At 33.9% G+C, this 72089-nt stretch overlaps 5 protein-coding genes and 1 long non-coding RNA gene across 8 annotated transcripts; 2 read left to right on the top strand and 4 right to left on the bottom strand.

The window, feature by feature from the left end:
- Positions 1-733: 733 nt before the first annotated feature.
- Positions 734-1823, bottom strand: LOC122196209 (uncharacterized). Its single transcript, XR_008227156.1, has 3 exons — positions 1624-1823; positions 1307-1554; positions 734-1239 (listed from the first exon to the last, which is right to left on the bottom strand). It is a non-coding gene; the product is annotated as an uncharacterized LOC122196209 (long non-coding RNA).
- A 16691-nt stretch (positions 1824-18514) lies between these two features.
- Positions 18515-19540, top strand: LOC111901693 (dehydration-responsive element-binding protein 1D). Its single transcript, XM_023897579.3, has one exon. It carries the CDS (start codon positions 18622-18624, stop codon positions 19315-19317), a length of 696 nt encoding a protein of 231 aa, XP_023753347.1. The 5' UTR covers positions 18515-18621; the 3' UTR covers positions 19318-19540.
- An 866-nt stretch (positions 19541-20406) lies between these two features.
- Positions 20407-24758, bottom strand: LOC111901691 (uncharacterized). Its single transcript, XM_023897578.3, has 5 exons — positions 24391-24758; positions 23552-23813; positions 23265-23461; positions 22939-23126; positions 20407-22835 (listed from the first exon to the last, which is right to left on the bottom strand). The coding sequence occupies exons 1-5, from the start codon at positions 24486-24488 to the stop codon at positions 22549-22551; spliced, it is 1032 nt and encodes a 343-aa protein (XP_023753346.1). The 5' UTR covers positions 24489-24758; the 3' UTR covers positions 20407-22548.
- A 9834-nt stretch (positions 24759-34592) lies between these two features.
- Positions 34593-35073, bottom strand: LOC111901635 (uncharacterized). The gene is made up of 2 exons (XM_023897519.1): positions 34788-35073; positions 34593-34723 (listed from the first exon to the last, which is right to left on the bottom strand). The coding sequence occupies exons 1-2, from the start codon at positions 35071-35073 to the stop codon at positions 34593-34595; spliced, it is 417 nt and encodes a 138-aa protein (XP_023753287.1).
- A 17368-nt stretch (positions 35074-52441) lies between these two features.
- LOC111901689 (ABC transporter B family member 28) lies at positions 52442-58791 on the top strand. Of its 3 annotated transcripts, none has more exons than XM_052767747.1 (16): positions 52442-52906; positions 53146-53329; positions 53406-53429; positions 53529-53630; positions 53936-54026; positions 54235-54335; positions 54476-54526; positions 54628-54756; positions 54850-54912; positions 55010-55292; positions 56382-56530; positions 57343-57432; positions 57535-57669; positions 58132-58188; positions 58260-58316; positions 58401-58791. In XM_052767747.1, the coding sequence occupies exons 1-16, from the start codon at positions 52515-52517 to the stop codon at positions 58635-58637; spliced, it is 2145 nt and encodes a 714-aa protein (XP_052623707.1). In that variant the 5' UTR covers positions 52442-52514; the 3' UTR covers positions 58638-58791. The 3 variants fall into 3 exon arrangements, with proteins under 3 accessions (XP_052623707.1, XP_023753344.1, XP_042754505.1); XM_023897576.3 differs by having other exon boundaries at positions 52445-52902; positions 53142-53329; XM_042898571.2 differs by having other exon boundaries at positions 52768-52906; positions 53142-53329.
- A 741-nt stretch (positions 58792-59532) lies between these two features.
- LOC111901690 (uncharacterized) lies at positions 59533-60792 on the bottom strand. The gene is made up of 2 exons (XM_023897577.3): positions 60232-60792; positions 59533-59922 (listed from the first exon to the last, which is right to left on the bottom strand). Exons 1-2 carry the CDS (start codon positions 60661-60663, stop codon positions 59650-59652), a joined length of 705 nt encoding a protein of 234 aa, XP_023753345.1. The 5' UTR covers positions 60664-60792; the 3' UTR covers positions 59533-59649.
- Between the last annotated feature and the right edge of the window lie 11297 nt (positions 60793-72089).

The following is a 72089-nucleotide window of genomic DNA, read 5'->3' as shown; positions in this document are numbered from 1 at the left end:
TATCTTTCAGCAATTAAATGTAATATGTCTTTGTTGTTCAAATGTGCATAATTCACTCAGTTTAACTTTTTTGGACCTGAATCTTTTTCCTACATGTAGATTAGGATTTTTTAGTTAAGTTTATACTATAAAACGCTTAATTTGGTTAAAAATTGAATGAGTTACAAGCCCCGCAAGAAAGCGTGTGAAATCAAACCGGTTCCAAAATCGAAAATCCGGCAAAAAGCAGACCCGGAACCGGAACCGGTAGAACCGCCGGGCCGGTTCGGTTCTTGATTTTGACCGAATTCGGTTCCTGGGTCGGGTCCGGGTCGGGCCGGTTCCAGCCGGTTCAGTGTGTTTGCTTATGCCTAGTTAAGGATCCTCATCAACCTACATTGGTGAAGAACCTCATTATCAACCGTGAACCGAAGTTCTCTCCTAAGGTGAGATTTATCCTCAGTAAATTTCAAGGTTGAAGGACTTGCGAAGTTTAAGGAAAAACTTGGAGATAATCAGGTTTCATCTATCCTTATTTTCAAAGAACTCTATATAAAGCTTAAGGATCCTGAATTTTCCAGGGTCATAAACTAAAATCATCTGATTACCAAGATTCATATATGCTAGAAATGATTCACTAGGAAAATTCTATTTCAGGTTTATTCGCAGGAACCAAGTTTCTCAGGATCCTAATTATTTAAGGATCCTAATGTCATAACAGTCACGAAGAAAGATTAGAAGAAAGATATAAAAGGAAAATGCTACCATGTCATTCAAAAAAGGGTTGCATATCAACCCAGACAAAATGTTAACTGTCTTACATCACTGACAAAAATAAAAACTACTAATATTTTGACAGGCCTAGACCTTAGCCTGGTCATCATCGGTCGTGCCCTTCTTCTCCTCCCCCTCAATCAGTTGTAGTACAGGATCCTGTTTGGCAGTAGCAAGCTTGCCAGTCATTTTGGCCAATGCCTCACACCATCCGTCCACGTCCCAGGAACCTGCGTTCTCAAGATCTTCCGCAAGACGGATATTGGCTTCCCAAACAACCACCGCAGCACTGACCTTCGCGTCATAGATCACTTCCTCCATCTCGTGTGTGTGCTCCTCCTCTCTCTCAGCCTTCTCCTTGTTGAGCAGCTCCACCCTCCTCGGAAGATCCTTGGTGGTCGCCTTCCACATCCTATCCTGTCCCTGAAGGTCTTGTTCAGCCCTCTCCGTCCGAATCCTCATATCAGCGAAAACATGATCAAAGAGCTATGACAAAGATGTAATGAGTTAGCAAAAACATAAAAAATAAAATGAGAATAGAATCAACACTTACATCTTAGAAGAAAGAAACCAACTTCTGGAGCGCTTCCTCAGCTCCAAGGCTCTCCAAAGATAAACCGGTGGACTCAGCAGTTTTCCTTTTCCGGGATCCCGGGGTCTTTACTGTCAAGTCAATAGTTGATATTTTGGGAGGAAGAGAAGATGAACTCTTCTCCTTCTTTACCACCAACTGGTCCTTCGACATGGTTGTATCAAAATCAGCAAGAATGAAGCGAGCACTGGAGCGAGTGGCTTTGGATCCTATACAAATACATCACACAGGATCAGTAAAAAATTTCACCACAAACAAACAGGACTAAGGATCCTTACCTGTCGATATGAGGTCGGTGGCGCAGGATGGTTTGATCGAATCGGAAGGATCTCTCGACTTCTGATAAAGCCAAGAACTTCTCAATCCTCTCTTCAGAATCCTCAGCAACAGGAACAAGTTCTTCGAATTTGAAAGCTACAAAGAAGCGAACAAAATAAGAAGATGTGAATTCCAGGATCCTTCTATTAATATTAAAGAGTCCTACCCTTTTTTACCAAGGCATCCGACAGGAGGTCCCCATTGGGAACAGAGTCATGTCTCACAAAGAGGTATCTTCCTTTCCAAGCTCCATCATTATGCTTGGTTTTCATGACTAGAGGAGATCTGTGGGTTTTGACCTTGAGGAGGAAACGGGAATTCCCAAAGGTTGTGAGATCATATACATAGGCTAATTCAGAAAGGCCTATGTCAAGGCCTTTTGATTGATTCACCCGGTCGAACCAATATAGGATCCTCTGGACAATTGGCATGGCTTGGATATACGAAATCCCAGTCACCCTAAATAATTTAGAAACAATCCCGGGAAAACGATATCGCAAACCCAAAGAGAAAGGGTACTCAAGAAAGCATACCCAAGTGGGAGAGACAAAGTCGGGAAAAATGAGAGGATCGAAGGGCCTGCAAATAGCTTCGAAAGGAAAGGCTCCATTGAGTCTTCGAGACTCAATATCATCGTCTCCAAAAGAACACGTCTCCTCGTAAGAGAGGATCCCTTGATTGATAAAATCATCATCAGGGAGGGGTAAGATACTTTTACGGGAAACAACCATTTTTCTAACCATACTGAAAGAAATTGAAACGTAAAAATAACTACCTTCTATATCATTGATACTCAAAAAGTAGTATAGGTAAATAAGAGAAGAAGGTGATGAGTAAGGAATGAAGAAACTGATCATATCTATTTATACTAAGGAATTAAGGCTGATTTGACTATTAACGGCTAGTTATCTGCCCATAGAAATTCAAAGTTACCTAGTCGTTGAGGGTTAATTCTGGAAATTACCTTTCTCTCTCCTCTTATCTCTTTAGTTTAAGTTATTCCTTTAATACTTACGAAATTAACTCTTATATTTTCAGAAATAACTTGGGGGAAATTGTTAGGGCCAGGATCCACAAAATACTCAGGATCCTCAGCTACCTTAGGATCCCAGCTATCACCGTTATTATTTTGATTAACATTCATAATGGGTATATTTTGTTCATAACTAATACATGTGCAGAAGTAGTCAAGGGAAGACTGATTCTCAATGAAGAATCATCTCAGCTATGCTAAAGACCCGGAGTACTTGGTCAAATAATGTTCGTGAAGCTGGTCATAAAGGATCCCGGAAATATCGGACATCTTGTCGGCTAGGTTGGACTATAAATTGACACTTATATCTCACACACAACACATTGTTTCTTACTCGAAACTTACTCTACGAAATTATTCACATGTTCTTACTGAAATATTCTCTGTAATCGTCATTTGACATTAATAAAATCATCAAGGCAGGTGACCATTGTCACCTCCCAAGGTTTTGTGTCGAAGATCCTAGCAAGGATCAAGGGCTTTCCTTGTAATCCATTGTGTCACTCTATTTTATCATTATTTATTGCACAATTCAAACATTACAACCTTTCATACAATTTGATTGATTAGTACTTGTGTAATTTTTGACCAAAACAGGCACATCAACATGAAATGCACCGCCAAGCTCCAAAAGGATAGGATCTGGAAATCATTTTACTTAGATTTGAATGATGTATGCGAGTCTTCCCTACTTGGAAAGTTGAAGAAATCGTCTTTTATAGGAAACTATGAAAGAGTACAGGATCTACTGGAACGTATCCACACTGATGTATGTAGACCATTCAGATCTGCCACTAAAACATGGTGAACGTTACTTTATGACTTTTATTGATGATTTGAGTAGATATGACTATATCTACTTAATGAAACATAAGTCAAAAACTTTTGAAGTGATCAAAGAGTTCCAAAAGGAATTTGAAAACTAACTGGGCAAAAATATCAAGATGCTTCGATCTGATAGGGGTGGAGAATACTTGAGTCTTGAATTTATCAATCATCTAAAGGCTTGTGGAATTGTTTCAAAATTTTCTCATCCTAGAACATCACAAATGAATGGTGTTTCTGAGAGAAGAAATTGAACGCTACTTGATATAGTTCGATATATGATGACTCGAGTTACGCTTCCAATAACTTTTGGGGCTATCCTCTTGAGATAACTATTAATATCTTAAATCTCCTGCTAACTAAGAAAGTCATTATGATACCATTCGAAATATGGAATGGAAAACCTCCCAGACTTGCACATTTAAAAATATATGGTTGTGAAGTTTATGTGCTTCATGAACCAAACTATAACAAGAACCAAGATCAGAAATTTTTTATTTCATTGAGTATCCTCAAAAGTCTTTTCAATATCTTTTCTACAATACAACTGAGAAAAAGTGTTTGTTACTCGAAGGTGATTCTTCCTCAAGAGGGATCTCATGTCCAACAAAGCTAGTGAGAGCCCAATTGATCTTGAAGAAATTCAAGATTCAAATAAAGAAGGACCAATAGTTGAAATTTGCACACAACTGGAGGTTGATCAACCAGTTGAGCAAAATGGCATAATTCCAACTCCTCCACTTCATAGATCTATCTGATAGGGTTTGACTCCTCCTGAGTTTTATGGTTTCCATATTGAAACTAAAGGAGAAGTAATGATCGGTGATCGCACACTAGTAGGTATGGATGAACCATGTAGCTATAAGGAAGCGATGGCAGGTACTGGAGCTGCTAAACGGAAGGAGAGCATGGAAAGTGAAATTCAATCTTTGATAAACAAGTCTAGAATTTAGTTGATCATACACCTAGCATCAAAACTATTGGAATTAAGTGGATCTTAAAGAAGAAGACTGACATGGATGGGAATATGCATACTTATAAATATGGGCATGTTGTGAATGATTATGCTTAAACTCAAGGAATTGATTATGAGGAAACCTTCTTGTCGGTATCCAAGATTAAATCTATTAGAATATTGCTTCTCATAGTTGCTTTCTATGATTATGAAATATGGAAAATGGATGTGAAGATTGTTTTCATAACAGGAAATTGGCAAAGGATGTCTATATGGCACAACATGAGGGATTCATTGATTTAAAATATCCTAATAAAGTGTGCAATCTTAAGAGGCCCATTTATGGACTCAAACAAGCATCACGTAGTTGGAATCTTTGCTTTCATGAAAAGGTCAAAGAGTTTGGATTTTATAGAAGTGAGGATGAGTCTTGCGTATATGAAAAGGCCAATAGGAGTAATGTTGTTATCCTAGTGTTGTATGTTGATGACATACTCCTTATAGGAAACAATATTCCACCCTTGTAGAGTGTCAAAACTTAGCTTGGAAAATGTTTTGCAATGTAGGATCTAGGAGAGGCAGCTTACATATTAGGCATTAGGATCTATAGAGATAGATCTAAACGTTTAATCGAACTAGGCAAAAGTACATACTTAGATAAGATTTTAAAAAGGTTCAAAATGCAAGATTCTAAGAAAGCGTATCTACATGTGCAACATGGCATAAGATTAAGTAAAGATCAATCACCTAAACCTTGACAAAAACTAGAAATGAGTTGACTCTCATATGTTTCGTTTATACGATCGATCATGTATGACATGACATGTACAAGACTTGATATCTCATATGTGCTTAGCATGGTGATTTGATATCAAGAGAATCTTGGTGATAGTCATTGGCCGACCATACAGAATATTTTCAGGTATATGAAAATAACTAAGGATATATTATTTGTATATGGTGGAAAAGAAGAATTGATAGTTACGGGTTACACTAACGCAAGTTTACAGAATGGTAGAGACAACTCATGTAGATGTTAGTTGTAAAAGTCGAATAGTGTGTCTTGTAATGATTCGCATTTTGTATGTTATTTTACTAAGTCTATTTTATATGCGAAGTGTAGCATGCGAAGTTTCATAGTATAAGACTTAGTATACTTTTTGTAAGTTCCCTATAAATAGGGACTTAGGCTTGAAGTAGAGAGACAATATCGAAACACAAAAACTCTTTTCAGCTTACTCTTTAATTAGTCTTAATAAAACGAGATCTGATTAATATTTACTCCGTGTGTTCTTTATCTTTCATCATTCAAATCTATTGTTTCGCATCTTAATTCTCAATAACAATTCTCATCAATTGGTATCAGAGCGGGATTCAAACTGCTTAGATCTGATTTTCGTATAAGAATCATTTGCTTTTCGAGTTACAAAATTTACTCAAAATTTTCCGCGCAATTTTGGTTTTGAAAATCACTTTTTATCTTCAGATTTGAATTGATTCTGCATTTGAATTGTTAAGTCGAGTATTCAATTAGCGATTTTTGATCAATTCGTTTGATCGATTTCTGAAATTCATCAAGTTCTCAAGTTTTCAGAAATTTTTTTTTGTTCATCAATGGCGAACTTCAACATGAACACAATGACTTCTTTCTCTCATTTGCTTGGTTCTTCAACCAAAATTCCGATGTTGATTCCAGAATACTATGATCAGTGGGCTGATAGAATGGAAGATTACTTAAATGGAATTGATGAAGAACTTTGGAATTGTATCGATGGAACAATTCAAGCTCCTGCAAATGTTCAACAAATTGGTTCATCCACTGGATCTCCTGATGTTGAAGATCAACAAAAACGACTGAAGGATAATGAAAAGAGGTGCATGAGGGAACTAAGAGGTGCTCTTCCTCCTGTGGTTTACAATTACATCCGTAGTTGTAAAACAGCAAAAGACATCTGGAATACTCTAAAAGAGAAGTATCAAGGTAGCGAAAAGACGAAGATCAATTCTGTGAAGCAATGTCTGATTGAACTGAAGGAATTCAGACAAAAGGATGTAGAAACTCTCGAAAGTTACTATGATCGTCTGAATGAGCTTGTGTTTCATTGCAATAGGTATGGTATCACTAGATCTATCATGGAATTCAATTTAACTTTCATTATGGGACTTCGCAAGGAGTGGCAAAGTGTGAGCATGATGATTAAGAATCAACAAAGTTTTGATACAACCAAATTGAATGATCTCTACAATCAACTGAAAACACATGAATCTGAGGTCTCAGAAATGTATGAAGAATCAAAACTAGTTATTGGTGGTCCTTTGGCTTTAGTTTCAAAGGTATCAGAAAATGATGAAAAAGATGAATCAGATGATGAAGGATTTTTGATGAATTCCGATGATGAAGCTGTAGCATTCTATTCAAACAACAGAGTTAAAAAGTTTTTCAAAAAGTCTTTTAATCCAAAAGGAAAGATGAATGATGCGAAGAATGTTACAACAAGGACTGGAGGGGATGAGAGAAAGAAGATGGAGAAAATTGAGGAAAAACCGAAAAATGCGAATGAAGAGAAAAAGTTGAAAGGTGATTCAGGAATCTATTGTCATTATTGCAATGGTGCGAATCATTTCGCAGCTGACTGCATGTTGCGAAAGAGAGAAGAGAAGAAAGAAAAAGTCAAAGATGAAGCATACTACTCAGAGAAGATTGAAGAGTTACGTGCTAAGACCAAAGGAGTGTCATTGGTTGCGAAGGGAGAAACTGCTGAAGAAGAGAGTGGAACTTATCAGATCTGGTCTTCAGGATCTGATGATGAAGAAATGAGGCATCCCACACATGGAGCAATGTTCGCAAGTTTTGAGGATTGCGAAGAGAACATTTCAGGGAGATGTTTTGTGTCCAAATCCACTGACAAATCACCCATGACAACCAAGGTACGTACAATTCTTGAATCTTTTAATATTCCTTTATCTGCTTATGATGCTGAAATTGTTTCATTTGATGATACTGTGGCTTATTTTGATTCTGTTATAGTGTCTGCTAGTAATGAAGCTAAGAAATTAAATGTGCAACTTAGTGAGACACGAAGAGATTTAGAAATAAAGAAGAGTAGAGTTGAAAAATTGGAATTGCAAGTCAAAAATATAGACTGTGATAGGAATAATCTTACTAATGATGTTAGGTTATTACTAGCACAGAGAAACATATATTGTAATTCTGCAAAACGTTTGTATGCAAAATTAACAGCTTTACATCACTCTTCTGATATTAGCAAAGAACAACATAGAAAACTTTTACCTTTTCTTGAGTATGAACGTGAAAAAGTTGATGTTGTTTCTTATGATTGCGAAAGCACAATTGCTCAATTTGACAAAATACCTGATGATAGATATGCATATGGTATTGTCAAAATTGATGAATTTCTGAATGCTGATGAATTGGTTAACATTGTCAATGAAAGTTTGACAAAGAGTGAACAAGTGAAAATCATAAAGAAATCTGAAAATTCAACTCTTGCCTCACAGATGAATTATGCTCATATTGATGAAAATTCTGATAATGTAAGTGAAATTAGTGAAATAGAAGAGGAAGAAGAGGTTGATTGTTCTCAATTGTCAATCATTAATATCACATCTAAGATCAAAGGTAAAGAAATAATAGTTGATTCAATAGTAGAGGATGAAATTAATAAATCTTCAACTTCGCAACATTGTATGTTTGATAATGTGGAAGTTGAAAGCTGGAAATCTGATGACACAGAAATAAAACAAGAAGAAAAGAAAGTTTCAACTGAAACACCTCAAAGGGTTGTAGTTGATCAAGTGTTTGAAGATACAAAAGAATTTGATAAAATTTTAAATGATAAAGGCGCACATTATTTGGAAACCAACACTGTGGTATATCCAAATTTTGTATGTACTGATAAAACTATTTTTCCAAATCAAGTTTTTGTTACTACAGGAAATGCTGAGAAAGTTCATCCTGATTTTAATACAATGATTGAAAAAGATAATCAAAAGTCCACAACTGAAGGTTTTTTCGCAAATCAAAGCACAGAAGAAAACAATTTAACCAAAAATCCTTATGTGTTTCAAAAAAAAAATCAACACAAAAATGGGTAGTTAAAGGTGAAAAATCAAACAAAGTTTTTGAAAAAGATGAAAAATCAAAGGTTGAAGTGAAACTAAACTCTCATGAATTCAAATTGATGGTTGGAAATTTTTCAACAGAAAATAATGTTTCAAAAAGAAAAGCAAGAAAAGCAATATTCTGGCAAGTAGTGTCTAAGGACAAATCAAGAGATGAAAAAGAACAAATTTCAAAAACATCATCAAGTTTTCATAAACAAATAAACTCTGTTGACAAGGTTACATATGTTCGCAAATATGACAACAATCGAAAATTTGAGAACTCGCAAAAATTTGCAAATAATCAAAAGTTTCAAAATGTTGGCAAATTCACTTTTACAACTTGCAGATATTTTTACAAAACCTCTTGATGAAAAATCATTTGTTCGAATTTTAGCAGGTTTGGGGATGATTAATGCGAATTCAATTTTGTCAACACAAGAGTAAAAGCTTTGTTCAGCAACTAAGAGTCGAAATCATTCAGAGGTTACTGTTCATTCAGAAGGCTTCGCATGGCTTTGCAACCACAGTTTTTCGCATCTGGCTCCTAATCACTATGGTAAGGTTTACATATACTGTTTTAGTTATGAAAAATCGAAAATCCAAAAAGATTTTATTTTTCTGAAAAATTAAAAATCCAAAAAGCTTTTATTTTTTTGTTCTTTAAATTTGAAAAATCAAAAATACAAAAAGATTTTATTTGTTTTGTTCTTTCGTTTTTGAAAAATTCCAAAATCACAAAAATATTTTTGTTTTTCTTAGTTTTTTAAAACTGTGTGTTGAGCATTTAATACAGGGATACAATGCGAAGAGGTCAAACATTTATGTTTCTATGGGAAGGTATTAAATTTTTTTTCAAACTAGTTAGGATGTCCTTAGAAGCATGCTAATGTATGTAGACCTCAAGCCTCGAATGATTCTATGTGTGAAAAATGAAAGTCTTGATGAAATTATCTCATGAACATTTCTAACCAGCAAGGCTTGTATTCGCATAAATCAACAAGAGCTACCTTACTCTTCTCAAATAAGTTAAGAGTTTTCTGTTTTGTCCACATCATAACAGAGGTACAATTCGATTCTTAACCAATCTTTTTAAACCAAAATGTTCTTCAAATCCAAATTTTTTTGAAAAGATTTGTCCTTGAGGTCTTTGATAAAACCAATCAAAACCTAGACAAATCACAACTCAGTGTTTAAGATCTAACATCATGAGTCCGTGATGAAAGTGAAACCCAAAAATCATATACTTTTAAGGAATTGACGGGGAACTTTGTTCCAGATTTTTACGAAACCTTTGTTTCAGTATCAAAATTTTCGAAACTTCAAATCATATTCAATTCGCATGCGTGGTCTTGATCAAATATTTACAACCAAGAATACTTGTTACCCAACAAGATCCAAAACAAAATTTCTCTTGAATATGATTTCAGTGTAAGTTTCATTCGCAAATTCTTGTCATGATAAATAATTTCACAAGCCAACTTGTCACTGACTACACTGGTCAAACAAGTAATTTCATTTACAATTTCTCACCTTATGTTAAGGCTGATATGTAATGAAATTTCAAACCAACCCAAAATGATTTTTAAAAGAAGCCCTTCGAAACTTCTTTACAAGTATTCGATTGTAATTCACGGGAAACTACACAAGTTGTTGATTATCTCTCTTGATAATTAACGAAGCAACCTTTGCCTGGGGTTTTACTGCATTCATGTCAAATTAACTTTTTGACATCACCACATTACAAAAATTTCTTGATTCTTATCTTATTTCATTGGCACAATGCACACACGAAATCCTTGAGGTTCTGAGTAAAACCAACTCAGACTGATGATTTCGCAAGTCTGGCATATGACTTCGCTTTAAATCCCAAAAGTGAAAGAGCCTTGCTTCCATGCGAAGAGTTTTACCGGTTCGGATTCTATAACGTTTACTTGACAGGCTGTCTACTAAAAATGGTTGGTATTCTATCCGGTTTTCGAGGAGATGTGACAGTTACTTTTTGCTGCATAGTAATCCTTTACAGCAATGATCCGAGATTCAAGGTGCCACATCGGATAACATTAAATGCATCCCGCTTTAATTTCAAATCAAATTTTGAGTAACCTATAAAAGGGGGATGAAGGACACTGTGAACGGTTACGCACACAAGAATTCTCACAACCTTCAAAGCTTTCATCTTGATCAAAAGTTCCAGTTTCTTTCAAACCCTAACAATGGCAGCCACAAACTCAAACACTGATGAGGTCCTTTCTCAATCCCTCATGAAGATTCAAAGCACAAACTATCAAGTTGATCCCAATGTCTCCGCTTATCCAGAAGAATTGAAGATGCTCATCGTGGCTTTGAAACGATCACCGTTATCAACAGCCATGTTCCGGTCATTCCCAGTTCCGATGATCTGGTTATCACGTGCTGCATCCACGGCTTCCTACAATCACACGGCGGATGTGATTACCTTCAACCTCGTCAACAACAAGAGGGTCAAATTGTCCAAGAACTTGTTCGTGGAGTTCTTGCAGATTCCCAACAACCCACCCTTTGTTAAACCTGTAAACTCCCAAATCATCCACATGTTCAATGAGATGGGACATCAACCGGAGTTGGAAAAGATTAGTGATTTCCGGAAGTCGGGATTACCATGTATCTGGAATTTTTTATTTGGAATTTTCCTCAGGTGTCTTACAGGAAGATCAGTCAGCTTAGACAAAGGAAGAGTCGAAGTGTATGCCATGGTAATGGGTATCTACTATGACATCAATGTCGACTACGCGACTCAGCTTTGGAATGAATTCGTTAAAAGTCTAGAAAACACGAATTCGGAGAAGGGGATATCTTGTGCCAGGTACTGGAGTCTGATCCTGGAGAAAGTATACGAGAAAGAAGCAATTCCGATCGTATCAGATGTCGAAGTTGCTGAGTTTTCGCTTTACCAATTTCCCAAAGTGGTAGAAGATGACGAAGCCATATTTACCCGGGTAGCTCGCATTCCGGATGCGATGCTTCGCAAAGTATCTCCCACTCACAAAGTGTTGGTGAGATATTTGCGAAACATTGATACAGCTGATCAGTCAGGTGTATTACCTGAAGTTGCTACTCCGTCGAAGAAGAAGAAGGGGAGCAAGAAACCTGCGAAGGGTTCATCTTCACCAACCGTGCAAGATGAAGTAGTGAAGAAAGATGTTTTACCTTCCAAGTCTGGAGTGTTAAAACAGATTCGCAAGGCAGAGGTGAGTAGTAAGGGAGTTACTATTCGCAGCATTCCTGCACCAGTATCTCCTGGAAAGAAACGACAAAGGGCAGAAGATGTTGCGAAAAACATGCAATGAACACTGGGCAAGAAGAGGAAGATAGTGATTCGCAATGAATCATCCGACGAAGAAATTGTCCCAGAAACACCACCAGTCACAACCATGGTAACAGTTTCTTTACCTATCTCTCAACCTTCGCATATTTCCACCACTATTTCTCAAACCCAACCACTCGAAATAGTTCTTACCAAGTCAGTTACTGAGGAGGTACCTATTTCGGATATGGTTGTCAACGTATCTGATACGGGGGCACCTATCTCGAGTGTCGCATCCACACTACCAATATCCTTCCCTATCACCACTTCATCCATATTCGATCATGCCCTTCAGAACCCATTCACCACCCTTTTCCATCTCAATCACCTGAGAATCCTCCACCTTCGCAACAAATGTCGGATCCAAAAATCGAAGGAGGTGCTTTTGGAGGAGTTCTGGATGACATTACCTTTGATTCTGATGAAGAAGACATTCCTGATCATATGCTGATGACAGGAAAGCAGTTCAAGATACTGAATCAAAAATTGAAGGCTATTATCCAATCACAAGCCGATTCTGGGAGAATGTCTTCAATCTCAGCAATGGAGGTAGATGTGATGATCAAAGGTGCTGAGAAAAGGATAATGGAGAAAGTCGATCAGTCCGACAAAAATAATGAACTCCAAGTGCAAGCACAAGGGAATAATTTCACGACTGCAGTTAAAGATCTTAAAGCTGCTACAAAAGAAAGACATCTTCTTTTTATCCAAGATGTCAAGAAAGTTTGTGAGGACGTCAACTTCAAAATTCAGGAGTTGAAGTCTGACCTTGCGAAGGATCTTCAAGCAGTGAATACCAGACAAGAAGATCTTCTCAAGCAGGTTGTAGAAATTTCATCTCAACTTCACAAACTCAACAACATTCCTGTTGCTGATGATCACAAAGCTGCTACCTTGGAGAAGTTTGATCATTTGATCAAATTGGTTACGGAGCTCAAATCAGCAATTTCGCAATCCACAACTTCGCAAATCATTACTCCTGAATTCTTGTCTCTAAAGATTAACACTTTAGAACAAGCTATTCAAAAGGCTCTTGCCCTGCTTTCTAACTTTACTTCTTTACTTCCGAAGGGTGCTCCACCTATTTTCACAGGGGCGCAAGGGGGAGAGAAAAATCGAAGCAAAGAAGGTGATGCCAAAACAGTGGGAAAAGTCATCTCGACTCAGCTGGTTGCAACTCTTTCAATTCCTACTAAACCGATTTCTTCAACAACAATAACTACAAAAACAATTTCAAAGGGAATTGTTATTGGAGGAAATGAAGGAGGTTCGAGTTCTCAACCTCAGAAAGATGTAACAGGAAAAGGAAAGGGCATCCTGTATGAAAAGTCGAAGGAGGAGATAAAAGTTGATGCTGAGGCTAAACTTGAAAGAATGAGACAAGTCCAGAGCATAATGAGACAACGAGCAAGTGATCCTCCCTCAATAAATAAAGGTGATCCTGCGAAACTTTACTCTTATGAAACGATAGAGTCTAAAGTTGTAGGAAGGGAGATGTATGAGTTCGAGAAGAAGCCCAAAAGAAGTTACGACATTGCGAACTCAGATCACTGTCAGCTGGACTTCCCTATTAATGAAATATTGTTCATTACGGCTCAATACAAGATCAGTGAGAAATTCGATAATCCGGATGACTACACTCACATGAAAATCAGATTTCATGCTGTTCTTGGGAAGAATCCTGATGAAGTCTGGTCCCTGATGAAGATCAAGAAGGTGCTCACGATAAAGAAGGATGTTTTATTTGAAGACATGCTTCAAAACTTTCGATATTTTGTCATCAGGGCAAACAACAAACAATATGACTTCACTATTGTTGTCTTTCCATTGATGAATTGCAACGATCTCATTCAATTTGCTCTTATTCTGAAGCACATGGAAGAGAACAAACTCAAAGGCTCAGAGACAGATGTTTTTAAAGTCGGATTCGCACATGTGAAGACTTATATCGACAACTACTTCGATTGTCTTGCACTTACTGATGAGGAGTTAGTAAATGTGCTTGGAAGAGAAGTGAAAGTTCCATGGGAAGATACTTTGACACAATCAGCTTTGTCGAAGTATGTTGTGGGTGAGATATGTCTTAAACCATTCGGCATGGTGTTTTCGGGAAGAGACACTAAGGGCAAACCGAAGAAGTTCTTGTTCAAAGCTTCAGAGATTGAAAGATACAATTCTTCGCAATATACGCACTTCATTGTACGTATGAATAATTGCAAGAAAAATAACGAAGGTGACAAGAAGGGCTTGAAGAAGGTGATCTCCTGGTATGGAGAAGTGCGAAGAACGATTCACTCTGCAATTCAAAAGCTTTTAAGTTGAATTGTATCGACTGTTTACAAAGGGGGAGAATGTAGATGTTAGTTGTAAAAGTCGAATAGTGTGTCTTGTAATGATTCGCATTTTGTATGTTATTTTACTAAGTCTATTTTATATGCGAAGTGTAGAATGAGAAGTTTCATAGTATAAGACTTAGTATACTTTTTGTAAGTTCCCTATAAATAGGGACTTAGGCTTGAAGTAGAGAGACAATATCGAAACACAAAAACTCTCTTCAGCTTACTCTGTAATCAGTCTTAATAAAACGAGATCTGATTAATATTTACTTCGTGTGTTCTTTATCTTTCATCATTCAAATCTATTGTTTCGCATCTTAATTCTCGATAACAATTCTCATCAACTCATGCTCACAATCAGGATGGGTGTTCTTGCTTAATGAAGGAGTTGTTACATGGAAAAGTTCCAAACAGAATACAATATCATATTTGACATGTGAGTTTGAGTACATAGCGGCAAGTGAAGTTGAAAAGGTGGGTATATGGTTAAGAACTTCATTGGTGATCTTGGAGTAGTACCAAGCATCAAAGAACCACTAGAAATCTTTTGTGATAACGAGGCTCCAGCCACCTTGACTAAAGAACCTACAAACCATGCTAATTCATGACACATTCAAAGAAAGTATCAATATGTTCAACATCGTGTAGAAGATAGTGACATTGTTATGAGTCGAGTATCATCTTAGTAGAATCATGCTTATCCATTCACAAAGCCACTATCAAGAGAGAAACATGATGGTCATGCTAGGACCATTGGCATGAGACTAGATAGTCATTTGATGTAGTACGTTAGTTTTTAGTTAGAATTATCATGAAATGTTTTAGAGTATGAATTGTAACGATTTTTTATTTTTATTTCAAAGGTTCTTAATAAAGAGTTTTAGTTTGCTCTCAAAATCTTTTTAGTTCAAAATATTGTGTTTCACTTTTGCATGTTTTTTAACCAACTTCCAGATGATTTAATTATGTTCAAAACTCCACATCGATCGCATTCTCAGGAGTAAATGTTGGTATTAAAGACTCTCATGAGCATTGGTTGATTGACCAAGGTATTTTTAGGCATTGCAATTGAGAATTACTAACCTCTTGTTCATTTCCTTGAGCTCTTTATTTTGCTATTTGGTGTGTAGGTCTGATTCCATTAGAGGGATTCTTATATGTATCCTTCATCCTACAACTAATTTGGCATGTACGAGATCCTAAGGAAATTAACAAGATGTTAGTAATTCTTTCTATGAAATCTTTCAAAGTAGGATGGTATAATAGTAAAACATAGATTCTAGGTTGCATGTGCACTTAGGTATATCATGTTTTGATCTCTTTTCCGATACATATGTAATGTGTACTCGACACTAATAATCTCCAGCATATCTAAGTGTTTATTGTTATTCAAATTTCCTAAATTGTAACACAAACCAGTTACTCCTAGTTAAAAATGTAATCATTTGCATAATAAAACCAAATAATAGTTTGTAGGCCAGTTTGATACAATTAAAAGTTTAGTGACTTAAACTGAAAAATGGTGTTACTGGTTGTCATTTTCTGATATTTTCCTTATTAAAAATAATGTGTTCTTAATTTTGCTAAATCTTCATGGTAAATTTGTAGGTGTTATCAGGCCATAGTTTAAGCGAATTATGTAATGAGGAAATAAGAAATGAATGACAACTTTATGACCATTATTAGTGACAATTATGTCTTATGTCTTATGTGTTTTATGAAATGATTTAGGAATTCATGTATAGAAATTGTCATGCTAAGATATGTTACATTGCATTGAGTATAAGATTTCCATATTATAAACTGAGATCATAGAATTTATAAAGTTGAGAATTTTATAAAATGGTGCATGTTCTACTTATTGGTGGGTAAATTCAAGCTTATCACTTACAATTAGGAGTATGTCTCCTCTAACTAGCAATGAATGAAATTTCAATGTTGATGTGAATTAGCAAGTGTTAACCATAAAAGCAATGAAAAGCTTCTAGATGAATTGCAAGAGAGAAACAAAGAAGAAATGCATCATATTTTGGATGAACGATTAGGTTATACCTCTCAAAGTCTATGAGAAGGTCCTACAACGAGCAAATCTACCAAAAGTATCAAACAACCATGAAATCTATCTATAGAATATCCTTCAACCCCAATATCCAATATGGGGTGTGTTTTTAAATCATTCTTGACATCAAGTATAAAAGAGTATGAAGGGAATTTTGATCCTAATATCACCATGCATCAAATAACTAAAAAGGATCAAGTGCTTCAGGACAGGGAGTATAAAGAAGAGCAAAATATGACTACTAAAGGGAAAAACACTTGTATGATGGAACACTGTGTATAACACCTTCGGAAAGGTTATAATATCTCATCGGAATTGGATGAATTTGTGGAAGATTAAATGTGAATTTTTGTGTTAATCTTGATTTTGAGAATATTATGGATAATTTCTTTTCGGTTCGCAAGGAAAATATTTCTAGACAAATCTACCAAAAAGGTTCATGAATATGATTCCCTTCTTAGAAGATACATTGACCATTAAATGAGCAATGATTATTCGTTACTAAAGCGAGCTCCCACCAAGAATTCAGTTGAAGTCAAATGTGTCACTACACTCATCATAACACGAATATGAAAAATATATATATGATCAAGAAACATTCAAAAGAGAGCCAAGAGCAAGGATACAAAAGTAAATATGAGCAATCCACCATATATAATAAGAAGAACTACCATTCTTCAAACGAGGAGAAAACGGTATGTAAAAAAGATGAAGTATTTGTGGCAACTTCCAATCAAGGAATGTCGAAAGAACAATCAGTGTTTTGAATGTTGAAAAATAAGCAATAAAGTGGCGAACTGTAAACCAAAGGATTGCGGGAAGTGGAATGGTAGTACTAGTGTACTCATGGAATTGGGTAATGTCATTAGGCTGGAGGGAGTGGTGTCATAAGAAACTCACTCTCTCCTCTGCCACGTAGGCGTCATGTCAATTATATCATACTTTTATACCACACTTTGTGTGGTTCTTTACCACACTTAAGGGTATGGAAACCCTGGTAAAGAAAGAGGGGTGTGTGTGTGTGTGTGTGAGAGAGAGAGAGAGAGAGAGAGAGAGAACAACTGAATAGAGAAGGGAAAATGAAAGAGAAGAGAGAGATGCGGCACAAATTGGGAGAGGTGTGGCCAAACCGCACCCAAGAGCACATAGGAGGGGGCGGTGTGCCCCTACCTATGTAGCATTGAGTGCGGCCAAACCACATACTAGTCCCAACATTCTTATAATTACCCAAAGAATTGGACAAAAACTTTGGCTTCAATAGCACAAAGGAAATTACTTGTTTGCCCTTAACATTCCCTCCTATGATCACAATTTGATATTATGTATATCATAACATATATAATATTTATTTTATTTTAACTTAAAACATTTTAAATGAAACGTAACCTCTCTTTCATAACTTCCATATAACCTAATATAAGTAACATCCCCAGAGCCGGTCCAGACGGTGGGCAACCCGGGCGACCGCCCAGGACCCACGACTCAACGGGGCCCAAAATTTCTGGATTATATATATATATATATATATATATATATATATATATATATATATATATATATATATATATATATATATATATATATATAACCAATTATTACCAAAATGATTTTTAGGGCCTAAATTTGGTTCAAACTCAAACTAGCTCAAAAGATAAACAATTTGACTTGCTTGTTATTGCTAACTGAACGTGATTATAGTGAAGAATAAATGATTTTTTTTAATCTTTATTATATTTTTCTATAAGGAGTCCTTTTTTTCTTTTCGCCCCGGGCCCCATATACGTTTGGACCGGCCCTGAACATCCCCAAAAGTGATGTTTTTGTATTTGAATGATTCTTTATGCACATACCTCAGCAAAACTGCTAATTATCCAATAAAAAACTAAGTTCTAGAAAAAAGAATAATGTAGTTACTTTATTTCCATAAATGTATTAAAAAATTTTAGATCCAATGGTCCGACTATAGTTTGCCCCTTTCCTGAAAAAGACACTTAAAAAGCAGTCTTCAGTACAACACAAGTCTCACACGTGTTCTACCCAGAAGACAATGTGGGACCCACTTCATTAACAGCTGTACCAAAAGACATAATCCACTTTTGTTTCACTTCCTCACCTCTTTCCTTTTTCAGTGTCCTACTCCCCAATCTTACAACACCTTCTCCGTGTTCGATTCGTATCCCATGATCCAACACAAATTTATATAAACAGATGACACTTCGAATCAAGATTCACTCACAGAAACAGTTTCAGTTTAATTTCTACTTTAAAGATTCAAAGATTCCATGGAGATGAACAGTTATAACAACGTTAACGGGTATAATTATGATGGATATGGGTATGGAAATGGATATGGATATGGATGTGGATATGGATATGGGTCGAGTCCACCGGAGATGGAAGGAGGAGGGGAGTCGTCGGGGACGTCGGAGGAGGTGATGCTGGCGTCTAGTCATCCCAAGAAGCGTGCCGGAAGGAAGAAGGTTCAGGAGACGAGGCACCCGGTGTACAGGGGAGTGAGGCAGCGGAGCTCCGGGAAGTGGGTTTGTGAAGTGAGAGAGCCGTATAAGCAGTCGAGGATATGGTTGGGGACTTTTCCGACGGCGGAGATGGCTGCCAGAGCTCATGATGTGGCGGCGTTGGCGTTGAGAGGGAGGTCGGCTTGTTTGAACTTTGCGGATTCTGCTTGGAGGCTTCCGACTCCGGCGTCATTGGATCCAAATGATATTAGGAAGGCGGCGGTGGAGGCGGCGGAGAGATTCCGGCAGAGTGAGGATGGGAATGGTGATCAATCGGCGGAGGGAGTGGGGGTGGAGATGGGTTATGGAGGAAATGTCGGATATATAGATGAAGAGGAGGAGTTTGGAATGCCGGGGTTGATTGTGAATATGGCGGAGGGAATGATGCTGCCGCCTCCGCCGTCGTACGCCGGTGGTGAGGAAGCGGAGTATGGCGGTGACATGTCGTTGTGGAGTTACTGACTTAAATTCCCCTTTTTGTGTGTGTGTGTGTGTTGGGGAGCTTCAAGTATGAAAAAAGGATGGATTTAGAAATATTCCGTGCTTATATTGTGTTTTTTTTAGAAATATGTACGGATATTAGAAACATATACAAAGAGTGAAATAGTGTGATGATTATAAATATATTTCAATGTATGGTTCCTTAAAAAAATGTCATATTGGAAATCATATGTTTCAGTTTTGAGTGTTTATTGTTAATTAAAAAACTTATAGTTGGTATGATTACTTTTTTTTGAACACCAATTTAATTTTTTTTCAGGCGAGATTTGAAATATCGAGGTCTAATATGGTTAGGCTATAAGCTTTTTGGTATTTTGGCAGACAGTATGATTAGTAATATACAGATAAAGCATAAGTTGTTCAATAATATTTTAAGAAAAGTATCTTCCACCTTAATTATATAATTTCCAAATACAAATTTTTGAAAGTTTGTTAGAAAATCTAATTTGTTGAATGTTACAATTTCACAAAATAGCAAAAAGGAAAAAGGAAAGTCCTAGACTCCTAGTCTTCTAAAAACAGAAAGATTTTCTTTTATACAAAAGAAGAGAAAAACTTACTTTAAAAGAAGACAGAAAACGATCCGTAGTAACTTTTACCAACGTGTGCGAATTTTTTTTTTTTATTTTCTCAATCATTTTGTAAATATCATTTATCCAAAAACATTAAAGTAGAAAACACAAAACCTAAAATACCCTTTAAGTCAAAATCAAAAAGAAACACTTACAAAACACTCAATCTAATCAAATGATATTTTATAATGATGACCAATACTCAACTTATATAATCAGAAAGATCTTACTTTATGCATTATTTCTCATACCATTTTGTTTTAATCTAACCCTGTTTTTACACCAGTTTTATATAAAAAATAATATAACATCAAATTTGAAGTAAATGAAAAATATAAAATGTTCTATTATTTCTTCATATCAAAATGTTAATGAACGTTTATTTGACAATTTTGGTCTTCCAAATTTTAAGTTTATACATTTCTATATTATTTAATTCTATATGTGCCTTTGGCATGGAGAAAAACAATATGTAATGTGACATTAAAAAGAAATATGACTTTAGCAAAAATAAAAGAAGAGAAAACATACAATTCGGAATTTAAACATTGAATCAATGCAGATAAGAGGGGACAGTCGAGCTTCAACAGCATCTACAAACTATTTGTTTTCACTTTTTTTTAACAAACAGCATTGCTTTTTTTAAAATTCCATCAGTTTTGTTAATTAAAAAATAATCTTTAAAACCAGAAAAATAAGAGTATTTGTGAACAAAAAGTTCAAGTTACTTACCTTCTTTTATGGTAGTTTTTTAAAAACAATGGTGTTTTGTGGGAAAAAAATAGTTAGTAACCTATTTATGACATCAACCCCTTAAATAAACAGTGAATTTTTTTTGAAAAAATATATAACAAATAAAGGTAACCATTTTCCTTTTTGGAATCGAATCCAAAAAAATCCTAAATTAAACGACCAAATTTGGCAATTTAGTCTAATAAGAATAATAACACAATAAAAATGTGTTCAACACATCAAAAATTTCCATTCATATGTGGTAACCAATAAATCTAAAATAAAGTATTCGAAGAACATTTTTCGGTCTTTTCATATCATGTTATCGTCACATCATCGATCCAAAAAACTAACTAATTACAACAATATGAGAGCTTTATTGTACGACTCATCAAATATATTTATATTATTCTAATGTTTTTTTAAATAAGTTAATCACTTATAATTAGTTGAATTATATGCGACCCACCATTTTAATTGAAAAAGCTCTATGGAAAAATTACTTGAAAAAACTCTCATTGAAAAAGTCTCACAATAAGATTGTGTTTTATTTTCAAGGGTTAATCTCAAAAAATGCCTTATCTTATCTTTTGTGTTTTTTTCGGATTAAACCTCAAATTTATTTTTTGTCTGAAAAATACCTTTTATTTTTTTCCATTTTTTTCAATTTGGCCCTTTAAGTCATTTTTTGCCAAAAAAAATATATAAAACTTGAGGGTTTTAAAAAAAAAAAAAAAAAAAAAAAACTAAAAAAGTTGAAGGTTTATTGAAAGCATTTAGCAGGTTAAGGGTCTATACAAAACTGAAGGTTTTTTTGGAAAAAATGAAAAAATACAAAGCCTTTTTCAAACAAAAAATAAATTTGAAGTTAAATCCAAAAAATAAATAAATAAAATAAAATAAAATATTTTTTTTAGATTAACCATTTTTTTCAAACTGAATAAGCTTTTAAAAAACTCATACTATGGATGTTAGAACATCCACAATAAAGGAGCTTTTTTCCTTTGAAAGCTCAATATACAAAAAGCTAGTGTATCTCTCATAATAGAAAAGCTATTCCATTTTGCTTTTTATTAATTGTTTTACATGTATAGGATAAATTAGTTAAAAATCTATGGGTCCCACACAAGCTTACTAAAAAGGCTTTGAATTAAAAAAGTTTCCACAATACATTTTCCGATAGCTTTTCCTTAGAAAATGGATGCTCTAATAAACCCGGCTACTTGACCAATATCAAAAGGTTATAAATTTAAACTGTTCCAATCCCATTTTTTAATAATCGACCCAAAAATACAATCCCAAAGAAAAAAAAAATGAATTAATATAAAAAACTTTAAAATAAAAAAAAATTAAAAAAAAAAAAAAAGGTAAACGTGACTTACCACCTGTCTCCCCTTCAGTTACTTCTGAACCACATCAATCAATCTCTGTATCTCACTATCTTGTACCCATTTTTTTCACAACTATATGTTATTAATATTTAATACACTTAAACACTATAAAACAATAATTATAATTACAACCAATTAGACACATGAAACAGATTCTTATTTATTTTTTTTTTAAAAAAAAAAAAAAAAAACTGAAATAACACAAGCCAAAAGCTCCATAACACAAGCCAAAAGGAAGCTCCGCATTTAAGCGGTACAGACACCAACATCTAAATCCGTAAAAACCAACGGCCTGGAGCTTTCAAAAATATTTAAAAAAAAAAAAAAAAAAAAAAAAAAAAAAGACGACACAACTTTTAATACAAAAAGAAAAAAAAAACTTGCGAACACGCAAGCAAAAACCGAATAACCTTGACTACCATAATGAACAAGAAAAAAAAAACCGACACGAGGTTACAAGCGGAGTGTAAATTTACGAATTTACCCTTCTGGATATCTTACTTGGCTTTTTTCATGAGTGTTGTGGTTCTATATTCACTGTCATCATGAACAAAGCTCCACCAGATATACGAAACAGGAATGGCAATGGCGTGTGAAATAGCATGAGCATCCAAAAAACCCTTGTAGGGTGGAAAATCATAAATTTGAAATAAAATAATTAATCCTTCACCAAATGTCACAACCCAAATCTTCCATTTAGATGGATGATTCGAAATTCCACCCCATACCCCCCAAATCACTACCTGTGCTACTCCCATTATAGCACAAACCTTCATATTTAAATCTGTATATATATAAAAAAAAAGGTTTCAAAAGTTAAAAAGGTAAAAAACGTCTTTTCCTTTTTTCTTTTTTTGTATTACGAGGGGAATGAATTGAACTCTTACCATAGTCAAATTGGTAGCAGTTTAAATAAAGGATGTGGGTGGTTACAAAGGCGATTAATGGAGCTGCAACCATGACACGTGTAGCTTCAGTTTTTATACTGAAAGCTCTTAGTATTGATACTATAAGAGAAAACCCAATAACTGCTGCTGCAGATGAGTAATCTAGCTTCTCTGTCATTTCCACATCCCTGAAGGGTAAAATCGTCATTTGTCATTTCAAAAGGAGTGTTTGTAAATAGAAGGGTAAAATGGTCATTTACTCAGATTCAGATAGGGATGAGATTGAGGAGGAGGAGAATTAATGTTTGAAAGGGATATTTACTTACCTACTGTGATAAACAGCACTCCAAAATAAGAAGTTCATTGATAACGTCCCATAGATATGCCATAATCCAGTGTATTCATAGAAAGTTTGTCTGTTTGGCCTTAAAGGGAGCTTGTAATTCACAAGAATGAAGAAGGATACCCATCCATGAAACTGAACAGCAAGATTAAGAGCAGAAAGTGCTACAGAAACAGGTTCCTAAAAAACAAGATTCAAGAATCAAGAATGAATGATAATCAATGAGTTGATATAAAATTATAAACTATAAAGTAGAAGAATATGAGGCACCTCAATCCCAAAGGCACGTCTGAGTGGCCATTTTCCATGATATTTGACAGGTGTATTGCCAGCTGTCTCTCTTTCTTCTTCCCTAACAAGCATACATTGGTATCTGCAGCCACTAAGACAATCCCATTTTTTCCATTTTATGTATAGTGGCTCTTGTAGATACCATGGATCACTCACAGATTTTCCATTGGATGTCAAATTGCAGTGTTGGAAGCATACATCTCCCACACATCCTGTCTTCTCACATTGCTCAACACAATCGCTATTCAAACAGAAAGTGTAAGAAATGAAATTAGTGTTTTAACTTTTAACCGATTCATTTGATTCTAATCTTCTCATGATTCAAAATCGAAAACCTAACAGAGAGTCAATTTCTATGGTAAGTGAATCAGACAAATAGCACATGCAATCGAGAGTCAAGCATGCCATGTGAGGATATTGTCCTGCTTCTGGCATGCCTCTTTGGTCTAGGGTTTATTATCTCCATGTGGCCATATCATGTATTCATGTCTTTGCTAATTGCTACCAGCGACCACAATACCTAACAATTACAACCAATTAACTCCACCGGTTTCACCTGAAAGTGGATGTTTATTACCTCAATAAACTTAAAACCTGCGATAAACTGAGATCGGCGGAAGTTCATATTTCTAGGGTTTGAAACGTAGAAAAATCTTAACTTACAATACAATTCAACTAAAAAGTTTACGAATTGCAAATGAAATTCAACTCGGATTCCAGAACAAAAAGCTGCACAGATCACTATGAGCTGCAACCACGTTCTCACGAATTAACTTTTCAAAAACGAAAATCAGATGTGAAAGAAACTCAAATCTTACATGTAAATCGGATCAGCGTCGCCGTCACTCGCGGTAATACCGGCAACAAAGCACAAAAATGCAACGAGAAGCACCGGTAGACGACGACGTATTGCCATCGGAGAAGACACGCACAGAGAGAAGAAGATAGATGGAGATACAGAAAGGTACGAAATACGAAATACGAAATACCAATTAGTATGGATGTTGAAGTGAAATATGCGTATCAGGGATCATGGAGGAACGAAAAACGAAGATGATTTTGATTGATTTGGGGATTTGATTGGTTTGCGTATGTGTATGAGTAGTTGGTTGTGATACACATACACACAGTGATGATTGATAAAAATTGAAGGACGTGGCAAGGACGAAGATAGAGAAGGGAGTGGGGGAGGAAAAGAGAATCTCGTGAAGAGCGTTCCAGAGGGTGGACACGTGGAGCTCTCTTATCTGTCAGCGCGTGATCAATTCGTTCGGCCTCAATTTCCTGTGTCCCAGGTTCAATATTTTATCAATTCTTGGAGATTTTTCGATCTTTTTATAGACAATATTACAGTTTTGGTCCCTGTGATTGGTATAATCTGCAGAGGTGGGGTAGTGGCGGAGGCTAAGGCGGTGGCGAAAACGATGGTTGCAGTGGTGTTGGTGGCGGAAGTGACGGTGGTGAGACGGGGTCTATCCATAATTTTAGGGAATCCTTATCGAATATAAATTTTCCAACGAACCGTTATCTTAATCTAAAAGATGTTCATCACCTATAAATACATAAGAAAGGATATCAAATAGGTCAGATTTTACACACTCGAAACACCTAAACTCTTCTTCTCTGGTTCTCAATTATTCATTCCTACGATACTAACTTTATCATCGGAGTGTATTCTCGAATTCCGACCCGAGAATATGGCTAACCGATTTGTTTCAGTGACGTCGGAGCCAAAATCAAAGCTGCGTTACAACCTCATATTGCATTGCGGATCCAGGTATTAATAAAAATCCGAAACCGAATTGAGAAAAACCGAAAACTGGGAAACCGAACCCATTGCTTTGGGTTTGGGTTTAACTTTTTGAAACTAAAGCTTGTCGATTTGGGTTCGGTTTTAAGTCAAAACCGACCCATGTTCACCCTTATGTTATACATTTGAATATATCTCGCTACTATAAACATGGTTTTTATCAACTAAATAAATCTCTAGCTAAAAAGAGTTCATTTTCTTTTCATGTTCTCTCCATGTAGGTTCTAATTTATTTTTTTAATGTCTCTTTAAGTTGAAAACAATGGATTTTTTTTTTATTTTTTCATTTTTTTTTGTTTCGCTTTTCATAAACTATACCTTCTTCTACCACGGGTTCTTGTGGGTGGTGGAAGGAATACAAAGAAGAATATTTTTTTGGGATCATTACATATCTTAATCATATGGGGTTAGACTAAAGGTTGGGATGGTTTTTTGCCAATGGTAAAATGGTGTAACATAAGCTTTTATAATTTTTGTCATACTTTGCCTATGAATAGGGTGTGATGTTTTTTTTTTTTTATCAAAGGTAGTGAAATTTATGTTAAAAAGAAAAAAAAAAAAACAAAATTACAATAACCAATCAGGAAATAAAAAAGAGTTTACTATTGAGATTTGCCATCGGTGGAAGTTCACCATTGAGATTTACCATCAGCAAAAAGAATTGTTAGGGTTTGGTGTTCACCATCGGCAAAAAGACAAAAGTGCACATAGGCTTTTGACGATGGTAGAACTCTCCCACACTGTTTAGTCTTTAAAGGTGTAATCTTAATTTGAGTTTGGATTTAGTTGTTTTTTATGAAAAAGTTTATGGAAATGAAACTAAGCTGAAGACAAGATACAAATGGTTGAAGAATAACGAAGAAAAAATATTAAAATGTAGTTAAAGTTATGTACATGGTACATGATGAGATTTAACATACAAATTTGACAATGTTTAAAATAAGGACTAAATCGTTACGAATAAAAAGTTTTTGACTAAAATTATAAGGAGTTAAACTTTGAGCTAAACCTATAGTTTAAGCAATAGTTTAGGGATCAATTTTGTAGTTTACAAATTGAAAAACAAAATATGGTTGTCCCTAAGCATATTATATTATAAAGATTAAGGTTTTCATTCTCATAAACCAATAACAGATTCCTAATAACGATAACAATTTTCTGCTTTATTAAAATTATAATTAAGCTGATTGCATGTTGCTGAAGTATCTTTTTCATTATTTTATTTTAAGATTTAATCCGTTTCCTTTATTCCTTAAAAACATGGATTAAACATAGAAAAGTTAGCGTTTTAACTTGTTATATATCGAGTCAACCATGATTAAATGTTCACATAATTAAATAAAAATATTATTCTATATCATATTAATATTTAATAAGACAAATGTGTGATTAAATACTCAAGAAACATTAAGAAAAATAAATATTTAAAAAAAAGTGAAAATATACATCAAAAATTTCAAAAAGTCATCACTTTATGTAGTAACAACTTAGTAAACGTTAAAGACAAGCATTTTATTTATATAAAAAAATATTGAATCAAATAAAAAAATGATAAATTGGATCATCTGATCAGTTCAGGACAATCCATTTTAGGATCATCGTGGAAGATAAATCTCAAAAACACTAGTGATACTTTAGGCATCTCAACCATTAGGTTTTCATAGCGAATGAAAAATTTGAGTGCTTTGACAATTTGTTAAGGTCAATTGTTTTAGTTTATATAAATCGATTCTTTAACCAAGATAAGGCCTTGGCCAGCAAAGATAATATTTTAAAATATTTAATTATTTTATATAAAAAAGGTATTTCTAAATTATTCAAGACATATGTATTAGGGAAAAAAGTTTCATGTCATGATTGTTGATGGTAGCAACTTTAATTTATAATATTCATTAAGAACAAAAGCATTCATGTACCATCTTATGATCATATTTTACAATAATTATAAAAATTCAGTTAGAAAATATTGAAACGAAACGCTATAGAGAGTAGCATATTCATGACAATAATTGTTAAATTGAATCCAACAAAAACTAGAAATAATAATAATAATAATTTGATTTATAAGTCTACTCTTAAAAAAATAAAAATAAAAAAATAGCGGGTTATAACTTAGTCAAACTTTTTTTTTTAAATATCAAATAGGTGTGATAGACATCACAAATGGTCGTCAAACGTCACTTAGACATGTGGTATGGTGGTGAATCATTGGAAAATAAAGATTTTCTTCCATGATTCCAGGGTAGCCATATGATAATTTATTTATTTTTATCATTTTATATTTGACTTCATTATTTGTTTTATTTATAGCTGTTTCTGTTTTCAACTGTCCTTTTTAGTTTAGTTTTTTTTTTCTTTCTTTTTAAATTGACTTGATTATTTGTTTCATTTCTGGTTGTTTCTGTTTTCAACCGTCCATTCTAGTTTTCTTAATTAATAGTAGTTCGTTTTTCTTTGTAGTTTAGTATATGTGTTTTTTAAACCACAATACATACAATTTTTAATCTATTTCTAAATTATATTATTATTTTAGACGGACATAAATCATCAAACCAATTAGATGAAAATACTATATCAACACAATATACTATTCTACTATAGGCTATTTGGTGTTAATATTTATATTGATTGTATTAAAAAGTAAAGTATTTTAGTTGTTTTATTTTAGCTAGCGTATTAATAATAGCATAGATAAGACCAACCAATATGACTATCTACCCTAATAAATGAAAATGACTTTGTCACATGTCCTTCTCTCATAAAATTAGCTACATGTCATTTTGTCATAATTTAAGATATATTTATTTTCCACTTGTCATTACTTTAATTTTCATTTTAAATATATTATTAATTTATTTTCCATAAATTAAACCTACCATAATGACTATTAATTTCAAATTTTAAATTTTCAATTTCAAATAAATTTACAGTTCAAACCTTTGTGTTTATCATTTTGTTATAATTAACCCGTTTAGTACACACTAAACACATAATTTTAATTTATTTATTTTTTGCATGTTTTTTTTTCTCATAATTTTCATTTATTTCAATTTCAAATTCAAATAAAATTTCTATTTAATCGTTAACATTTTGTTTTAATCAACCCGTATAATATATGAGTCTCACAACTAGTATTGCACTATATAGTACGCGTCAGGTGTCACTGCAATGGTGTGTTAATTAGACCTGGCAATGGGGCGGGTTTGGAGCGAATCGACCTTGATCCAAACCCTTTTAACAAATTTCAAAATCCGATCCAAACCCGCTCCATAACCCGCATGGTTTTAAATAATCAAACCCATACTCTTATCCACCGAATCAGCAGATATCCAAACCCGCCCCGTAACCCGTAAGTTTTTTGAATAATCAAACACATTTTACTTAAATCATAAAATCACATTTATTAAATAAAACTAAGTTTTGATTTAGAAAACACATTATGTACTCGAAGACTTTCTATTGGAATTAAAATCATTATTTTAGTTACTTCCAATTGGTTTTTGATCGTCGATTGCATTGATAGAGAATAGTAATTACAAACTTTCTTCTGGTTGATAAATTACCTTATTGATGTATAAATGAAATTGGTGATTACATGATGAAATATAAATGAAATGAAATCATGACTCTTGGGAGAAGACTGAAAGTCTAGAAGTTGAGTCCACGAGTCCTATGTAAAAACAATTTAGTCTTTTGCCTTTTCTCTTTGGACTTCTGATTGAAATTTAATGTAAACTTTAGGTAATATAAAATATAAATTTATATTTCCAAAAATTATATGGGGCGGGTTATAAACGTAGCGGATCGGTGATGATCCATACCCGACCCTTTTAATAAAAGGGTTAGCGGGTACGGGTCGTTAACGGGTAAACGGATCAAAAACTATGCTCCAAACTCATATAATAGTTAAGGGTTTGGATCGGATAAGGGTCAAAACCCGCTCCATTGCCAGGCCTAGTGTTAATGTCATGCAGTTTGGTGTGGAGAAAATTGTGAGAACCCTGCAAATGAAAATCCACCGCACCTCACCATCTTTCTTTGTAGTCATTGAAATATATATATATATATATATATATATATATATATATATATATATATATATATATATCGAAAAGTTAATAGAATTAGAGACTTCATCAGTTTAGTGATTGTTTTATTGAATTTTAATAGCAATATCAATATGTGGTTAAGTGTATTGAATGTTCTTTGTATGTTCTCATTTAATTGGTATGTAAATGAGTATGTATGACCATTATTTTGCAAATGCTAACAATAACTGAGTATGCAAGACCATTATTTAAGGATTTTATTATTATTATTATTATTATTATTATTATTATTATTACTTTGAGATTGTTAGTTGGAAACCAAAGGGTTTCTAGTCCGGCTGTACTAGGTGTTGTCCTCCCCTTCTGAGGTTGAGAGTTCAAGTCTCGTAAGGAATATAGGTGGAATTATGAGTACTTTTAAAAGTATATTAAATTTGTCGTTGAGAGAGAGAGAGAGAGAGAGAGAGAGAGAGAGAGAGATTGTTAGTTGTAAATAAGGTGCATAAAAATCCAAAGGTATTTATTTGAAGGAGTGATATTTGGTTAATACTATTCAATGTATTTGATTTGTTTTTTTTCGCTTATGGATTTTTTTGTTTGATTACTTGATTGGTGTAATAATGTTATCATAATAATCTTTGTTAAGCAACACTTTGTTTATGGATTTTTTTTGTTTGATTGGTTGATTGGTATAATAATGTTATCAAAGTAATCTTTGTTAAGTAAACAATTTGGCTAAATATATATTTATGTATTTATGTTCGGCCAAAAAGTTAGACATAAGTTGGCCAAATAATGATGTATAAGTTATGCTTCAGTTTTTGTTTTTTTGTATTTATCTATATTTTATGTTTTATGTTTTCGTTTTTTAGTTTAATCTTGACCTCCTGATCAAATCGTGGGGATAATAGTGTGTAGGATTAGGGTTTAACTATTCTTTATATTCATATATGTAATTTCCATTTGAGTAATCAAGCATTCTATTATCATTTAAGGTTATGATATTTTTCAAAGCGTGACTTAAACAATAATTTATATATATGTTTTATTTATTAGATAATATACTTATATATTTTATAATATTATTCACTTATAGGGAACAACTTAAACACGTACAGAAAAAATTAATAACTATAAATTTATATAAATTAGGACCAAAAGGTTTAAAAAGAAATGGGGCAAAATAGGGAATAACCTGCTTTGTAGGGAATCACAATTGGTAATTTTGTCAATTATAACAATCTTATAATTGTTTGATCTTAAATTAAGTGCGAAATTTAATTCTTCGATTTGTAATTCATTGTTATTCACATTAATGAATCACGTGCAGGAGTTAAAATTGGTACGAGCTTCGTTCGAATGGTTTCTGGGTATATTTTCATATCTAAGTTTAATATATATCAAGTTGACATGTTTTCTAAAAAACTACCACACTTTTATTATTTAGTACTAATACAGTTATATATAAATAAAACTAAGTTCGATGTTCACTAAATCGATTTTACATCTCCATATATATAGTGAAACTCCCATTGCTCGAGAGTTGATCAGTATTACTTGGTATCTAGGCCCGGCCCAAGCACAATGCTTGAGCGAGATGGGCTAAGGCCCATGGCAGTGATTATAAAGGGACATAAGTTTTGTCAAGTAACTAATCTTACATATACTAGTCTACTAATAAATGAAAATAATTGTGTCACGTGTCAATCTCTAATTAGTTTTGACACTTGTCATTTTATGATACTTTTTAAATAAATAATATCCATGTGCCAATTTATGAGTTTTTTTTTTTCATTTTTAAAATTAAAAAACCACATAATACTTATATATGTAAACTATCAAATGTAATAAATATTATACTAAATTACAATTAATACGTTTCTTATTTCAAAATTTCATTCTTTATATCAAAATTTTATTTTTAAAAATACTTATTATTTACATTTTAATATATATATTTATAATTAACCCGTGTAATACACGGGTTTTACACCTAGTGATATTATATACTAGTACTAGACGAATGTCCGCGCGTTGCGTGAGATACAAAAAAATATTTTATATTAAAAATAACTAAATCATTGTTATTAACAATTAAATAATAATTTCATAAAAATATAAAAAATGATTTTTAGTATTGTTATTATATTGAACTATATTATAAGAGATAAGATTGGAATTTGAAGTTATTTTACATATACAAAGTTATATGATTAAAATAGAAAAAAAAATAATTTTTAAAAATAAATAAATCGTTATTGTTATCTATTAAATAATAATTTCATATTAAATTAAAATATTTATATTAAATATTATCATTATGTCAAAATACGATAATAGAGACATCTTTTTATCTATCTTAAATTTTATCATTGTGTACAACATATGATAATAGAGACAACTTTTTATCTTAAATAGTAAAAAAAAATGTTTTGTATCATAAATATTACCATGATTGTGTAGAACATATGATAATAGTGACGTCTTTTATAAGGTTAAAATTTTAAATTGTATTACGGTTGTAAAACTTGGCTAACACAACCAAATACTCGGCATGTTACTTAAACTCGGCCTCCAATGGAAGCGAGTTTGCCTAACTCAGTCAGAAGACACACAGATCCTTATTAAACTCGATCCAAATCTAAAAGATACGGTCCAAAATCAATTTCGAAATTCTGAAATTTATTCGGTCACTTGTCGACAAAGACAATCTCACCAAAGAATACACTCAACGTCCTACAAAGTTAGATGCAAGGAAGATATCATGGGTTAGTCCCTTTAAAATATTTCACAATCTTTCCTATTTATCGAGGAGAATACATTCTCTTGTTTACTCTCACGGTCAATGTGGGATGAAGACATTTTAATTAAACTAATTTCTTTATTTGCCAATAATTTCATTTTGTTAAATAAAATATTAAATACTAAAAATAAAACGTTATCCAAAAAATTTATTGTTCAATAGTTTCATTTTTCAGTAATCTCGTAAGTTGCTATAAAAAATCAAGTTTTGATTGAATAACTTTTTGTTAAATCCTAAAATCATAAATTCAGTTAGGTATTTAATATAAAAAGTTTGTTCATATGTATTTTCATGATTCAAAATGTCATTATAAAATGATTTCATTTATAAAATATAATCGAGTATATATTTCGTACTTTTGAATCAAAACGTTTTTTCAAACAATTATAATTTTATGTTTAGGCAGATTATTTTATATTTATATAACATTATGTAACTTATAATATTATTATAAACAATTTGAATAATCATGAGAGTTTCAATGTATGTGGTGAAGGGAAAATGCTTCATTTATCGGTCCAAATTGATCAAACTCAGACCGATTCAACTTAATATACTAAACTACATAACATTTTTTCTATTGAAACCCGGTTTGTATATATTTTGTGTTTTTGAATCAAATTTATTTTTCAGATAATTATAATTTTATGTTTAGGTAACTTATTTATAATATTATTATAAACAATTTGAAAAATCATGAGAGTTTCAAATGTATGTGCTGAAAAGAAAATGCTTCCTTTATCGGTCCAAATTGATCAAACTCAAACCGATTCAACTCAATATACCAAACTACATAACGGTTTTTCAACTGAAACTCTGTTTGAACCTAAAAAAATCTTGTTCAAAACCATTTTCGGGATTCTAAAGCTTAAATGGACAGTTGCCAATAAAGACAATCTCACCAAAGAATACCCTCAACATCCTAAAAAGGTAAGCATAAAGGAAGTTCTCATGGTTTGGTCCCTTTGAAACATTTCACAACCTTTCCTATTTATAGAAGAGGAAACATTCTCTTTTTTACTCTCACCATCGATGTGGGACGAAGACATTGTAATAAAACACGTTTTTTTGTTAATAAAACATTATTCAACTTATTTAGTAAAACATCATTTCTCTAGTTTACCTTTTTTTTATTGTTCAATAGTTTCATTTTTCTATAATCTCGTAAGTTGCTATCCAAAAAAGTAAGTTCTTATTGAATAACTTTTTGTTGAATTCTAAAATTATAAATTCAATTAGGTACTTAATATAGAAAACTTGTTTATATGTATTTTCAAGATTCAAAAGTTCATTATAAAAAGAATTCATTTATAAAATATAATCTGCGTATATATTTCGTGCTTTTGATCAAATCGAATTTTCAAACAATTATAATTTTATTTTTAGGTAAATGTTTTTTTATATTTATATAACATTATGTAACTTTTTTAAAATATCATTGGAAACAATTTGAAAAATCATGGGAGTTTCAAATGTATGTAGTGAAAGGAAAATGCTTCTTTTATGGTCCAAATAGATCAAACTCGGACCGATTCAACTAAATATACCAAACTACATATTTTTTCTAGTGAAACCCGGTTTGTATATATTTCGTGCTTTTGATTCAAAGTGATTTCTCAAACAGTCATAATTTTAGGTTTAGGTAGATGCTTTTTTATATTTATATAAACTTATGTAACTTATTTATAATATTATTAGAAATAATTTGAAAAATCATGGGAGTTTCAAATGTTTGTTATGAAAGGAAAATGATTCCTTTATCGGCCCAAATTGATCCAGCTCCGGTTCAACTCAATATACCCAACTACATAATATTTTTTCTAACTGAAACACGTTTTAAACCTGAAAAAATTCGGTTCAAAACCATTTTTGGAATTCTAAAAGTTAACTGGACACTTGCCAATATAGACAATCTCACCAAATAATACCTTCAAAATCATACAAAGGTAGGCATGAGAAAGTTCTCATGGTTTGGTCCCTTTGAAACATTTCACAACCTTTCATATTTATAGAAAATGAAACATTCTCTTGTTTACTCTCACCATCGATGTGGGATGAATACATTGTAATAAAACACCCTTTCTTGTTTATATAACATTATTTAACTTATTTATAATATTATTGTACAGAAATTGGAAAGTCATGGGAGTTTCAAATGAATGTGGTGAAAGGAAGTTAAAGAAGGGGGTTTCAAATGCATGAGATTCAAGAAAAAATGCTAGCTTTATAAGTATGTATGATGTATGGTATCACTAGTTTATAATTATAGGAATCAAGAATCATGGTTATAAAATTAATTAAATTTTTATAGTTATATAATTTTTTTGTAAAACTTTGGCTCGACCTTGCCATTTAGATTCACTCAATGTAGTCCGGGCGTTCCAAGTTGTCAACCTCCATGTCTTTCTCTTGGAAACCTTCATAAAAGACCTTTAACCTATGACCATTAACTTTGAACACTTTTCCAGTTTTGTTACTCCTAATCTCAACTGCACCATGATCAAATACATTAGTAACAATGAACGATCCCACCCCCCCGGGACCATAACTTACTGGAAAACCATTTAAGTCGAGAGTCATAGAGTAATACCTTTTGACCAATCTTAAAGGTCTTACGGGAGGGGTACTTATCATGGAATGCTTTGGTCTTGTCTTTGTAGATGCGTGAACTCTCGAATGCTTCATTTCTTATTTCCTCCAACTCTTGAATCTCTAACTTTCGGTGAACACCCACTTCATCCATCTTCATGTTTAGCTTTTTGACAGCCCAGAAAGTTTTGTGCTCTAGTTCAACAGGGAGATGACAGGCTTTACCAAACACAAGTCTATAAGGTGACATCCTAATTGGAGTTTTATATGCAGTTCGGTATGCCCAAAGAGCATCTTCTAGTCTCTAACTCCAATCTTTGCGGTTTATGCTCACTATTTTCTCAAGTATGGACTTGATTTCTCTATTTGACACTTCAGCTTGTCCATTTGTTTGTGAGTGATAAGTTGTGGACACCTGATGTTGGACTCCATACTTCTTGAGAATTGATCCAAAAGTTTTGTTGTAGAAGTATGTGCCTCTGTCACTGATCAAAGCTTTTGGAGTTCCAAACCTACATAAGATGTTAGTCTTGACAAAATCTACAATAGCTTTAGCATCATCAGTTCTTGTTGCCTTTGCCTCTACCCATTTGGAAACATAATCAACAGGCAAAAGAATGTATAAGTTCCCAAAGGATGAAAGAAAAGGATCCACAAAATCAATACCCCATATATCAAATATTTCACAAACCAAGATGGGGGTCAAAGGCATTTTATTTTGGGAACTCAAAGAGCCAGTCATTTGACATCTCTCACAACTTTTACAAAAAGTGTAAGAGTCATGAAAGAATCAAGGCCGATAAAATCCACAGTCTAAAATTTTCCTGGCAATTCTTTGAGGACCAAAATGCCCTCTCAAGCATAACTATGACAAAAGTTGAGGGTAGATTGTACCTCATGTTTTTCAACACATCTTCTTATTACCTGATCTGCACAATGTTTCCAAAGGTATGGCTCATCCCAAATTTACCTTCTCTCATCTTTCTTGATCTTATCTCTCTATGACCTCGTGAGATCGGGTGGGAACTTTCTCGTGACCATGAAGTTGCATATATCCGCACACCAAGGTGGTGTTTGGATAGCAAACAAGTGCTCGTCTGGGAACATGCCATGGATGGGAGTTGCATCTTCGGGTTGAACTATTCTGCTAAAATGATCGGCGACTAGGTTCTCCTTCCCGCTTTTATCTTTGATCTCAATATCAAACTCTTGCAAAAGCAACATCCACCGTATTAATCCCAGTTTCGAATCTTTCTTGGTAAGTAAGTGCTTTATGGTTGCATGGTCCGAAATATATGATCACTTTAGTTCCAAGGAGGTATTGTTGGAACTTCTCTAGTGCAAACACAATAGCAAGCAACTCTTTTTATGTTGTGGTATAATTACTCTGTGCACTATCAAGGGTCTTTGATGCATAGCAGATGACATGATGTGCTCGAACCATCTTTTGACCCAATGTCGCCCCAACAGTCATGTTGCTCGCGTCACACATGATCTCAAACAGGAGATCCCAATTAGGTGGTTGGATGATAGGAGCGGAGGTGAGTAAATCCTTCAAACGATCAAAATCTTCCTTGCATGGTTGGGTGAACTCAAATTCAACATATTTTTGGAGTAATTGACACATCGACACCGTGATCTTTGAAAAATCTTTGATGAACCGCCGATAGAAACCTGCATGACCAAGAAATGAACAAACTTCCCTAACATTTGTCGAGTAAGGAAGACTTTTGATAACATCTATCTTGGCTTTGTCAATTTCCAAGCCTTTTTGGGACACAATATAACCTAAGATCAATCCTTTGTCCACCATAAAATGACATTTTTCATAGTTAAGCACAAGATCTGTGTCAATACACCTTTGCAGAATTTTTGTTAGATTACTCAAACATTCATCAAAGGAGTTTCCATAGACGCTGAAATTATCCATGAAGACTTCAATGATGTTTTCAACAAATTCAGAAAAAATGCTCACCATGCATCTCTGAAATGTCGCGGGTGCATTGCATAGACCAAAAGGCATACGCCTATAAGCAAATGTGCCAAAGGGACAAGTGAAGGTGGTTTTCTCTTGGTCTTCCAGGGCTACCGGAATTTGATGCAAACCCGAGAAACCATCCAAGCAACAGTAATGAGATTTACCGTCCAATCTCTCTAACATTTGGTCAATAAATGACAAGGGAAAATGTTCTTTTCTCGTTGAGGCATTCAACTTTCTATAGTCAATACAAACCCTCCACCCATTTTGCACACGGGTTGGCACCAAATCTCCTTCGAAATTCGTGACAATTGTGATCCCTACTTTTTTCGGGACTACCTGAACAGGGCTCATCCATTTATTATCTGAGATAGGGTAGATCATACCTGCATTAAAAAGCTTCATGATTTCTTTCTTTACCACCTCCATCATGGGTGGATTCAATCTTCTTTGTGCTTCTCGGGTTGGTTTGAAGTCTTCCTTTATGAGAATCTTATGCATGCACAAGGAAGGGCTCAACCCTTTTATGTCAGCAATTGTCCACCCAATAGACTTCCTATACTTTTTCAACAAAGTCACCAACTCATCTTCTTTTGCAATGGACAACTTGTTGGAGATAATGACAGACAAAGTCTTCTCTTCTCCAAGGTATGCATACTTCAAATGATGTGACAAAGCCTTCAATTCTAGTTTAGGTGCCTGCATAATGGAAGGAAGAAGTTTTGTGTTAGAAATGGGCAATTTCACATTGCTATTATCATACCTCATTTTCTTCCTTTCTTCCATGAACTCCATAATTTTCCAGCAACTTTTCATCTAACTTGAAATTTTATGCAATCTCTTTGACTGAATTGTTATCAAAATTTCTGCTCAAAACTAACTCCAACAAATCATGGTTAGTCAAATCAAAACGCTTTTCAGTCAAAGGATAGATTATATCAACAAAATTTATGCAATGAACATCACTTGGGTACCGCATTGCTTCATAGATATTAAAGTTGATGACCTCCCCCATGGAATTCCATGGACCGTGTACTATTGTAGACATAAATTTTTGTTCTTGCTGTTTTTAAGAATGGTTTACCTAAAAGTATGGAACTCGGGGATGGGTGGTCATCATCTCCCATATCAAGCACATAAAAATTTGTAGGAAAGACAAGCTCAATAACTTGCACTAAAACATCCTCTAATACACCTTTTGGGTGTACTATAGAATGATCTACAAGTTGGATGATCACCTCGGTTTTTGTTAAAGTGCCTATGCCAATAGATTTATAAACAAAATTGTTGGATTAGTGTCTAAGTCCATAACTATTTTGGTGTGTACTTGACCCGATTATGAGCATGGTCCTTTTGGGTTGCCTTCACCGTAGCAATATGTTGGATGATTTAAGGAGAGAAAGGTTTAAATATGATTTATTAATATATTATGAGAATAATATATTAAAGGAGAAATCATATTGTTTAATTAATATTAGTCAATAATTAATTGATAATTAATTTTGTGGCTAAAAGAGATTAATTAAATTTAGGGGACTGGACTGCAATTATTGGATAATTGAGTTATTGGGCTAAGGAATGCTAAAGGAACAAGGGGTGAACGAAATTATGATGGAAGCCCATCATATTTTCGTCCATGGCCTTATCCAGAAGGTTCCATGGATTGCTTAGAGTTTAAGCTGTCCATTAGGGTTTTGACTGAAACCCTAGCAGCCCACACAAGTATATAAAGGACCCCTTAGGCTCCAAAAACGTGGACAACTGATTCTCTAGGGTTTCTAGTCGTTTTTGGGCAGCCTCTCTTCTTCTCCTTTTCATCCAAGTTGCATAAGGTGTTTGTGACTCCATTAGAGGTGCAGTACTTGAGGCACTAAGCTTTTGAAGCCAATACAAGCAAGGAATTGATTGTTATTGCTATATAACAATAAAAGGTAATTTCCTAAACCCTAATTCAGTTTATAATATGTTAGATCTAAGTCTATTAGTCTTGGATTCAAAGCATGTACAATAGAGAAACCTAGATCCAAGCATTAGGGTTTGTATGAGCACATAGGATTGTTCTTATGCATAAAACCCATCAGTGGTATCAGAGCCTTGATTGGTTTCAGTTGTATCTGATGCTTAACCACTTTATTTGATGAAAATCGATTTTTGGCCTCTGCCCGACCTGACTCGGCGAGTCAGTGGATGAACTCGGCGAGTCTGTCCCTGACTCGGCGAGTCCAGGGGTCAGACAGAGGGAATTCCGGGTTTTTGCTGCTGTTTTGACTTGGATTTGATACCTAATTCGTTTTTTGAAGTTAAAATCCGATTTTTATCTTAAATTAGTGATTATCCTTGCCAAAACAATAGATAATTTCAAATCTTTTAAATGTTGGTTGTTTATATGATAAATATGGATTATTTCAAATTATTTGGTAATTATCTAGTGACTAAAAATAAGATTAGGTCAAATATAGATAATTGTAAAATTAATTGTTTAATTTGAATTATTTGTTGTTTGATCCCTAATGTTTTGAAATGTTTCAAATACTTGCCCTCAAGTTTTGGAATTTAAAATTTGATTAAAAGTTTAATTTTTGAAATGTTAAATTCTAAAACCCTAGTATTTTGAAAAGTTCAAATCACACCCTTATGGTTTTATTAATTACTTAAAGTGTATAATTAAAAGTGATTTAATAAACCCATAAAGTTTTGGTTTACATTTAATTAAATTAAAAGTATAATTTTACTAAATTAAACCACCTAGTATTTTAAAAGTGTAAAATACACCCTATACTATATATAACATTAAAAGTCTAATATTATATATATGTATGAGTAAACAGTCAGTCTTACCGTTAGTAGGCCTCATTCACGAAGCTGGTCTATAAGGGGTGTTTAAGGAAATTGCCTATAAAATGACGATTGAATGGGTATCCACTCTTACCCACCGCACTCTTGACTAGTGGAGGGTCGTTAGCCGAACGGGTAGGATAGGACAGAAACCTTCCATTATAAGTATAATGAAGTACAAAGTAACTAAATGCTTTTTCAAATTCCCAAATCATAGTTACTTTAGGCAAAATGTGAAATTGTATGCTAACCCATGGAATTACACTTCATACCCTTGTCAAACGTTAGTGGAGCGTGTGTGGTTAACCGGCACACTAATTTGGGGATGACATTGGTGGCGAAGGGTGGCTCGATGCTTATCATAGATCAATGGAGTGTGTGTGGCTATCCGGCACATTGATTAGGTGATTGTAGCATTGGGTGCACCACGTGATTCATATGGTTATTCACACCTTGTTTGTGATCCTCGGCATCCCAGTCACAAATAGTAGGGCATAGTCGAGATTAAACATGCCATTGAAAAGTTCAATGAATCTCAAAAGATCTAGGAGTTTCAATTCATTTAAAACTTAATCTTCCTTTTCGTTTTTCATGGTGGAAATTGGTAAATCGTCATTTACCTACCTTCAGATATTCTGCAACTAGATTACGGCATCCCTCTTCTAGGTTGTAGAGTATTGTGTTGGATCCTAGCTTGATGTTTCATTTGGGTGTTACATCAAGAATTCTAATCAACTTAACTTGAATTTTCTCCCGTTTTGTAGATGTCTACATCTTACAATGGCCTTCCCAAATCCTTTGGAACAAGCTTTCCAAATGAAGATGACGTTCCGAGATACGATCAAGGAAATGAGAGTCGTGCTTCACTTCCTCCACCTCCTCCAATTATTCTACCTGACCCACAAGTTCAAAGGCTTGAAAAGTTCAAGCTCACTCAAGCCCTTTTGGCAAGTAAACACGAAGATGGGAAACCTGTGTGTACACACGTCTTAGAGATAAAGTCACACATTGATAGGTTAAGCATGTTGGGTGTCGAGATTTCAAGTGAGTTGGCTGTTGATTGGGTTCTTCAGTCACTTCCTGAATCATATAGTGAGTTTGTTAGAGAGTACTATATGATGGACCACGACGTGACCCTAATTGATCTCACATATTTGCTTATAGCTGCTGAATCAGCAATGATTTGGCGTGCTGGTCAAGCAAATTTGTCTAGTGAATCAAACTCCCAAACTTCAATGGACACTGGCAACATTGGAATTCCAGAAAGAACTAAGTCTGTGATTGTCCGATGTGTTGTGCCAAAGGAGTCAATTTGCTTTTATTGCCAAGAGAAGGGGCATTGGAGACGAAGCTGCCCTAACTACCTGAGAGATCTAAGAGATGGGAGAGTCAAGACGTATGGCTCTGCTTCAGGTAAAATCCATTATCTAACTCTTTTGAGTTCCTATTCTAGATTCTTAATACATGATGTGATAAGATTACATTTTGATGTAGGATCGAAGAAAAGAGAGGAAGCTTGAGGGAAGAAGTGAGCTGAATCTAGTCATAAAGAAATGGATTTCGATCGCATTACTTGAAGAATGGATTCTTGAGCTACTACTTGGAGTTAGAATAGATTGTTAAGAAATATGTAATAACATTGTTTTTCAATTGAATTGCATTGTAAGGACAAATTTTTTCCTCAATAAAATGAATTTTAACTTTATCTTATTTATTTATCCTTGCATTGGCATGTATGAAAAATTGATGTTTGAATGTTTCTATTATTAGCAATAATGGATTTGATTCTTAATTGTATTATTTGTGGACATATCAAAAGTTTACCAAATAGGGAGAGTTTCTCATCACCCAAGTTTCAATTGGACAAAAACTTGGAATCATGCAATGTGTATTGTATGATGAATGAAAAACTTTCACATTTGGGAAACTTAGATTAATTCTTTGACAAAGTGTCAATTGAAGGACTAGGAGATCAAGTACACTAGGTTGTGCGTTGATTAAGTCCACCACAAGAGTGACAAAGATATTCGTCATGATTTACTAAAGTTTAGTAAATATGATTATACTTATAAGATTAAGTGTAATTATGAGTTGATTGAAAAAGTTTCAATGAATAGTAGAACGAATAAAGAAGAATCAAATAGGCAGAAAGATAAAAGTTTCTCTATTCTAAGAAGAAGGGAGAGTATCTTTTATTGTGTTTTATGATAAGTCTTAATGATTAAGAACCATGTCTCAATTGATCCTCTAAGTGAGTCTTAGTGCAATTGCATGTCTAAGAAGAGGAATCAAGAATTGTAGAAATGGTTAAATCAAGAAGTCAATCATACTTCATTCCAATATCAAGTCTTAGAGTCAAGATTGTGACATTGAGTGAAAAGTCTTAAGTAGGTTTATAACACTCATCAAATGTGGAATTTAGAAAAAGGTTTCCTTATTCTTGCACATTAGAAATTGGTAAGTTGTGCTGTCTTGGATAAGACAAAGACCAATTAGGACCAATTATGTGAAGTGTTTTGTCTTGATAAGAACTACACTAACTCTTGAATATTTGCTTTGTCAAGAAATGTTTCTTGACAAGAGAATCTTATATGTCAAAGAGTCAGTAGGAGTCTTAAATGTCTTGAAAGGTTTCAAGAATAAATCAAGAATAAACCTTATAGATCATCACTAGCACACGACTTGAGGTTTACAACCTATCGTGTTGACATTATTTTGTTTCTTTGTCATTCCAATTGAGTTAATTGTGTATGTGAGTTCTATGAGTTCTCACTTGAATGCATACTAGAGCCTTAGTCGGTGGAAAGTACATTGATATGTAAGGACAAGTTACTAAACTACTTGGAAGATATGGTGGGCACTCGTGTTACCATAAGGCAAGAAATCAAGATTAAGAAAATTCAGTCCATATGAGTTTGGATTTGTCGCAAACCTTGGTTTTGGCAAATTCACATGGATAGGAACTCATACACCATAAAATCTAAGTGTCATAAGATTCCCTCCTTCATGAAAATGACTGTGAGGAAATGCTTTCACTAAGAGAGATCTTAAGAAGATAGCAATTGTGAAAATTGTATTCTCAAATTCGATTATGGTTACGACATCCCTTTCCATAGTTCGAATTGTGAGATTTGGCAGTTAGTTTGAACATTTGGAACTTAGTAACATAAGTTATGAATTGTTTAAACACACATATGAGTTATCTAAGGAAAATGTGTATAAGTTTAAGAAGCTTAGATAAAAGCTTATCAAAGCTTCTGGTATTAGAAATATGAATCTCAGAAATTCAATAGGCATTGTTTTCTGGGAGTTCATTTGTTTTCTGGATACATGTCAAAGCTAGTGGGAGCATAAGTGTTATGCTTATATGATAATAATCATCATGATAGTGGGAGCATAAGTGTTATGATTATTATGGCAAGTATTGCAAGTTAGTAATATTAGTTATAGAAAAACAAAGATTCAATTTGCAAAGTTGCATGGGTTGAAAAGTTGTTTTGATATAATTAAGGGAGAGAATATTATACTTCGTTTCAAAATATAAAGCTTAGATTGAGAAATTTTAATAGTTTCAGTCAAAGGATACATTGTGAGTTCTTAAAATTCGATTATGATTACGACATCCCTCTTCATAGTTCGAATTATGAGCACATGACACATAAAATATTATGGCAAAAGATTGGTAAAGTATCATATCTTTATGTGAGACATTATGCATCGTGTCCCATACACTTCGGGTATAGGATCGATTGCAAATGCTATAATAATTTACCATTCTAAAATTTTTTCAAATGTCTAGCACATTAAGAGGGAAAAAGGACTAGAATGGGTTTTGACTAAAATTATTAAACAACTATCAAAGGACGATCCAAGTTCGCTGAGGATTGTTCGCTTGTGAGTAGTTGGAAGTATGGTATTGGATGGACCATATCGACATTATTATGAATAGATAAGATTCTATTAAGAATGAGTTGTCATATGGCAAATGTGGAAATGTTTCCATATTGGGAGTTGGATATTGAGAATCTATGTCTAAATTAGAAACTTTTATGCAAGAAGGATGTTCAAAGGAATGTACTTTGAATGTGAGACTTCACGTCTATAGAATTGTCTTGTAACAATTTAAGATAGAGTACTTTGTAATTTCATTGGCCAAGTCTTGGTGACTTTTGTGCTATGACTTTATGAAAGGATCGTTGCGTAAAATGTTAGAATCTAGCATATTCTAGTAGTGGCGAGAACCTTGTGTTCTTACGCTAACAATGGGGATTAAGGAATTGTGAAATGGGCATCATTAAAAAGGTTTTTCAATTAATCTATTTCACAAAGCATGGGCCATAGGAAACAAAGTGTGCATGCTTAGAACATGGGACAATTGTTGTTGTAATTCAAGTAATAAGTTGATTTTCTGAAACAGTAAACGATAATAATGAGTAATCAATATGGTGGATAAACAGAAGTGTTTTATTTACTCTCACAAGTTTGAGGCCATATAGGATTAAGTATTATTGTTATGTTTCAATTTGCATGTTTTGACTTCTAGAATAACTAGGTTATTCAAACATCCACAGTCGGTTATACGTTGGGAGTAGGTGTGAATAAAGACTGTCATGAATCTGTCTGTAGATTGTCTGAAGTGTTTAGACATGGCACAAGTTTGCTGCAGAGTTCATGAGTGCTTTGATAAGATTAGAGTATTGGATTAAACCCTCGCTCACTTAGATCACTTCATGGTTTTATCACGAGTGATTAGTGAGACGATAATATTGTATATTCTTGAAACCGAGACGTGTGAGTTGTTATTTGTTGGTCGGTTGCACATTGATAATAAGTAAACGCACCAGTAACTTAGTGTTATAAAACTTATTGTTGTGTGTGATTCGATCAGTAAATGCAAGCGAGCATTTGAGTTGAAGTTTATCCATTCCTTTTATCCAAAGTGGGATAAAAGCGATATCATTAGGCCTCTCGATGATTTAGTGATGACACCTAAGCGCTTGGCCAAGCCGGGACTAAGTTGATGTGTTCAATTGTAGTCTGTTGTCAGTCGTCATGAATCGGAAGTCGGGAAATAGTATAGAGAGAATGATTGAAATTCTTGTCTTATGTCTATACGATATCTTGAGAATGGAGGAATATATGATCCCTTATCTAGAGGACACGCTATCTGATAAGATCAGAGTTGACAACGGCTTTTGAAAGCTACGATTGTTGATCAGGTTCTGAAGTCATACGGAAAATAGTTATTAGACTTATCCAAGTGGGAGACTGTTGGATTAGTGTCTAAGTCCATAACTATTTTGGTATGTACTTGACCCGATTATGAGCATGGTCCTTTTGGGTTGCCTTCACCGTGTCTAAGTCCATAACTATTTTGGTATGTACTTGACCCGATTATGAGCATGGTCCTTTTGGGTTGCCTTCACCGTAGCAATATGTTGGATGATTTAAGGAGAGAAAGGTTTAAATATGATTTATTAATATATTATGAGAATAATATATTAAAGGAGAAATCATATTGTTTAATTAATATTAGTCAATAATTAATTGATAATTAATTTTGTGGCTAAAAGAGATTAATTAAATTTAGGGGACTGGACTGCAATTATTGGATAATTGAGTTATTGGGCTAAGGAATGCTAAAGGAACAAGGGGTGAACGAAATTATGATGGAAGCCCATCATATTTTCGTCCATGGCCTTATCCAGAAGGTTCCATGGGCTGCTTAGAGTTTAAGCTGTCCATTAGGGTTTTGACTGAAACCCTAGCAGCCCACACAAGTATATAAAGGACCCCTTAGGCTCCAAAAACGTGGACAACTGATTCTCTAGGGTTTCTAGTCGTTTTTGGGCAGCCTCTCTTCTTCTCCTTTTCATCCAAGTTGCATAAGGTGTTTGTGACTCCATTAGAGGTGCAGCACTTGAGGCACTAAGCTTTTGAAGCCAATACAAGCAAGGAATTGATTGTTATTGCTATATAACAATCAAAGGTAATTTCCTAAACCCTAATTCAGTTTATAATATGTTAGATCTAAGTCTATTAGTCTTGGATTCAAAGCATGTACAATAGAGAAACCTAGATCCAAGCATTAGGGTTTGTATGAGCACATAGGATTGTTCTTATGCATAAAACCCATCAAAAATATGGTAAAACATTGATTGAAGCTCATAAATCTAGCATAGCACGGGGGACATAAAGGTTTCCCAATTTGCAAGGAACGGTGAAAACACCCAGATCCTTGCACTTTGGGGGCATCATTTTTCTACAAAACTGCAGAAACATTTTCACTTACTTTCAATGTCTCATTACCTCACAACTTCTTTTTAGATGTGCAAAGTTCCTTAAGGAACTTAGCGTATCTAGGTACCTGTTTGATGGCGTCCAAAAGAGGGATGTTGACTTCAACTTTCTGGAACACTTTCATGATTTCACTATCTTCTCTCTCTTTTTTGTTGTTGCTCAATCTTGATGGAAAAGGTGGTGGTGTGATCTTTGCTTCTTTCTCTTCCGGCTTCTTTTCCTCCACCATTTTTTCTTTCTTTTCATCCTTGTTTGGTGGTTCTTCTATCACCAACTCCTCTTCTTCTTCTTCGTGTATCTTCGGGCCATCATATTTCTTTCCACTCCTCAAGTTAATTGCACAAGCATTGTGATTTGGGTTCTTTTTAGTTTGAGGAGGTAGCTTTCCTTGATTCTCCATTTTGCTCACCGACTGAGCAAGTTGTGTCATTTGGTGCTCAAGATTCTTGATGCATGCCTTGGTTTCTTGTTGAAAACTTTGAGTGCTAGTGGCAAGGCTTTTGACTATGTCTTCTAAGGACATGCTTGAGGACCCGACTTATTGAGGAGGAGGTTGTGGTTACCTCGGTTGGTAATTTTGTTGTGAGAATGGAGGCCTTGCTTGGTAATGGGGTGGTGGTCTTTGTTGATAGCCCATGTTTTGGTTGTTGTTCCACCCTTGATTGCCTCGGGGCTGATCATAAGTTCTTTGATTGTGCCGTGAATAGCCTCCCATAACATTTGCTTCTTCATATTCTTATTCTTGCAATTTAGGACACATATCAGTCGGGGTCCCACTTGAGTGCAAATGCCACAAGGACGAGGTGTGGATTGAACACCTTTGTCCTTAGCAAGCATCATTACCACCTTAGTCAACTCGGATAGTTGAGCTTCAATTTGATGAGTGTGCACCTCTTTTACACCTCGGGGTGCATCCATGTACCAATCTTCATCTTGACTAGTATGCTTTGAATCCTCCGCCATGTTTTTTATAAGATCCTGAATCTTAGTTGGTGTCTTGTCAGTAAAAGATCCTCCTCTTGAAGCATTAAGAAGTCTTCTTTCCCAAGGAGTCATGCCTTCAATGAAGTATTGGAGGATTTGGTACTCACTAATACCATGCTTTGAGCAACAGGCACAAAGCTTTTTGAACCTCTCCCAATATGTATGAAAGGCTTGTCTCTTGTGTTGTTTGATCCCAATTATCTATCTTCTTAGGGCTGAGGCTTTCATTTCTGGGAAGTATTTGTCTAAGAAGAGGCATGCAAGATCTACCCATGTGTTAACTGTTCCCGATGGAAGGTCATAAAGCCAATCTTTTGTTGAGTCTTGCATTGCAAAGGGGAATTCCCTAAGCTTGATTTGGTCCTCTTTGACATTATATGGTTTCATGCCATGGTATGAGTAGTGATTGAAGTTTCTGTGGGTGTACTGTTTGGGCTGTTATGAGTAGGTGAAAAGGATGGAGTGGTATTTCTGGATGAAGATGGTTGAGGTGAAGGTGATGAACTTTCTATTTCTGAAGCAGACACACTTGAGAGGGGTATATCCTCCCAGATGTTAATGACTGGAGGGGTAGATGATGAAGAAGTACTGGAAACCGGTTGCTTCTTACGAAACTTGGCTTGCTTCCTTAACCTCTTTGCAGTCTTCTCTATCTCCGAGTCAATTGACAATGGTGTACCTGTATGAAGAGATATAGGCATAAACAATTAGTAACACCGTGTCCCCCGGCAACGGCGTCAATTTGTTATACGTGCCAAACCCAACAAATAAAGGGGTACAATAGACTCCAAATACACTGTTTTAATGCACTAAAAAGTAGTACAAGGCAAGCAGGGTCGAACCATAGAGACACGAGACAAAATTCTATACCTTTTTCCGCAAGGTACTTTGGTCACAAAGGGGGGTTTTGTTTGCAAAAGTCAAATAATGAAAATAACAATCAACGTTGGAACATGCAGGAAATGAAATAGATTTGTAAACAAGTTGTAAAAGTGTTTCCAGTTCTAGTTCTCAATGTTGTCATTTAACCTGATTGTGACTTGATGTAATTTGTGATTACTATTCTAAGTTGGTACTGAAAGGTATTAACACTCTCTAATACCTCTCGCTTGACAAATTATCTAACCAAAACACACTCTTTAACTAGACATAACTTTACTAATTCAACCTAAACACACTCTTAGATTGTATTGAAAAACTGCATTAAGTTTTGTACAAGCTTCCCAACAATGTTCATTTCTTCTCATACGCTCGAAAGTGTGAAAACATGTGATAAATGTTCTATAATAAGAAAACCTATTGTTTGTTATCAATCATTAACTTTATAGAACGATTAGGTGCCCTAAAAGTTAATTAACTACACAAAAATTCAATTCATGAAAGTGGCCAATCAAACACAAATCAAATTTAAGGATTCTAGTTTAAACAAGAACATAATCACTAGAATAGAATCACAAATCAAACATCAAATCATATGCTTCAAGTCAAGCAATCAACATGTTTTGAACAAGAACTATAAGCTAGGGTTTCTTAGCCACACATGGCTAAGAAGAAATCAAACAAGAATAAAGATGGAATTGAAATGTTTAATGCTTAAAAAAATGAAATCAAAGGTGTTTGCAATGATTAGGTCTTCTCAAAAGCTCCAAAAATCTTCTAGAATCGCCCAAGATCACCCTTAGTTGCTCCAGAAACCGTCTCTGCCTCCAAAATGACGTCTTCTCCTCTTTTAATTAATGTTCACGTGCATGTCATAATGCCATGCGTTTTTAGCATGACCATGCCTTTTGCCCATGTGTTTTGGCATGGCCATTTGTATTGACCATGTGTTTTTGGCATGGCCCATGCTTTTTTGTTAAAAAACAAATAAGTCTTCAGTGTTGGCTCCATCTTCAATCTAGCTTCACCATGAGTCATGTTGCTCAAATATGAGATGATAAAGGACAAACACGACCCGTGTTAGTGTGACAAGAACCGCATTTCAAATGTAGTCCTTTGCTATGATGACAATGCAACCATGACTCGGGTTATGTCTTCATGTTTTTTGCCATGGAATGACCGGTTCATCTTCTCTTCATGCTCTAAAGCTCCAAGCATCCAAGCTCCATGCATCCAAGCTCCACGTTCCATGCTCCATAATGCCTACAAAATAAATCAAAAATACTGAAGTACCAGACATTCTTAATGAAATATGAAATTGGCCTAATAATTAAATAAATGCAAGAATTGTGAAGTAGAATGCTATGAAAGGACGAAAATAGACATGTAAAATAGGTGCATAAAATGCACCTATCATTTAGACATAAAAATGGATTCTTGGTTATTACTTTTCTTCCATGCAAAGAATTTTGGTCACTAAGTGAGGTTAGAAAGTTAGGGTTTGAGTTGGAGCTTCCTATAGCTATGTAAGGGCATAAAGTCATCAACTTTATCATTCAAAACGTTCATAGGGACTAGATCTGGGCACTTGATGACTTGCCTTTACGGATTAACAGCTTAATATGGGAAGCACTTATCAACCCATTATGTAGGACGTAATATGAGCTATACCCAACGTAGGTCATTGTTGGCTCGTCCTTCTTGGGTGAACTCTACGCCCAACGTAGAGAGGGGTACGCATCGTGTAAGTCCTCTGTGTTTGACTGTTGACTTTTCTTTGACCACTTGACTTTTGGTCATCTGTGAAGGGTCGAGGACTCGGAAGGGGAAAATGGTATTTTTCCTAAATAAGAGCTTACTTTGGTATTTGGACTTGCTTGGTAGGAGATTTTCTTGATTTCTAATTAGGGTTGGTTTGGATATATTTAGTAGGAGATACTTCAATTCCAGCAGCCCAAGAGAGAGTGAAATTTGTTCATTGACCAATTGAGGTGAGTCTCTTCACTATACTCGTGGGTCGAGGGCACCAATGCCGACCCACTAGATTATGTTTGTAGAATGATATTTGTCTTCGTGACACATCCTGATATACTTGTATGTGGTTGTTGTCTTTGTGACTCTTGTTGTGTTATTGTATGCTTAGCTGTATGGGTGAAATAGACCCAATACCAATTGAAAGATACCGAAGGAGTTGAAATAGACATAATATCGGTTGAAAGACACCAAATAAGTTGAAATAGACTCAGGGGTGAAATAGACCTAGTACCGGTTGAAAAATACCGAAGGAGTTGAAATAGACTTGGGGATGAAATATTACCATTTTAGTTTATGGCTAATGTGTATGTTTCGTATGAGGTTTTTTTTTTTGAGAAACTCACTTAGTTTTGTGGTTACAGTTTTATGTTTATTTTTTTCAGGTACTTCCGGTTCGAAAGGGAAGGGTCCGACATGATCGCACCACATCCACAAATATTCCACATTTTATGAGATGATTTGTATTTTGATGATTATTTTATACATTATCACATTTTAATGGATTTAGAATGAATGAATGATGTTTTTACTAGTTTTAAAAATAAAAATTTTATATGATATTTTTGGGACACTAAAATTGTTCTCTTTTTTTTTTCTTGATGTAAAATGTAATTATAAACCTTGCAACATTTTTTCACATCTAGCTCCTTGCTAAATGTAGTGTTTTAATGTTATTTGCCGTTTTGATTTTGTTTTTTTTTTAAATTCGTTTTCTTCTTCATACTCGATAAGTACCGTTTATGAGACAAATTAGAGGCTATCCCACCCGTTTTCGCCTCCGACTTCTTTGTCTTATCATCAGGGCTGCCGGGAGTTCTAGCCTCTTCGAATTCATTTTGATATACGATTTTTAATAATATTAGTAATCTTAATTGATGATGTTAATTTGTGGGTCTATATACGATTTTTAATAATCTTAATTGATGAAGTCAATTTGTGGGTCTATATTCCTCTTTTTGGTTGGATATGTTTCACTATGGACCAACTTTTTTTACTTGCCCAACTGCCCTTTTCACATTTAAATATTATAACATTTTCTTTACCATTTTACTTTAATTTTATATCAAAAGATTTTGAAAACGATGGATAATGTCATTCATTTATATAAATTATTTATCATATTACCTTTGATTAAAATCATAAATAATGACTTTATTAAATTTAAGTATTTAGATAATGTTATATAAATTTTGATAATAGACAATAATAAAATGCAGATAAAAGTAACTTTAGGTCCTATTCTTTTTTTTTTTCGTGCATATTAACGTATGGTATGTTGGTCTATTAAACAGTCGATATTACGAATAGCACATACAATAAACAGTTACAATTCTTTCCCCATACATATGAGACAAACAAACAAGAAATGAAATGACCACTTATGGGAACCATATGTGAGGTTCAAGAAGAAGTTAGTTTTTACAAAAAATTTAGATGTAAACGAAAGACATGATTCATGTAAATAAGTAAGGTAAGTGTCTCTGTTGTATGTATGTATGTTCTATGTAACTTTTTTTTTTTTTTTTTTTTTAATAAATTTGTTCTATGTAACATTTTGTATATTTGCTACATGTACACCATATATGTTTTACACATACAACTCATCATTCATAAAATATATTGTTGCCATTGCATGCAACATGCGACGAACAAACACCTAGTTAGATATAAATGTTGTTGGTGATTTTATTGTTATCAACATATTTTAGTGTAGTTATTAATAATATTGAGATATGATGAACTCTATTTACTCACCGAGTATAGAGGTGCAGGTGCACACTTAGGGTGATAAATGTGAAATCAGAAATACGGGGGTCCGGGAGCAAATCCCCTGGATACGGGGTTCTAAGGGACAGAGCCCCTAGCTGTACCTAAACAGATTTATATATCAGGAAGGATTTGAACAATGTATTTACAACTGAAATAAGGTGTGACATCATGATGATATCATAAGGTAGTTATGTTTTATGACTAACCCTTTTTGGTGCCAAAATGCATGTAACCTCCATTAACCATCTTATAACTGATTTCTTACATCTATATAAAGATAATAAGTGTTCCAAAATCAGATTAATCACTTATACACTCGAAAATCATACTTCTGATTCTCAGTATCTCATAAAGAACACAAAACAACAAGGTATTATCCTGTATTTTGAATTTAGAAGTGACCTGACTTCTAAATTGACTTTCTTAGATTATCTTAAATCAAATTTCATGATACCCCATACAGAAAGAAGAAAGAAATTATTCTTTTTTTTCTTTTCCAATATTATCAGTACCATACATAAGGGTCGAAATCATAGATTTTGAAAAATGATTGCAATCAAAATCCTAAAATTTATCCAAATGAATATTGATATTCTAAAGACCAAAAATATAACAAATATTAGATAGAAATATCCAAAAGAAACATAATATATTTTCTTATTGTTTTTTTGCTAACTATTTTTTTGTTGAGTCACAACTCACAACTCCTATTTCATTATTTTTCATTTTTTGGGTCAAAATAATAAATTATAGTCGTCTCAAACCCTCAACATTGAAAAGATGGCATGACTATTGTCGTACCATAAATGGTTATTGTCATGACTCATGCGATAATGTGATATTACAAAAACACATGTAAATGGAAAAGAATTGAAGCAATAGAGTTTTTCCTTTCTACGCACCACACAACAATGACATCTCTCTCCCTCCTCCTCCCTCTCCACCCCCCACTTCACAACCACCGTCGGCAACTCCTTTTCCTCCGTGGACAACGCCGACCTACCTCTTCGTTGCCGCCACTCCGTCAGCAACAACTTCGTCTAACTTCCACTCGCAATAAATCCAGCCTTATCACCGCCGCAGGTTACATAACAGGTCCGGCCTCGGATGCAATCGTCGCCGCCGAGGATCCGAAGGTAGAGGAATCCGATTCCAGTCCCGAACCGGTACAACGGTTTAATGCCATAAGTTTGGGCTTGTTGTTGAGGCTTCTGTCCCGCCATAAGCTTAGAGTTGCAGCTTCGATCGTTAGCCTCGTATGCTGTACCACTTGCACTCTTTCAATGCCGATTTTATCCGGCAAGTAACTACTGCAACTTAATTTCTTAATATTAGTCCATCAATCATAAATCAAATGCACTGGCACTGTGATATTCGTTCTGTTCCAGAAATACAATTCATTTTTTAGAATCAACGAAGCTTTAATTTACAGCACGATTGAAGCTAGCTTTGTTTAATTAACGAAATAAGTGATTTGTGTGATTTGAAATAGTAACATTAGTTACTGTGAATGATCATTAATTGGGCTCTACTTGTAGGGAGGTTTTTTGAGGTACTAATAGGGGCAAGATCGGAGCCTTTATGGCAGCTTCTTAGCAAGGTTGGAGTTCTATATACATTGGAACCGATTTTCACAGTTATATTTGTTGTGAATATGAACACGATTTGGGAGAAGGTTATGTCTAGCTTAAGAGCTCAAATATTTGGCAGCGTTTTGATTCACAAGGTAATATCATTTGCTTATATCTTTACTGTGATTGTTATACTTTCCAAGGTTTAATACTTTCATCTCATTTCTGTAGGTGGAATTCTTTGACAGATACAAGGTATGAATGAAACTCATTTTTTACACAGTGACTACTATCATTATGAAATACAATTTGATGAATTTGTTTGTCACAATATCTGTCCTTTGTTCTTGATAGGTTGGCGAACTCACTGCTTTATTGACATCTGATTTGGGTTCTTTTAAGAACATTGTGAGTGAGAACATTTCAAGAGATCGAGGTTTCAGGGCACTAACTGAGGCAAGCTACTCTACACTAAACAAAAGTGAGCTTATGCTTATTTCTATCCTTCTTTCTCAATGAGAAAAGTGAGACTTCTTATAGAAAAAAGGAAAACAAAAGTACAAAACAAGCTTTTATTTATGAGTAACAATTAATAAATCCATTACACCTGGTGGAAATCGCACACGTTTTAGAAAAAGGTAAAAGATTTCACATTGATTATGCACATCAATTGAGAATGTTGTGTCATGTATGCTATACTTTATAAAAGAATCTTGATAATATGTTCTCATTACTTTGTATAACTATCATCATCTTCTCAGGTTGTTGGGACAATGTGCTTACTGTTTGTTCTTGCCCCTCAACTTGCACCAATTTTGGGTGTACTTATGCTTGCAGTATCTACTTTAGTTGGTAAGTTATTTTTAGACTCTTCTTTACCTAAACTTTCAATAAGAATTTTATGTTTTTTTTTGCTCATGATGGAATTGTGATGAAGATTTCATATTAAGTTGTAAGAACCCTAATCCACCCTTAATTTCTAGAACTTGTTAAGGTTTTAACCTTTCTTCATATCTTTACTTGTTGACTAATATATACATGTGTATGTATATGTATCCAGCTGTATACAAACGATCAACTGTGAAAGTATTTAAAGCCTATGGGTTGACTCAAGCTTCAATAGCCGATTGTATCACTGAAACCTTTTCTGCCATCCGTACTGTGAGTTCTCAACTCATATTCCTTTTTACAATTTTACCCCTCTATGACATAAAGTTTACTAATTGTCATATATCATTAAGACCCAAAAAGGTAAACTTCAATCTCAATCTCAAATTAACATTATTTTTTGGTGCATGTAGGTAAGGTCATTCGGAGGAGAAAAACGTCAAATGTCAATGTTTGGCAACCAGGTTAGAATTAGATACATGGGCCCCATTTAATGGCTTGATCTTGTTCTCTTGTTGGTGCAAAAGACGTAAATACCCTTCTCTTGATCTTTATTATATTGTAGGTTCTTTCTTATCAAAGCAGTGGCATCAAGCTTGGAGTGTTTAAATCTATCAATGAATCAATAACTAGAGTTGCAGTGTATGTATCTTTAATGGCTTTGTATATTCTTGGAGGAAACAAAGTGAAAGCGGTATGTTGCTATTATATATCAAATAAACAACTTCATTTATTATTATTTATTTATTTTTTTTAAATTTAAATACCAAATTCTTTCTTTTTCAAGGGTGAGATGTCAGTGGGAACTGTGGCTTCTTTCATTGGATACACTTTCACATTAACATTTGCTGTGAGTATAACTATAACAAGACTCATACTTTCTTTCCTTCCTATTTAATTGTGGTTGTGGGCCCCAATGGTAGTTAAAAGTAGGTTGCTATTATTAGGTTCAAGGACTTGTGAACACAATTGGGGATTTAAGGGGAGCTTTTGCAGCTACAGAAAGAATCAACTCTATCTTATCTAGCTCAGAAATCGATCAAGCCTTAGCTTATGGTTTACAAAAAGACATCATACAAGAAAAAGAGGGAATAAATAATAATTTAAATATGTTTTTGTTAAATGACCAAAATGATAAAAGGGGATCTCAAAACACAAGGTACATGTCATCCTTAACATCAGGAAACAGTGTTCGTGTTCTTGCACAATCTGGTGATATTTGTCTTGAAGGTATGAAAAAACACATAATTTAAGCCAGTTTTTTCTGTAAGGGTTAAAATCTCAAAAAAAAAAAAAACTTATATTTTGTGTTTTTTCCGGATTAAACCTCATATTTATTTTTTGCCAGAAAAAGAACTTGTTTTTTCTATTTTTTCGGAAAAAGCTCTTAACTTTGTATTTTTTTCCAAAAAAAAACCTTCAAACTTCTAAATGCTTCCAAATAAACCCTAAACTTTTTTAGTTTTTCTCGAAAAACCCTCACATTTTACAATTCTTTTTGGCAAAAAATGACTAAAAGGGCCAAATCGGGAAAAATGAAAAAATACAAGGTTTTTTTCAGGCAAAAAATAAGTTTGAGGTTTAATCTGGAAAAAACACAAAATATAATTTTTTTTTTTGAGATTAACCCTTTCTGTAAATAAAATTATTTACAATAGCAACATATTTTACCTTTTTACCAATATAGGCAGCATATTTTATATCTTTAATGTCAACTTGCTTATACTTTTTAGACAAAACTGCAAAAATAGTCCCCGTGGTTTGCATTTTTTCAGGAAACAAGTCCAAACCTTGAAAAAATTGAATAGATGGTCCTTTTGAGCATCTTTCATTGTCATTTTAGTCCCTCCCAAAACGGAAATGACTAACTTGCCCTTTCTTACTTTTTAATTATTAAAATATAAAAACAAGTATAAAAGGGTATAATAGTCATTTCAGTTTTTAGAGGGACCAAAACCACAACAAAAGATGCTCAAAAGGACCATCTATCCAATTTTTTCAAGGTTCGGACTTGTTTCCTTAAAAAATGCAAACCACAGGGACCATATCTGTAATTTTGTCTACATTTTTAACCAATACAAGCAATATGTAACCCATAATAGCAACTTACTTACCAAATGTAAATACGGGTAAACAGTGTAATTATGTTGCTATTATGGGTACAAAATGTAAATAATGGTAAAAAAGTGTAATTACGTTGTGGTAGAAAATAAAGTACATTGACTATATTGGTAAAAGTAGTAAAGAATATTGCTATTTCTTGTAAATTTTTTTTATTCTTTCTATAATTAGTTTTTTCTTTTTTGTTGTAATGTTCAGATGTGCATTTTTCTTATCCATTGAGGCCTGATGTGGAAGTACTTAATGGCCTTGATTTGACTTTAAAATGTGGAAGTGTTACTGCTTTAGTGGGGTCCAGTGGTGCTGGAAAGAGTACTATTGTACAGCTATTGGCAAGGTTTTATGAGGTAAGTTTATTATATTTACAGAAAAACACAATGTATTTTTATTATTTTATTGGTTTAATCACTTAAGTAATTTCTGTTCGATAAAAAAAAAACCATTTTCCCTATTTTGAAAAAAGAACTATGTTTTTTTTTTTGTTTTTTTTTTGTTTTTTTAACGTATGTTGTGTTTTCTTTTATGAACTTACTAATAAAATTTAACAAAAACAAGTAATTTACCAAAAAAAAAAATAATACAAGATGACCTAAACTTTCATTTAAAACAAAATTAAGTGGAAACTGTAAAGGCAGGTTAAATATTTTAATTAGGCAGGGACTATTTTTCTAAATTTTTAAAACACATGGATTGTTTGCTGTAAAAAGGAATTCTGCAGAGGTACCTTTCTGTAAATTACAGGGACAGTTTTGTATTTTGTTTTCTGTAAAGGGACCAAACGTGACAACATACGAAAGTTTTGTAATTTGTTTTCTATTCAACCACATGGACCATTTTTGTAAAAAAACTCCACAGGGACTGTTTATATAAGTTATAAGGACAACTTTTGTAATATTTTCTACACAAGGACCAAACCCGCCAACTTATGAAAGTATTGTGGCCAAACTCTAAAACCCAAAACTATATTATTCATAAACCAGTTGCTTTTTATTGGTTTATTATATTAGTCCTAATTTCGAAACCAGGTAACCGAGAAAAACAGTTTTTTCAAAACATTAAAAAAAATCACTACAAAAAAAGTCAAGTTTAAAAAAACAATGGCTCTATGATTTTAATACGTATTATTATAAATTAATGAAAAAATCTGTTATTTTTGCAGCCAACTCAAGGCAGGATATCAGTTGGAGGAGAAGATTTAAGAACATTTGATAAAAGTGAATGGGCCCGTGTAGTCTCGATAGTCAATCAAGTATGCTCTTCAATTTGTAATAATTCACAATCATTTATCTAACCAAATTTATTTCTTCAATCTTTTATTTTTAGTTTTAATAAAAAACACAATTGGTTACAGGAACCTGTTCTTTTCTCGGTTTCTGTTGGAGAAAACATCGCGTATGGCCTTCCGGATGAAAACGTGTCAAGAGATGATGTCATCGCAGCCGCCAAAGCCGCCAATGCTCATGATTTCATTATCTCACTCCCAGAGGTTTCTCTTTCTCCTCACTAATAATTACCATTTTACCCTTACATTCCTAAAAACAATTTTAACTATATTCATCAGTTTTATCTAAATGACTGTTTTACCCTTACGTTCCAAAAAATAAATCTGACTATTATTCATCAATTTTAACTAAATGACTATTTTACTCTTACGTTGCAAAAAATAAATTTAACCATATTCATCAATTTTAACTAAATGACCATTTTACCCTTACATTCCAAAAGATCATTTTAACTATATTCATCAATTTTAACTAAATGACTATTTTACCCTTACGTTGCAAAAAATACTAAATTTAACCGACCATTTTACCCTTACATTCCAAAAGACCATTTTACCCTTAACCCAGTGAGTCATTCTGTCTGGATTAAGTAAACAAGAAACAACCCCTTAGTCCTATTTATCTTTTATTTATTTATTTTTATAAATAATTTTATTTAATCAAAGGGATATGATACCCTGGTTGGTGAAAGAGGAGGATTGCTAAGCGGGGGTCAAAGACAGGTAAAAAAAATACGTTTAAATGAAAAATGACAAATTTACCCTTTTTGCTGAACCTTTACAATTACTTACAGAGAGTTGCTATTGCAAGGGCACTCCTGAAAAACGCTCCTATATTGATACTCGATGAGGTATTGCTACTTAAATATTTCGTATTTTTTTAAAAAAATTTACATTGCTATATTATGTTTATTTGTTTATTTATTTCATTTTAGGCAACAAGTGCTTTGGATACAGTGAGTGAGCGATTAGTCCAAGATGCCCTCAACCAATTAATGAAAGGAAGAACAACATTAGTGATTGCTCATAGATTAAGCACAGTACAAAATGCGGACCAAATTGCCCTTTGTTCTCAAGGCAAAATTGCAGAGTTGGGGACTCATTCCGAGTTATTGGCTAAAAAGGGCGATTATGCTTCTCTTGTTTGCTCACAAAGGCTTGCATTTGAGTGAAAAAAAATAATACATGTAAGTGAATTTTTTTTTTTATTTGAAAAAATTCGGATTATTATATTGGACTATGAAAAAGTTATAGTGGTGTTTTATCGCCAAACATTTTACCATTTTTTTTACACGAAAAATATATTTATTATAATGACTTTATGAATTACATTTTGCAATTACTAATTAGTATTATATTTAAAATATAACTAGTCAATTAAATAATACCACTTTAATATATTTTTCCAAATGTTTGTGGTTAATTACACCAAAACTCAATGCGACATGGTATTAAAGCTTAAAGCAGCCACATTACAAAAAATTGTTACTATCAGAACAAATCAACTATTCTTAGAAAAACAAAAAACTAAAAAAATGCAAGAAAACACTTGCTTTAACACTTGTTTTCTAACAAAAGAAAGTGTCTTTAACAAACGAAATGAAAAAACTACAAAAAATGTTATACATTAGTTAAATTAGAAAACGTGTTACAATTTGGTGAGTTTAATGAAAAAAATGGCAACCGGTTGAACAGACAAATAGAGGGTCATAATGGACGGAATGATTTTTATTTTCCAAATAAGATAGCTCTAATGAAATAAATAAATTATTAGTGATTAAACCTATGACTTTTATGTACTTTTCATAATATTACATCAAATTTGATGACATTATGTTTAATGGTACAAAAAATAATGATATGAAGTGGAACCTCATACAAAGAATTTGTTGTAATCACCACAAATTCTTGTTTATTGTCTTTAGCTTCTAATTATTATAGGTTTCTTGTGCCTTTTTGGAAGATCTTTTAGCTCTGGCATCGATTTCATTCACAAAATTTGTAGAATCACAAGTTGAAAATAAGGCAAAGTAGGTGATACGATCTTTACCCATTTAGATGCATAAATGTATAAAAAGAAAACTTTATATAATCAACCAAGATTGTGATTTACTATTCATGTTGTGAACCTATAAAAAAAACCTATAATAATTTCCTATATTCCTTATGGTGTTGTTTGAGTTCTTAATCCTCAGAGAAGATGATAGTTGCATTTAAGATAGCAAGACATTCGGTAGGAAGATCAAGAAAAGAATTCATTAAAAAATCATCAATCTGTTCAACAGTTGCAACTCCAACTAGCTTGCATTTCCCTTGTTCATCAAGTCGATCTCCATTTCCACTCCTTAAACTTCCTTTTGATTCTTCAGAGGTTAATAATGTCTCCACCAACAATGGTGGAGCTTTATAAATACTTCCAATTGAAAACCAGAATTTTGCCTTGAACTTAAGATCAACCTATATAAATAAACATCATTTTAGTTTTCGTAACAACATAAATAATTGAAAATGGCGCTTTATAATGTTTTAATTTTCCTGAAAAGGGATCAAAACTAAATGATGTAATTGGCTTAATTTTTTTGAAATAGTGGTTGGTTTTCATGCAAAAAAATGATATTCAAGACATGTATATACTTATGGACCAAAAATGTTACGTATTTACTAAAAACTTAAAAATCACTTTCAAGGTAAAATTAATGTCTTTTTTTTTTTATTTAAAAAAAAGCCAAAACAAAACAACAAAAAATCTAGTAAAACTTAAATCACCTTGCCAGATTCTATGTTGATGATCCCTCTAAAGATCTCAGGAACGATTTCAATTTTCAAGAAAGGTGGCAAAGGCAAGCCAAGAAACTTGGTAGTTAAACTTGTTAATGGCGGAATGTAAAGACTTTTTACATCAAAGTCAACCGATGTTTCGCCATTAAAGTCAACTCCCACCATCTTTTTTCCCACCCCACTACCCTTTCCTCCTTGAGCATTATATTCAAAATCCGGGTATCTTGATATACCAAGTTTGCAAGCTTCTAAACTCTTGAATTTGACATTGTATACATCTGGTTTTGGGGTTTGTTCTGGGATTAGAGTTGATATGGAGATGGATGACATAGTTATAGGTAGAAGCTTTGTTGGGATTTGGGAAAATGATGGGATTTTGAATAGGATTTGAGGGTGTGAAGAGTGAATTTGGAAAGCCATTATTAGAGGGTGGTTTTCGAACTTGAAATTGTGTAGAAAGCCAAGAGAAAACTAGTTTAAGTGTTTAACTCATTTTCGGAAGTTCATGTGGGAAATTTTGTGGTTGTGAAGTGCCCTTATCTTTTTCTGTCTATTGCCAAAAGAACCTTATCACAAGCATCTTCAATATACTTTTGGAAAATTGCACTTACCTCCCCTAGATAGATTCAAATATAATGTCCATATAGCTATAGTTGATACGTGAGATAATAAGTTTTTTCCAAAAATGGTGAAATGTTCCCTTGAACTTTACAAAAATGGTAAAATGTTCCCTCACCTTGACATAAACTTTAATACAACCCTCAAGTTTCCATAAATTACACACTAAGCTTTCAATTGCGCGCTATGGCTATAGTGTTTTGTGGATGTCAAGAACTGCTATTTTCAGTTTAGCATTTTCGTTTTGCGGTACCGCTATTTGCGGCACTATTTACCGCTATTTACTGCTATTTTCATATCCCTTATAGCGTTGCTACATGCGCTACTATATTTTCGTTCACATTTTGGGCCATTTGGTTACTTTGTCAATGAAAAACTAGTTTTAATGATCTCAGTACACTTTCATTTTAAAAAGCCTGAACAACTAACCTAATTAAAAGTATTCAAAGCAACTATGTTTACCGACAACTCTCTTTCTATACTCACGACAACTTGAATTGCCATGGTCAGACTCCATTAATGTTTTTTGTAAATCGATCCACACCTATGAAGGTACGAAATGAGACTTAACTCATCAAATCAACCACGACATACTAGTACGATATTGAACCCGTGGAATGAGATTAAACTCTATTCAACACTTTGACACTACCTAGTTTCCGATTTACTATAATACTCAAATATATAAATCCCATATAAATATAATATAAAATTATAAATTATACGTAATATTAAAAAACCGCTATATCACCGTTATGCCACAGCGATAACCGCGATCTCAAATAACGGCATGTGACCGCAATTGAAATTTTGACTGCGATAAATGCATAGACTACACAACAACCACCCTAACTCTTGGTTTATAAACCAAGACTCCTAATTAAGAAAGGATATTCATTTATTTTATATATGTAATTATATAATAATCCTTTTGTTTATTTTTAGTTGTTTTTATAAAGATTTATGTAATACCTAAATTTCAATATAATTAACAACTTAAAATTTTGTTTACCTACACAAATTCTTCATGTGATCATGTGAAATTGCAGATAGTGTTCTCATCTTTAAATTGTAATCTTTAAAGTACTTAAAAAGCAAGTATTGTATTTTTTTTTCTTTTTGTTAGTGTTGTAAAAATTCTGATTAGGTCCGATTAATCTCCAATTAGTCTCTAGATGCTACCCGATCGACTAAAATGTGTCTATCAATTAATCTTTGCCTACAAAATGAGCGAAACAATAGCAAACAAAGAAATTTTAACACTTTGAAAATGTTTTATCTTAATAGATACTATCTGAGAAATAATTAGTGTTGTATTAATTATATTAAACCTTTTTGTTATGATATTAGTGGTATGTACATATTTAATTTTTTAAAATTTCAATGAATTAGTAATTTCTGGTCCGCACTAATTATTCCCCCTATTAACCGTTTAACCTCAGTCCACCGACTAGCTAAGGTAAAACGTTTTTTACAACATTACTTTTTGCAAATACAAAAATGGTTTACATTGGAGATTCTCATATTTGACAATGAATTGTAATTTATGTTCACATCTTGAAATTGTTCTTTACTTACATTTAGTGCTTCATGTATATTATATTGGTGGAATATACCTGCATTTGTTGCTTTCATGTATATTAGTGGAATAATTGTTGTTGTTGTTGTTGTTGACGAAGACTGTTATATTAACCAAAAATCCGTTAAGTTGTAAAGTTTTTTGAATTTGCTCTTCTTGCATATCAGTAAACCCAAGGGCGAGGCCACCCTAGGACCAGGGTAGACCTAGGCCCACCCTCAACATTTTCATTTTTTTTTGCTTTTCAAGATAAGATATAATATTTATGGATACATGCTATTTTTTCCTCTGTTACTTATATTCTTCTTTCATTTTTCATTAATTAGTTTTTATCTTTTATATATATATATATATATATATATATATATATATATATATATATATATATATATATATATATATATATATATATATATATATATGAGGACCACCCTAAATTTTTTTTGGCTTCGCCCTTGAGTAAACCATGTTACAATGTTAAAAAGAATCTATCTAGTTAGGCCATGGGGTTACCGTAATTATACTAATTTTATGACATAAACTTTTCAATAAGAGATTAAAGCATTTGTTAGAGATGTGCTGAAACCAAAATAACTCATCTTATTTATACACAAGATATAGAAGCAAAATGGTTACAAACAATAAAAAATGACATAAATGACCATATAACAGTTGAACTTATTTGAACAAGAAATCACAAAAAAAAAAGTCATAAAAATTCAAACCGAATCAGGACGACTCAGGCTTTGGACCATATATACCTGATGAACGGATCGGGAGACTCCTTTCCAATGTTGTGGAATTATATTTTTCCATTTGTAATCATCATAAAAAGAATATTATACTTTTCTGTTTAAGACAAGATATTTTCCAAACAATTTGTTCAATTTATAACGTTGGCCTTAACGTATTCTTATCTAATGGGCTGGTGGCAGTTATTTTTATTGAACGATCAATACAAGGAGATAATAGCTTACATGAGGTTTTGTAACCAATAAACCCACTTGAGTTAAGCTTTGAATTATCATGAACAAGCCAAAAGAAAGTATGCAAAACTATTCTATCAAAAATAATATCATTTGTTTTATGATACCAAACATAAGTGAATTCTAAAAGCTCCAAAGGACCTATAAAGCCATCAAAGACACTGCTTCCAGACAAGAACGTTGTGCGAAGTCAATCTAATAGAATCTACTTGGAAAGTCATTCTCTAATTCAACCAATGGAAGGAACATAAAGATCCCACCAACGACCAATAGGGAACTACGTTGTAGAAGCGAGATAACATTTAATGAATAAATGACTAGTTGTTTGATTGTTTCCACGTGGGTATTGCATACATATAATCGACTCCAAGCTCACCCCTTTATTCACAAAATATCGATCTCTGCTACGAAGTAGGAACCATAACTGTAGAAATATCCTTGTTAGGATTGTATTGCATATCACTCACCATATATATAATACATGTAGTTACAATAGGGACCTAGACTATTTACCATATAGAACATATAAAAAAAATACTTTAACACATCTCATAATTTGAGTAGGAGGTATTGGGTTTTATTCAAAATCATTTTTTTCAAAAACATTAAAAATGACAATAAAAACTTTAAAAGTAGAATAAACTTAAAACTCTTTTTAATCCACCAATGACCATTTTGAAATCATGGAAACATTAAATCAACCATGGAAAGAAAAGTGTTACAACATTTGAAGACTTTGATTCTACTACAAGAAATTAGGGTGTTTACAACTGATGGGTTTTAGCTATAAGAACATCCTATGTGCTCATACAAACCCTAATGCTTGGATCTAGGTTTCTCTATTGTACATGCAATTCATCCAAGACTATAAACCCTAGATCTAGTATATGATAATCAATATAACATATGAATTAGGTTTTAGATCATACCTTGATTGTTATGTAGTAATAACAATCTCAAATCCTTCTTGTATTGACTTTAGAAAGCTTAGAGTCACAAATGTCACTCCTCTAATGGTTCACAAACACCAAGAGCAAGAGGATGAAGAGGAGAAGAGAAGGAGGCTGCCCAAAACATGTCGAAACCCTAGAGAACCAATTCACCACGTTTTTGGGGCTTAAGTGATCTTTAAATAATGAGACTATTAGGGTTATCTAACAAGGAAACCCTAATTTGGATGCTTAGGCCCTAAGCAACCCATGAACCCCCTTTTAATAAGCCTTGGACGATTTCTAATGGGTTTCCCCATAGAATTCGTCCAACCTTATATTATAAGGTAATCCATAGCCCAATTGCAATTATCTTATAATTACAATTCCAGTCCCTTAAGTTTAATTAATCTCTTTTAGCCACAAACTTAATTCTTATTAATTCTTGACTAATATTAATTAAACAATATGATTTCTCCTTTAATATATTATTCTCATAATATATTAATAAATCATATTTAATCCTTTCTCTCCATAATTCATCCTATCAAGTTGCTTTGGTGAAGGCAACCCAAAAGGACCATGCACCATCGGGTCAAGTACATACCAAAATAGTTATGGACTTAGACACTAATCAAACAACAACATGTTATGTGTTTGTAGAAGCTCCTTATTGTTGGTAACCTACACATAAAATAAGTGTTAACATGTGTAGGCTCATCACTGTAGATATAGCTTTTTACGTATACATATAATATGTGTGGTTATAGATACTAGGGTATAACTATAGATACACATTTGGCTAAAACTTGTAAATGTGTGTCGGTAGAAGTATTATAGTTTGTTTTTAAAATTGATGTGGACATTGACATGGAATATGAGGCGGAATACATGTATCACATAAGCGATGACGTGTCAAGTGACATGTCATGTCCCTTTAAATTGTCGGTGACACGTGTAATTCAATATGTGGGTAAAACTATTGTTTATGTGTAAGTATACATAGGTTTTGTAAATGTCGGTAAAAATATGATTCATGTAGTCAAAAAGTTTGATATGTGTAGGTTTTTTCAATATAAAATCCATAACAATATATTAAAACGCAAAAATTACAAATATAAATATTGATACACGAATTATTATTACGTAAAAAAATACATAAATTATTAGCATGAATATTACATCATCTAAGGCTATTTTAGTGGTAATTATAAGCTCTGATATTAATTGTAGTGTTGTTGAGTATGATTGCATATGAGGAATATGAAAGATCTAGTGAATCATCATACAAATTCAAGAACACATCGAGTAAACAAATATTTTAAGCTCTCATTAGTTTGGTTAGAAAGAGTACAAATAGGTATGTTAGATTCTCTTTCTAAAACTAATGTTCTCCAAATGGTTCATTACATAATGGGAGTCACTCACTTCCTATTTATAGGAAAGACTCAACCCATTTACACATACAAAAAAGTAAGGCTAAACACTCCACATCCAAGCATGACTTTGCACCCTAACATTCTCGCTCTCAAAGTTAGGATTGGATGTCTCAGATTCAATATCCAACGAGCTCGTGCGATCAAGACCAAACGCCCCCTCGAAGTGATATCACTCTTCAAATCCGCAAATGAATACGTGAAGCTTCGAATACCGATTCTTCATTTTCCCCCTTTTTATAATAAAAAAATGATTATAAAACCCATTAAGGGTGAGAAGCACCCGAGGATTAATCTTCACAATACTCCCCCTTGATGTGTGACAAAAATGAAACACCGAAAAACTTGCATGAAAAAACAATCACGAAAGCCTTGAAAATTTCCAATTTGTGAAAATTTTCGACTTTTGGGTGAAAGTTGCAAGATTTTCTAAAATCCGGGTAAAAACAATCATTTTCTGAATTTTGTAAGGACCCTTTGCGCCAAAAACAGCTTAAGATGCGAAACTCTACCCCATTCACGAAACTGGGCATAAAGTGTAAATTCGCACAAACTGCAGGGACTAAATTTGTAAACTTTTCAGTTTCTCAGCTTTGTTAGATCAATGTCGAAGTTGGGTATTTTCTACCAACATTTCAAAACTACAGGGGCTAAATGAGAAATTCTGCCATTCTTCACAATTTGTTACACCAATGTCGAAGTTGGACCTTTTCTGCCACTTCGTTAAAAGATTAGGGACCAAATTCGAAAATTTGTGTTTTCTTCCCTAATTCGTTAACCAGACAACGAATTCGCATTTGACATCTACACGCTTCGCTTTTTAGTGAGAGGGCTTTGTTAACGAATCGTGTATGATCCATGATAACGAAGTGCGAATCCATAGCCTTCGTTAATCGACATCAAAGCAAAGGTCCTTCCCTTCGCTAGTCGACCATATCAATTGGTCATCAAGCTATTGACCATATTGATCTGACATCGGCATCAAAGAAAAGAAATCTCGTCACTTCACTTTTAATCAACAAGAATTCGCTTTTAACACACCCTCTTCGCTTTTCATTCATCAATATGTTTAACAACCCATTCCATACACCTATGTCGAATTGTCAAAACAATCGACATTCACCAAATAACGAATCCAAAGCGAGATTGATTCCCAAACCATTTCCTTTGTACCAACATCAATCAATATAGACCAGACTTTGAACATCGACTCTTACCAGTCGATTAGGACTTCAATAACAATTGTTCGCTTTTCATTCAACCCAAAACAAATCCACATCGACTCCAAAAACCATCGAAATCTAAATCTCAATTCCAAGCCTTCGTTATCAACAATTAACCCATCCAAATAAAATCACCATTACAACTCTTGACTATCCAAACCATCGATGCCATCGTTCGACTAACAATCACTAGATATTAACCCACTTGGAATCACTTGAATTCCAGAATTCGTTATCTACTTTCATTGCATCTTCTGTTTCGAAATAGCCATGAACATGAATATCGACTTTCGTTCCTAATGTGTGACAACCCGAAATTTCTATTCGGTCAAACCCTAAAAGTCAACCACTTCGTATCATAAGCTAATGTAACTATTTCTTATTTTTAAGAAATATAAAGTTTGTTTGATTATTTTAATATTTATTTTTAAACGATCGGGTGAATGAAAGTGCCGTCTCGGGTTTTGATTTTTAGAAACCGCAAACACCTCGCGTCTTAGAAGTTCACGGCCAAACTATTTTGTTTGTGTCGAAAAATCATCCCAAAAATCCGTAAACTCATGCTTATCCATGAGTTTACTCCCTAAGTCTAGTGTTTATGAGTTAATCCCCATTATTCCAAAAGAGTAAACTCCAAAAGAGTAAACTCCAAGAACTCTTTCAAGTATCATCCTAGTTTTAATTCCAAATCTTCAATCTTGTAAGTGTTCTAACCATTTCAAGTTAGTAAAACACTTAATCTAGTGTTTATACATCTAATCATCCAATCATATGTGTATATTGTCTAGATTTCCAAAACACCAAGAACACACACTAAGTGTTCTTGGACTTTTAGCTCAAATCAAGCCTTCTAATAGTAAGTGCTTCCATCCTTGAGTGATTTTAAGCTAGTATTACATTGAAATATCAAGAAATAATGTCAAGAACACAAGGTTAGAGGTGTTCACGATCCAAGAATGTTCTTGGACCGTAAACACCATAAATGGCACCAAAGTGTGTCTAAGCCTCTAATCTAAGCCCTAGTTGATGTATAAACCATCCTTGACATGTTTAAACCTTTCCTTATTGTGTTTAAACCTTGAAAAACATCACAAACCAACAATTGTAGGTGTTTATAGTTTGGGGCTCTCCCAACACCGTAAACACCCTAAAGTGGGTATAAGTTGGTCATTTTCCTTCCGTAGGCTTAGAAACTAGCTTATACACTTACCTAATTGTGTTAAGGACTTGAAAACATAACAATACCTTTATCCATTAGGGTTTACGGTAGTAAACCCAAAGGGAAAAGTCAAAGAGGCCGTAAACTCCTCCAAGGGGTGTTTTTGAGGTCTTAGTCCCTTCCAAAGGCCAAATCACTTAGTAGAAATGCTTCGATAGGCTTGTTAAACCACAAAACAACACATGGTCATTAGGACTAGAGTTTACTGCCGTAAACTCCATGGGTCATGGCCATCAAAACCGTAAACTCCAAGGGAGTTTACTCTTGGACTCTAAACACACTAGCTTTGCCCTACCAACACTTGGATGCAATCCTTGTGATCTTTAACACTTAAAGCAAAGTGTTTTCATGTTCTAGAGTGTCCCAAATTAATTTATTAGTTATAAATTGGCTAATTAGTTATATATATGTTCATTATATGATAACTAGGCTCGTGTGTGTGAACAAGTCTCCGTTTGTCACCTAGCACCGTACCCGACACTCCAATCAAATCCACTCACCACAAGTGAGTTCATACCCCTTAATCAATGGTTTAAATGTTTTTAAATGATCATATGGGGGGGGGGATACAAGTCAAATACTTATAGTTATTACATCAATCACATGTGATTAATAACTACAAAACCAGTGATTTCCTTATTGTTCAATTTGCTTATCAAACTGTTTTGCTTCAAACTGTTTTACAAGTTCTCATACTTATCAAATACATTTGCTTAAACTCTATTTTACTTATTATCAATTGCATGTCTAGGTATGTATAGTTATATAAGAAATGTTTAAAGGACCTATGAAGGCTATCCACCCTATTTTCTTTTCGTGCTTGAGATGTGGTCTGGTGGGATATCGGGTAACCATTCGAAGGCCGTTTAAATATTAATTATATATATCATGTGTACATATATAGTCATAAAGGTCCTTCTAGTTCATTCGATACCCTTGGGTAGCAAGGGTATGCTTCCATGTTCATACGTACCAGTTACATCACTAGTAAGTTACCACAGGGGTAGCACAGGAAGACACTATTACTATTACTAGAACAATGAAACATACAATGAGTCAGTTCATTCATGAGTCAGTACGAGTAATACATACAGTACATTACAGCTAGTACGCATAGTACATTACAACTAGTACGCACAGTACATTACTATACATGCTAGTTAGAGAGAACATACATTACAACTAGCACACACAGAACATTTCAGTACATACAGGCCAGATAGAGAAAGATTACACTTTCAGTTAGCACATTCATTACATATACATTCATGCAGTTATGTGAACCATTGAGCGGGTCATGGCACTTCCTGCCATGACCACTCTTGTATCCCGAATCTCCTTAATTGGGGAGCGTATGAGTTTGCGTATAGATCTATACTGGATTGACTATCCTACACCTTGTTGCTCGCTACAGTGGGACTTGCAAGTCTACGGGTGCCAAATGTCATTTCTTACGGCGTCTTACATCGTCGTTTTACTAGAGTCGGTAGCAGGATACAGGTCGATCACATGTTAATTGGAACACCTTTTGTTTTAAGGTAGTTAGTACTACGGTAGTCACTTATTACAAATACTACGGTACGATAATATTTTCCCAGTTGCATTCACTTCGTGAATATTCACACGATGCACGGTAATGTAGAAACTATATTTTGGTTAATGATAATCAGACTTGGGAAAACACACACTCTATCAAGAGACATACACACAGACACTAGATGCCTTGGTAGAAGGCTATAGTTAGTAGGAAACATAGGGTTTTCTAGGAGAGTTCAAACATTATACAAAACATTGTACAAAACATCTTACAAAAACATTTTACAAATGTTTTCATACAAAGACAGACATTAATATACTTATGATCTCACCAGCATTAAGCTGATACTCGCTTTCAAAATAACTTGTATTCTCAGGTCACCACTAGACAGGTACAGGTGTCAGGCATTTGAGAAGATGGAGTTCGTTCAAGACTCATCTTTTATTTTGATATGTATATTTTGGTGTCTATAACTTTGTCAGAACACACATGTATGAAATTATACTATTAATGCAATGGATGATGTTGTTTCTTGTTTTCTTTTATTCATTGTTTGTAATACTGTACATGACGTCCTCCGCCCCAGAATGTTTTCGCCATTCATGGTTTTGGGGTGTGACATAATGCTTTGACCAACTCAACCAATTTGACTCCAAAATCGATTTCAATCACAAATTCGATGTCAACTATAACTTTCATTAACAATTTTCAATTCGAAATTCACTGAACAACAATCAAAAGTTCAATTTTAACTTTTGTTTGACTTGTCGAATTCGTCGGTCAACAAACACAAATCCATGAATCTTTCATTAATTTTCAGATCAAACAGAGAATAGTCAACTTGTTCTTCAACATATTTGTAACACTCTAAATTTTCAAATAAAATTTTCATTTTTAATTCCACACAAAACACAGTCTAACATCTCTCATACTCAATTTATAAATGTTTCAAATACAAGACATGGAAATTGTTTGTAAAATATCCCAGAATCCTAAAAAATAAATCAACCAGCTGGTGTGTACAATCATGTTGACGCCTTCCCGCGATCCTAAGATGTACCTGAAACACATATCACACAACACTATAAGCACGAAGCTTAGTGAGTTCCCCAAAATACCACACACAAATAGTTAGTCTCTCATGGCTATATCTCGATAAGGACCCTTCGGTCATGTGTCTCAGTGAATACCCTCCGGTCTCACGGATCGGGTTTGGACCCTCCAGTCCTGTATCTCAGTGAAGACCCTCCGGTCTCACAACTCGGTTGGACCCTCTAGTCCTATCTCAATAAATGTACATAATAATATACATCATAAATCACAAAGACAGAATGCATAATATCACATATCTCAATATAAGCATATAAGACCCTCCGGTCAGTAACACAAATAAGACCCTCCGGTCACACAATAGTTACCACTCAGTTATGTATAGTGAGAAGACTCACCTCGTAAGTAAAGAAAAGTATGTCTCTAGAGCGTCAGTTCTTGCCCCGATGACTACCAAGTCAAATATGCTACTTGTACGTTAATGGATTCCGACCTGAATTGGTGGAATTATCATGCCAAGTCCATAGTAATCGATGCAGACTATGCTATGGGTTAGGAAACATTAAAGCAAAGAAGTCTAGGCTTTAGAGCAAGAGCTTTGGAATCTTACCATGAGAGGATCAGAGGTGACTGCCTACACCTCCTGATTTAACGATCTTGCAAACCTTTGTCATGGGATGGTGAACCCGGAATACAAAAAGATTGAAAGGTAGATCTAGGGATTAGCTTCATCAGTTCAAGGTCTGATCACTGCATTAGACCCACTACCTTTGATAGTGCTAAGAAATTGGCCTATCAATTGACTGAGCAGTGTATCCGTTAGGGTACCATGACCCCACAAATGGAAAAGAATCAGACAGGTTGTACGAAATAGAAGTTCCATGGAAAGACAAAAAGGACCTCTAAGCATGATAAGTCCAAGCCAGAACTTGTGGCTGTCTATGCCACAATTACCAACACTCCCACCCCATTAAATCCCTACTCTGTAACCTTATCCCACTGTATTAAGTGCATTTTCCACCATGTCGGAAGTTACATGGTTTGCAACATGTAACGTGAGAGGTCACACCTCTAAGTACTGTAGAAAGAACCCAGACAACGCAACCACAACCCCTGCTACAGAAGGAAGCCGTAACTACTTCAAATGTAATCAACTAGGGCATTTTAAGAAGGACTTACCGAAACTAAAGAATCAGGGTGGCCAAGGATTAGCATTTGTGATAGGTTCTGGAGATGCTCGCCAACAACTAACTGTGGTTACTAGTATGT

Source organism: Lactuca sativa, chromosome 9 (assembly GCF_002870075.4).
Source record: "Lactuca sativa cultivar Salinas chromosome 9, Lsat_Salinas_v11, whole genome shotgun sequence".
Taxonomy (NCBI): domain Eukaryota; kingdom Viridiplantae; phylum Streptophyta; class Magnoliopsida; order Asterales; family Asteraceae; genus Lactuca; species Lactuca sativa.
This window is presented reverse-complemented; position numbering and strand designations above follow the sequence as displayed.

Excerpts from the sequence above, each read along its gene's own strand:
- LOC111901693 (XM_023897579.3), top strand. The coding sequence starts at position 18,622 with ATGGAGATGAACAGTTATAACAACGTTAACGGGTATAATTATGATGGA.
- LOC111901691 (XM_023897578.3), bottom strand. The coding sequence starts at position 24,488 with ATGGCAATACGTCGTCGTCTACCGGTGCTTCTCGTTGCATTTTTGTGC. Across the intron at positions 23,814-24,390 it reads GACGCTGATCCGATTTACAT|CGATTGTGTTGAGCAATGTG; the intron begins GTAAGATTTGAG and ends CTGTTTGAATAG. Across the intron at positions 23,127-23,264 it reads AGTGCTGTTTATCACAGTAG|GGATGTGGAAATGACAGAGA; the intron begins GTAAGTAAATAT and ends TTTACCCTTCAG.
- LOC111901635 (XM_023897519.1), bottom strand. The coding sequence starts at position 35,073 with ATGTCACCTTATAGACTTGTGTTTGGTAAAGCCTGTCATCTCCCTGTT. Across the intron at positions 34,724-34,787 it reads TCGACTTAAATGGTTTTCCA|TTGAGATTAGGAGTAACAAA; the intron begins GTAAGTTATGGT and ends ATCATGGTGCAG.
- LOC111901689 (XM_052767747.1), top strand. The coding sequence starts at position 52,515 with ATGACATCTCTCTCCCTCCTCCTCCCTCTCCACCCCCCACTTCACAAC. Across the intron at positions 53,631-53,935 it reads GTTTCAGGGCACTAACTGAG|GTTGTTGGGACAATGTGCTT; the intron begins GCAAGCTACTCT and ends TCATCTTCTCAG. Across the intron at positions 58,189-58,259 it reads TAAGCGGGGGTCAAAGACAG|AGAGTTGCTATTGCAAGGGC; the intron begins GTAAAAAAAATA and ends AATTACTTACAG.
- LOC111901690 (XM_023897577.3), bottom strand. The coding sequence starts at position 60,663 with ATGGCTTTCCAAATTCACTCTTCACACCCTCAAATCCTATTCAAAATC. Across the intron at positions 59,923-60,231 it reads TCAACATAGAATCTGGCAAG|GTTGATCTTAAGTTCAAGGC; the intron begins GTGATTTAAGTT and ends TTATTTATATAG.